This window comes from Numida meleagris, chromosome 4, assembly GCF_002078875.1.
Source record: "Numida meleagris isolate 19003 breed g44 Domestic line chromosome 4, NumMel1.0, whole genome shotgun sequence".
Lineage (NCBI taxonomy): Eukaryota > Metazoa > Chordata > Aves > Galliformes > Numididae > Numida > Numida meleagris.
In genome coordinates, this window is record NC_034412.1 from 34,431,530 (window position 1) to 34,487,165 (window position 55,636).

The window sequence follows — 55,636 nt, forward strand, 5'->3', positions numbered from 1 at the left end:
CCCACACCTGCCCCCCATTTCCAGACACAGCACTGTTCCCCATTTTCAGACCCACACCTGCCCCCATTTTCAGACCCAGCACTGCGCCCCATTTTGGGATCCCAGTTCTGCGCCCCATTTTCAGAACCACACCTGCCCTCATTTTCAGACCCAGCACTGCGCCCCATTTTGGGATCATTTTCAGACCCACACCTGCACTCGCTTCCAGACCCACACCTGCCCCCCATTTTCAAACCCATCACTGCGCCCCATTTCCAGACCCAGCCCTGCCCCCCATTTTCAGACCCACACCTGCACTCATTTCCAGACCCACACCTGCCCCCCATTTTCAAACCCATCACTGCACCCCATTTCCAGACCCATCCCTGCCCCCCATTTTGGGATCCCACCCCTGTCCCCCATTTTCAGACCCACACCTGCCCTCATTTTGGGATCCCACCCCTGCCCCCCATTTTCAGACCCACACCCGCCCTCATTTCCAGACCCATCCCTGCCCCCCATTTTCAAACCCATCACTGAGCCCCATTTTGGGATCCCATCATCTGCGCCCCATTTTCAGACCCACACCTGCCCCCCATTTTCAAACCCATCACTGCGCCCCATTTCCAGACCCATCACTGCGCCCCATTTTGGGATCCCAGCTCTGCACCCCATTTTCAGACACAGCACTGCACTCAATTTTGGGGCACAGCACTGAGCCCCATTTTCAGACCCATCCCTGCCCCCCATTTTGGAATCCCACCCCTGCCCCCCATTTTCAGACCCACACCTGCCCTCATTTTGGGATCCCACCCCTGCCTCCCATTTTCAGACCCACACCCGCCCTCATTTTCAGACCCACACCTGCCCCCCATTTTCAAGCCCATCACTGCGCCCCATTTCCAGACCCATCACTGCGCCCAATTTTGGGATCCAACCCTTGCCCCCCATTTTCATACCCACATCTGCCCTCATTTTCAGACCCATCGCTGCGCCCCATTTTCAGACCCATCCCTGCCCCCCATTTTGGGATCCCACCCCTGCCCCCCATTTTCAGACCCACACCTGCCCCCCATTTTCAAACCCATCACTGCGCCCCATTTTCAGACCCATCACTGCGCCCAATTTTGGGATCTCATCTCTGCGCCCCATTTCCAGACCCACCCCTGCCCCCCATTTCCATCCCTGCGCCCCCCGGCGCCTCTCGCAGCCACCCGGGCGCCTCGCTTGGCCCCGCGCCGGGCTCTGGCCGCGTCCCCGTCCCCGTCCCCGTCATTGTCCCCGTCCCGCGCGTGCCGCCGCTCCCGGGGCTGACCCGGTGACACCGGGATGGGACCTGGCGCCGCCGGCCGGGACGGGGCGGCCCTGGGCGGGGCCCGCGGGGCGGGCGAGAGGCGGCGGCGATGGCGGCCGAGCTGGAGTCCTCGCTGGAGCTGAGCTTCACGGGCAGCGGCGCGGTGCCGGGCGGCGGGCTGCCCCCCGCGCGCTCCCGCATCTTCAAGATCATCGTCATCGGCGACTCCAACGTGGGCAAGACGTGCCTCACCTACCGCTTCTGCGCCGGCCGCTTCCCGCAGCGCACCGAGGCCACCATCGGCGTGGACTTCCGCGAGCGCGCCGTCACCATCGACGGGGAGCGCATCAAGGTAGCGGGGCGGCGGGCGGGCCCCGCCGCGGCACGGGGCGTCCCGGTGGGAAGCGGAGCCTCGCTCGGGAGCGGGAGCGCTGCGCCTCGGCCGGGTTGCGGCTCCGTGCCGGGAGGTGCTCGGGAGCCGTGCGGACGCGGCGCTGAGGGACGCGGCTCAGCGGGCGGCGCTGGTGGCAGGCGGACGGTCGGACCGGCTGATCTGAGAGGTCCTTTCCAACCGTAATGACGATTCTGCGCTCTGCTTCCGGGGTCGCGCGTAGCGGGCGTTACAAAAACGCGCGCGCTCGGCACGGGAACGCTAACGGCGCCGTTCGCGGGTTGAACCGCCAGTTGCTTCCGAGCGCAGTGTGGTTGCTGGCAGTAATGTCGTTTTAAGCAAAACTCCCTCCCACTTCTGCTTGACGGTTTGTTTCCGCCAGCGGATTTTCACAGACGCGTGGTGAGAGGGACTGGCAGCGGTCACGGGGTGGTACCGTCACCGGGTGATCGCAGCTGACAGTCAGCTGAAAGCTGCCGTTCTCCTTTGCTTGCTTACTGGTTAAAGACGCGGGGGAACCGTCGCTCCCCCGGGCCTCTTCTTGTATGCTCGTTTCACCCCATGGCCTTTTGAATTGGAAAGGAAATATGACTGAAAGCCTTTGTTCCTCCTTTCCTTTGTAAAACGATGGAGTAACACTTCTTCGGCTCCTAGCTGAGATTCTGTACTCTGGTTTGTTGCTGTCCGGAGCAAAAGAGAGAACCTCGTGAGAGACATCTTCCTGTCAGCACTGCCTTGTTGCCTGGCACTGTCACCGCCTCTGGCTGATGCGGAGAAGCGAGCAAGAGCTAGACCAAGACGCTTTGCTCGGGATATCGTGCCGTTGGGTGATGTACACTGCGATGGCTGGCTTTGCTGCGTCCTCGGGAACGCTGCCTGTTGAATGTGCCGGTTCTGGGGGGGGAGGTGGAGAACCGGGGAGGACGCTTTCCCAACCCTCGGTTTTCCAGGAGGTTCTGTTTCAGCTGGAAGAGGAATGAACTTTATCATTGTGGCCTGGACTGAAGCTCTTAGGAGAACGCCGCGTGTCACCGAGTACAATCCAATTTCTGTTTTTTTCCTCCTCCCCTCTTCCCATCCCCACCTTTCTTGCTCACAGCATCTCTCCAGCAATGCCTGTTGAACCAGGAAAGAGAGAAGCTGAGATGAATCTAATTGCTGCTGTTCTTGTCGTGCCCTGCCGGGCCTGCTGAGTAGAGGAATTTCTGCTCTTGCTTTCAAGGAGAGCATAAGGGTCAGTGTCTTCTCATTCCCTCTTCTCCCTTCCCCCAGCCAGCTGGACGGTCATTTCGTGCTGCTACGGAACAGAGAGTGTTTCCCTCGCAGCTGGAAAAACGCTGTGTCATTGGCAGTAATGCAAGTGCAGTCCTTCTCGCTGGGGGTCTCCTACACGTTTTTTTAGAATTCCAAGACAGGGACGGGTGTTTTCTTCTGTAGCTGATACAGTGGGCTCACGGCTTCGTATGAAGCGCTAATGCCCAGATGTGAGGAAATGATTAAATTGTTCGACAAACATTGCGTCCTAGATTTTCCTCTTCCTAAACTGACCTCTGCACTGAAAATCGAAGAGAACAGCGACATCACTCTTTGCTGACCTACATCAAAAGAGCAAAGGATGCAAATGAAATTCACAGTCGAGAGTCCAAAACTCATGTTCTGCACCTCTGAACTGTTCCCAAGTGGTTGCGTTTTGTTTTTTTTTCTTGTTTTTTAATTTTCCAGCTCATCAAAGGAGATGCGCTTTATACTATTTTGTTTCTATCAGAGAGAGGTGCCGAGGGAATCCTTGTTCATAAAGCAAAAAGGAGTTGGGAGGCAGGGGGTGATAGCTGCGTTGACATATTTATGCGCTGTTTGTCTCTCCGAGGGAGCGTGACAGAGCGATTCTGTCTTTGGTTTTTATTAGATGGAATTATGCTGTTAAGCCAGATCTTCAAATGCCGTCTCGTAATGGGCTATTATAAAACGTGCGTTTCCTTGATGGTGGATGATATTGAAATCATAATGAAACAAGAATCTTCATGTTAATTCATCAGGGTGTGTCTCTAAAATAGATCGTTCTCCTCTTGAAAAAGCTCAACAAAAGCTCTACCCAAGCTGAAGTGACTCCGTTTCATCTAGTTGCCTGGACTGTCTTTGCAGGCCACAGAGATGAAGGAAATAGGGTACAGAACAGAATACAGTTGGCAAAAAGCAGGTATTTGCTGTTCAGTGAGGTGAATTGCAGTGACCATCGCCTTTGATCAGAGGGTAGGGTGCCTCACTTTGATTTTCTGTGTAACCTCAGCAACTCCATTAGAAGCATTGCGTGGATCTCTGGAAGCCTGGGGATCAGAAGCTGCAAATGACCGGACTAGAGTACGGAGGCCAAGCTGTTTCTTGGTCCGGTTTATTCTGCTGTTGTTCGTGCACGATTGGTTTTGTTCCTTTCAGGGACTCTCCCACAGCAGACAGTTTACTTAATGCTTAGGGCAGCGCTTTGGGGAAGATGGCATTATATGTGACAATGAAACATCGTGTCAGCTGAGAATTGGTTTTTCGAAGGAAAGCCTTGGTGCCAAGATGTCAGTATTTGTTTCGGTAGAAATCTTACAAAACGCCACTTTTGGTAAACCGTCAGAAATTTGTGTTTGTGAGGAAGCCGCCTCATGAGTTCCTTGTAGCTTCAGTTGTGAGCAGACGAGTGTGGAAGCAACGGTTTACAAGCAACAGGTGCATAGAAGTGGTAGTTGTCTTTGGCACAAACTTGGCAGCACAATTGATTCTGAGGAGGGATTGTCTACGATGGCGTGACTTTCCTAGCTGACGGTAACGCGTGTTATTTTCCACTGTGAGTAGTAAAACGTTTTTCTCTCCTTTTACCCTTCCCTTTTCAGATCCAGCTATGGGATACAGCAGGCCAGGAGCGCTTCAGAAAGAGCATGGTGCAGCACTATTACAGGAACGTACATGCTGTCGTGTTTGTGTACGATATGACAAACATTGCCAGTTTCCATAGCCTGCCGTCGTGGATAGAGGAATGCAAACAACACCTCCTCGCCAACGACATACCACGGATTCTTGTTGGAAATAAATGCGACCTGAGAAGCGCTATTCAGGTACCTACGGACTTGGCCCAGAAGTTTGCCGATACTCACAGTATGCCGTTATTCGAAACCTCTGCCAAAAACCCCAATGACAATGACCACGTGGAGGCCATATTTATGACACTGGCTCACAAGCTTAAAAGTCACAAGCCGTTAATGCTAAGTCAACCCCCCGATCGCGATCAAATACACGTAAAGCCCGATCCGAAACCCGCTGTGACCTGCTGGTGTTAAATTTCACTATTTATTGGCTGTCACCTCGTCCCGTCTGCAAGCGCTCCGAAATCACGATCTTGATGTAGATCAAGGGTTTGGTCGCAATTATAGCAAACCCCTTTGGCACTTTACCGTGTCGTTTTTTTTTCTCGTGTAGATGTGCCCGTCTCATTTTCTTGCGCTTCGTTATTGTATTTTCTGAATTACTGAAGTTTCACTATAAATGTCCAGGAAAGTAACCTTTCAAGTGAAGTTTTAACTAAGCAGTTTTTAGTGAGCTCTGGCTCTCTGAGATCGTTGTTGTCGCTCATGGTGAAGTTATAAATAGTAAGGCAGTTTACTAATGTGTTCGCTTGCTACCTCTGCTGGGATAATGTAGGAGGAAAAGTGTATTGGGACAGCCAGATGGCTCGACGTGCAGATCGGCAAGCAGGGAGATTTCTGATGTCTGAAGGAAAATGGGATGCCTGCTAGCAAACTGAGAAGCGAGGACCTGTTTATTTCGAAAGCAGACAGGACCGTCAGATTAAGTTTGGGCTGTGAGCATAAGTGCAAACTGCTGGCTTTAGTGGCCTGTCGTTCCGTGGTGAACTTGTCCCTACCTCTAGACGATTATTTGTTACGTAACACTTCATTAAGTTTTTGTAATTGCCTTGTAAGACTAATCTGTCCTTCTTACAGAAAGTCCCATGGCACAGGATGCGGGGGAAGAATCGGGACTAGAACTACCTACAGCCGTTTTGACTTTTCTAAGACTTAAATGTTCAGTGAGGATTGACTTCTAAATACGCTGTGTTTGAGTTGACCGAGCCAGGGTAAGGGAAAACAAAATAGAAATAAACAATGGAGTGAATTTGACCAAAGCGTACCGGGGTTTTTAGAGATGCAGCTTTTGGAGGACACTAGTGCTGAGAAATGCTTTTTAAATATCTCGGAAAAGACAACTCGTTACAAGGCAGCTTGCTCGCTTGCTTTAGGGATGAAAACGCCCGGGTTGGAACGTTATTTGGGGTGCCCCTTTTGATGTGCAGAGTTGTGCCTTATTCATCGGGAATGCCGAGGCCGCCGTTCTCCAGGGAGCTGTATTCGTCTGCGCTAGCGCGTAGGAAGGCTTCTGCGCAACGGAATGACCAGCTTCCCTATCGGAAGGTCGATTGGCTTGCATAATGATAAGACAGCATCAGCCGTTTAGAGAGTAGGCAATATCAGATTGCCTTTGAATAGTTACAAACCCAAAAATTAGCTCTTGAATTATGGAGAAAAATGTGCCGCATAGATAATCTGTTACAGATGCTGTTGGTTAAAACACACTTGTGCAACACCACAGCTGTAAGCTATGCCCCCATGGCATTGCTCACCTGAGTTAGACATTGCTCTTCTAGAACCACCTTCCGCTGTGTTCCCGTAGGTGCAACCGTTTAATTGTTATGTTCTTTGAAGGTCAAAGTTCCTAACAAAGATGGTGCTCGGTTGCATATAGTAACCAAAAGTGAAATGCAATCCTTACATTTCAGTCTATGCCTGCGTATGCCATGGTCCAGCAATATTTTCAAACTTGGTAGTTTTTAAAAGAACTTAAGGAGAAAGGGAGATTTTTGATGTGCATTAGGAAGCCTGTTGTGTTGGCTAGAAATGAACTATCTAGCCCAGTTTAGAAGCTGCCAGCCCAGTGATTGTTAGAAACAAATGACTGAAGCAAACTAGCTAGTATTATGTGAACTGGCAAAATTGATGTCATTTAATTGCAAGTTATACCGATAAAAGGAAAAAGGCATCGACTTTTGTCTAGACTTAGAAAAGCGTTTGAGTTGCCCTAATACGATGAGGATATTTAAAAAGAATATATACCACAAATAATATTTTATTCCAAATCAAGCCGCTACAGCTCTGACAGTAACGTCGTTTACGTGACATGTGTTAAAGGGAACTTTGGTATTCGCTCTGAACCGCACGTGGCTAGGTTTGCAGCCCTTTCGGAACCAATCGGCTTTCTGAAACTCGCACCCTTAACGTGTCATTTTGGGAAAGGCTTGATCTTAAAGTCATATTTATACTATTATAAATAAGCAGTTTATTTTTTACTTGTGTACTGAATCCTTTTTCTCATAAGGATTTGTCTTAACTAGTTGTATAATAGTAGGTGTGTCAGCAAACATTTTTGGTTTTTTTTTTTTCTTTTTCTTTCTTCTTTTTCATTAATTTGAGCCAAGCAAACAAACAGGATGAAGCGTTCCGAAGTCAGGTTAGGGGTTGAGGTAAGGAAACAATGTAGATATAACACTAATGTTAAATTCGATATTGGACATCTGCAAATCTGTTCAGCTCTGAGGTGTTTGCAGCCTGTAAATAAGGGCCCTCAAGTCATTAAAATGGTGCGGAAACAAACAACGCTTTTAGTTTCTAATCTTGTCTTGAGCACACAGCATGTTGTAATGGTTCTGCCGTGAAGATAACGTGACCGTTCATTCAGGATTCGGTATGCTTCCTGGCTTTCAGCGGTAATGTTCTACCCACAGAATCGATGTCAGAAGCACTGAACACTTTGTATACGTAGTTTCACCATACTGGATTGTCATGTTGGATTATTTTGTACGTGCTGGGAAAGGGTAAGACGCAATGCCAGAAATCTAAGAACTGGTTTTGCCACAAACTGTTAGCACTTGTTTTCAGTAATTGTTCTAAGAACGCCGATAACATTTCTCTTCATTAAGTCCACAATAAACTATGATAAGGGAGGAAAATGAGTCTGTAGTTTTTTCTGTGTGTGGCTGACCATTGGGTGGAAGGGTGTCGTGGTACTTGGACTGACATCGGCACTTTGCGTTGTCTCAAAGTCGTTTTGAGGCATCTGCATTAGCCAGCTGACACTTCATAGCCCGTTTGGGTTGTATTTGAGGCTCTAGGACAATGGGAGCCAACAGAAGATTTCAAACCAGCAGTTACTAGCTCTTGAATGTACGTCAGCGTCCTTAAGGCACCTTCATCACGGTCACAGTCCTACCTCAGGTGAAGGAAGAACAGGGGATTGAGAAAGCACTTTTTTTTTTTTTTTGGCTGTTCACTCCGCAAGTCCAAATGAAGGCATTCATACAGCTGAATGGAGTCGTCAGTGAAGCCTGTAAAGCGACATCGATAGGAAATGAATTGCTGCTTGTTATCTACTGCCTGCTCGGACAGTGATGACGGCTGACCAGAGATGGGGACCGTTGCAGCTCAGAGCTTGACGGTAAGCGTGTTGTCTCCAGCTGTTGACGAAAAAATACTGCACATCTGCTTTTTGTGTCTTAGTTCGGGAGAGTTGTTCCCAGTTCGGGCTGCCTCAGAGAGTGCATGGTCCCCCTAGTTGTGGGGGGAGTAACAGGTTCACCTGTCTGCAGTTCAGGATCCACCCAGCAGATGGGCACACCTAACGAGAGGAGAGGGGAATAAAAGTTTACCTTCCTTTTTTTCCCCTCCCTACAGTTAATACAATACTTCCCCAATGTAAGTCGCTAAATGTGTTTTCTCCTTGTTTATTCTTTGTAGAATTGCAATTTGAAGATACATTCCTAAAGCTGCTAATAGTTTGTAACATTTCTTTAAAGGCTTCAGTATTTGAATGGCCAACTTCGAGCTTGAGTAATTACATTCTGCCCACTTAAATTCCCCACACGGTTTTCATTAGGTAAGTTATTATTCTGCTCTTTCTGTCCCCAAACTGTTCTGCAGCATTGCTACTGCTATTAAACCACTGTTGAATTTTGCCCCCTAAGGTGACAATGCACGCCAAACACAACATACAAAACAAACCAAGTCTTTTGCTGAATTAAAATTGTTAAATAGAAGTTTCGTGATGGCTAAGAATTCTTTTTGAACACCCACGTTTACCCTCAGTTTAAAGGTAACGATAATGAAGCCTTCCCCACAGTGTCCTACTAAAACCACTCGAGAAAATAGAAGGGTTCATCTTCCATATGCACTCAAAGCATTTCCAGAGACTATTCTCAAGAATACTGTCCTTAAATCATAGGCGTATTGACATTGACCTGGACAGGCTGGAGAAGTGGGCCTATGTGAACCTAATGAGGTTCAATGAGCCCAAATGCAAGGTGCTGCACTTGGGCCAGGGCAGACCCAGGTATTTATACAAACTGTGGGAAGAACTCCTTGAGAGCAGCCCTGCGGAGAGGGACTTGGGGGTCTCGGTGGATGAGAAGCTGGACATGAGCCAGGAGTGTGTGCTGGCAGCCCAGAAGGCCAACTGTGTTCTGGGCTGCATTAAAAGAGGAGTGGTCAGCAGGGAGAGGGAGGTGATTGTCCCCCTTTACTCGGCTCTTGTAAGGCCCCATCTGGAGTACTGTGTCCAGGCCTGGGGCCCCCAGCACAAGAAAGACACAGAGCTCTTGGAACAAGTTCAGAGGAGGGCGACCAAGATTATCAGAGGGCTGGAGCACCTCTCCTATGAGGAAAGGTTGAGGTAACTGGGCTTGTTTAGTTTGGAGAAGAGAAGGCCCGGGGAGACCTCATTGTGGCCTTCCAATACTTGAAGGGAGCATATCAACAGGAGGGGGAATGATTGTTTATGAGGGTGGGTAGCAATAGGACAAGGGGGAATGGTTTTAAACTGAGACAGGGGAGATGTAGGTTAGATATTAGGAGGAAGTTTTTCCCCACACAGAGGGTGGTGACACACTGGAACAGGTTACCCAGAGAGGTTGTGGACACCCCATCCCTGGAAGCATTCAAGGCCAGGCTGGACGTGGCTCTGGGCAGCCTGGTCTAGTGGTTGGCAACCCTGCACTTAGCAGGGGGGTTGAAACTCTATCTTTGAGGTCCTTTTCAACCCAGGCCATTCTATGATTCTGTGATTCTGGAATCACTCCACTAAAGGAACCGCAGGCAGGATTTCAGAGATACTTCTCAGGTACTTAAAGACTCAGAAAGGGAATTAATAGCTATGGTAGGCATGCTGTGCAGGAGTCTTCTCCCTGTGCTTCTGGAAATGCTGCTAGGGCCTTTAAAAGGAAACACAGACCCGTCTTTCAAGGAGTTTCCTACTATACTATAAGCTCAGCCTGAAACTATATGGTTGTGCATCATTTTTCTTTACCAAGGAAATCCTTTTCTTCCTCCTGCAGTTAAACCGGAGAAACTCTGATCCTTGAAGAGACAGGAAAGGAAGGCTCTGAAGCAGCGAAGGACACCAGCTGCATCATTGAGAACAGCTACAGCGTGGGCCCAGGCTGGCTGCATGCCAGGCATAAATGAGGTACCTGTCCAGATCGTGATGGTTACAGTAACTTTGAGGTAATCCGACGCTGCCAGAGGTTGTGTGGGCAATCTCTGCATAACTGCACATCAGAAATTAAGCCAAGTTCCAGAAAAAGTTGCAGATGTAGGCCTTAATAGAGATAGAGCCTAAATATGGTACCTGTGAAGGTTGAAGGAAGAGTTAAGCATTTATAAAAGTCTGAGTACTGCTGAGGCTGACCGGGGCCTTTTTTTGTTTTGTTTTGTTTTCCTTCCACACTTCCTGGAGTAGATGACACGCTCAGTGAGGTATACATACCTCAGAGCAGGCATTTCTCTGATTCTTTTTTGTTACTCTTTCTCACATAACGCAACTGGCTCTTTAGGAGAAAGATAGATACATCTTTCCTCTGCAGTATTTCTTTTTCTCAAGGGTTACAAGGCTTTTTTCCTGATGAATGCATGAGGTTTAATGGCATTACCTATAACAGATTTTGTACTTTGAGTTGTCCACACTTTTCTTTTTTCACCTGTTCTGTATTTTTTTTGCCCCCTCTAATCTTCACTCTTCATCCACACACTTTTTGTATCTGTGAATCCTTCTTCCCTGCAGTCCAGACTTCTTTTAATATTCCATTTCAGATAGCAAATCTCCTTTCTTGCTAATCCATTTGTTGCGATCAGAAAGATCAACACGATGGAAAAGGTGTTATAAAAGAGGTGGAAGGGCTGGCAGGATAGAAAGGTGCTACAAAGGAAAGAAAAAGATCCCTCACCTGTATCAGAAGATTCTGGGTATGCAGGGAAAAACTCCACCAAAGAGGGATCTCCAGGAAAAGATCCTTCCTCAGTGGCAGTCAGCCCTTAAATGAGGCCTAAGAGGAGCAGAGCCAGGCTCCACCCCTTCCGGTCACACAGGTGAATTGCCTTCACCTGTGCTCCCAGGGCTGACAGGGTCTTTTCTCCACATGCTCAGTCGGTGGTTCAGGCCGTGACTGAACAGTTCCCATACATCCATCCTCATTCTGTCCATTGATATTCTTTTTCAGCCCCACGCCCAGGATTGGGGGAATAACACTGCCTACCCATCCCTCTCCTTGTATGGAGCAGCGCTTCAGGATACGGGCCTGAGCTCAAATACTGCTTGCTGCCTGCCGTTTGCACTGAGAGAAGCAGGGAAGCACCTGCTAAACCGTATTTTGCAGCGCCACCTGAAATACAGGTGCTGAGAACAGTATTACTGAAAGCATCTAGCCTATAGCGTCGTAGCACGACAGAAGAACCTGGAACAAATTGTAATGTAAGAACAGGACAGGTTACAAATGGGCGCAATATTCAGCTTGTGGTAGAAACCCAGAATTACACCGGTAGTATATTAGGACTGTGCTAAGTTTCAAAGGCCAACTTTTGCAATGAAACTGTAACGGGAACATACCAGGATTCCTCTAAAAATCATGGTTGCCAGAATATTTCTGTAGCCTCTTTTTCTCCATTAAAAAAACACTCGTGACTTCCTATCTATTGCACTCACTACAGGAAGAGCACCAACAGCGTTAAAGTTGCCCTGCTGCCGCTGCTGAGAAGACTCGACAATGTCAGTCCCGCATGCCTCGTGGCTCGTACTCCAGGAAAATCTCTGGAACAGACATGGGCTTTGTTTTTAAAGCAGCAGTTCTTTTCAACATTTGTGTCTTTGTTTTGTTTTAATTTCCAGTGAAGCATACTCAAATCTATCGAATTTCCCTGTCAGAAATTCATTTCCACAGCGCTGCTGCCCTTTTAACAAAAGGATGTATTTTCGTCTGTAGGAAGCGAATTGCAATTAGTTTGTTCTTACCGTAGTGTGACAGGGTCCTGGCACGTTGTAGCAAGAAATGGGAAATAAGGGTTTTTTCAAAAGCAAATTAGCTCATTCATAGTATTTTTATGATATTGCCTGGATGAAAGCTCATAAAGGGTTCAAACATGATAACTGTTCTAACAACAGAAAGCATTGCTATAAGCCCAGATTGTCCGACTGATTTGTTGTGGCATCCCTGAGGGTCAGCAGGCGTTTTAGTTCTCCGCTTTGCTCTTTGTTTGAATGACATCAACCTGAATCATAGAGTCATAGAAATGCTCATGTTGGAAAAGACCTTCAGGATCATCACGTCCAACTGCAACCTAACCGTACTACCCTAACTCTAAAAACCCACCGATAAATCGTGTCCCTGAGCACCACATCCAAACAGTTTTTAAACACATTCAGGGATGGTAACTCAACCACCTCCCTGGGGAGCCTGTTCCAGTGCTTCACAACCCTTTCCGTAAAGAAGTTTTTCCCAATATCCAACCTAAACCTCCCCTGGTGCAAGTCCAGGCCATTTCTCCCCAGCGAGAAGAGACCAACCCCGCTCTTGCTGCGATCACCTTTCAGGTACTTGATGAGAGCAATAAGGTCTCCCCTCGGCCTCCTCTTCCCCAGAATAAACAGCCCCAGTTCCTTCAGTCTCTCCTCATAGGGCATATTCTCCAAGCCCTTCACAAGCCTCACTGCCCTTCTTTGGACCTGCTCCAGTGCTTCAATGTCCTTTCTGTACTGAGGTGCCCAAAACTGAGCATGGTACTTGAGGCGGGGCCTCAGCAGCATCGAGTACAGGGGTAGGATTACTTCTCTAGCCCCGCTTGCCACACCATTCCTGATACAAGCCAGGATGCCATTGGCCTTCTCAGCCACTCGGGCACACCGCTGGCTCACATTCAGCTGACAGTCCATGGGTACACCGAGGCCCCTTTCCATCAGGCAGCTTTACAGCCACTCCTCCCTGAGCCTGTAGGGTTGCCTGGGGTTGTAGTGACCAAAACGTAGGACCCGATGCTCGGCCCTATTGAAACTCATATGGTTTACCTGTTGATCCAGTCTATCCAGGTCCCTCTGTAGTGCCTTTCGACCCTCCAGCAGATCAGCGCTCCCTCCCAGCATAGTGTCATCCCCAAACTTACTGAAGGTGCACTCAATCCCCTCACTGAGATCATCAATAAAGATGTTGAATAGGAGCGGCCTCAGTTCTGAGCCCCAGAGGACACCACTCGTGACTGGCTGCCGACTGGATTTAACTCCATTGACCGCAATTGAAATCCAGACTGCAGGGCTCAAAACACAAACCTCACAGAAGGATGTTGAGCTGTGTGCATACAAATAAGAAATGGATTTGCCAATGTGATTTATTGTGTCTGGTATCATTACGCAATTATCAGCAGAACCTTGGCAAACAAGTGTGTCTTTCTGTTTCATGTGTGTGTGTGTGTGTGTGCGCATGCGTGTCTATGATAAATTGCCTCCATTTCATCAGGGCTATTCTACTAGTGTTCTTCTAAATAAGAAAGGGGGGATGCAAGATGGCTCTTCATGAAGCTGAAGAGGCGTTTCTCCCTCCGTTTAACATCGGTTTCCCTCGAGAAGACATTGGTGTAGCCGAAGACACCAAAGAAGTAGTCAACTCATGTACAGAAGTGGTTGACAAGTGAAACTGAATCTCAAGGTGTATTATGCAGATTGTTTGTGAACGGCAGTTACAGATTTACTGAAAAATAAAGTAACTTTTAAAATGAGGGCAGCCAGGTCACTCCAGTGCGATCTGATCTCATCCCAGAACATCCTCTGACACTGCTATTGAAAACCTAAACCTGCACAGGAAAACCGGTCTGAAGGTCTACCCTGGGAAAACTGTCGCACAGATCTCTATTGACGCTATGTCTGAAGACAAACTGTAGTTCTTCAATAATTATTTAAAGTGAGGAATGTCTAGAGTCAGAAGTATTTCATATAAGAGTCTGCATTGAGACCGGCGCTTTTCTGCACAGACAGAGTTTTGGTCTGGGTGTGTATTCTTTATAAGCCACAAAGAATGAGGCTGCGCAGCCATCAGAGAGACAGCAGTAATTAAAGGAGCCCGTCATATTTGATTATCTGAGAAGTATAGTCCAGATGCATCTGCAGAAGAGGTAGTTTTAGGCTGTCCTAGTGGTAAAAATGAACCTGAAACCGGTTGAAGTGGCCCAGCGGGAATATCAGCCGTGTAATTGAAGACCTGAGTCTTAAACACAGATTTTAAGGATCTCAAAGAAAAGAGTGTCAGAGTGTCTTGTGGGGGGAGGAGCAGCCGGAGCACACGGTATTCTGGCATTCTTCTATGGATCCACGCAATGCTTGAGCCTTTAAGATTGGGAATCGTACAGAATATCAAATCACACATTTTCCATTTTGGATCAAAGTCTCACGCAGATTCCAGAACCTGAGCTGCTAATAAATAACCAAGTTTCCTTACTGTCAGGACTAGAAGTGTAACTCTGTAGTACCAGCACGTCTGTCCTCCCTCCACGACTCCTATGTTTGGCCAACTCTTTTCTCTCCTTTTGATGATAAAAGCAGACCCATTTTTTTGGTAAGGTGATGACTGCGTTGAAAACTAGCTTTCAGGAGCTGAGTTTGTGCTCTATCGAATGGTGTTCTTGTGCTCTCTGTATCTGTTGTAGTTTCCAGGAAAATGCACAGGAGGCATTTCTTTTGGAGCAACCTCCATCTATGCCTCCAACCTATATACATTTATGGGTGCATTGTTCTGAAATAATCCGAGTCATGCACCGGAAACACACTGCACCGAGCGCAGCGGAGCCATGCAGGGCTCTGCCGTGGGACCGCTCTAGGATTACTGGTTCTCAATATTTTGGGCCACGATTCAGAAGTCAGCACAAAACCAGCACTGCCGAAATTTACAGCCAACGCAACAACTGGTTGAGCGGTCAATAATTATAGTCAGGCCTCACATTCATCTGGAACGATCTGGATTACACCAGCTGCATTTATGTGACTTCTGTTGGTTTTGGCTCAGCTCCAAGGCCAGCAGACGCCAACCAGGGCTGATTCTAAAGGCACATGGACGCAGTTGGCCTCACACTCAGCAGTGTGTAGTGGCTTACTGAGCGGAGCGTCCCCCTGCTCGCGCACACACAGCTTCCATCCTGCTGCTGTGCAGTACCAGTAGAAAGCGTTCGCAGCCTCCCTAGAAATCCCATCATCATTGATGGTCTGGGTTTATTTCAGCAAAGTAAGTTTTAAGCAAAGAAACTGAAATGTTTTTCCCCTAATGAAATGGAATACGAGTGCTTCCTATAGTGTAGAGCCTGATTTATAGTTTCCAAAGACAAAAGTGTATTGTGGAGGTTTTATTGGAAAAACAAACTCGGGCACAAAAAAGTGAAATTAAAATAAAGTTTCCACACAGAGGCTGACAAGATGAGATGACTTTTCTGTAATGGAGATAAGAAATAGCAAAAGGAGAGGAAAGTTTAAGAGATGTAAGAATGGGTTATCGGAAACAGTAAGAATATCGTGAGTCGGAAGGGACCCCACGAGGATCAGCGAGTCTACCCCCCGGCTCTGCGCAGAAGCGCCCTATATCCTTCGCCCTCCCTGGGTCCACAGCTCCAGCTTTCATCCTTAACTCTGCACCCTTCATCCCAACTGCGGTGCCCTCACAGCGAAGTGACAGGCACAGCCATCTGGGTCGGCAGATGCACAGGGACATCCTCGCTCGGGTGAGTGAGGCCCTACGGCTCCGCGATCGCTCTCGGCACCCCGGGCCGGCCGCAACGAGGCCCACCTGCGCTAACGAAGCGACGGCTCCCAGCTGCCGCAGGGCCGACCGCCAGGGCGGGCCCGCCCCAAAGCCTCTTAAACCCCTCCGGAGGCTGCAGGGAGCTATGACCCAGCTTCTGTGGTTATCTGTTTCTGGTAGGTGAGTGCTGGGTTCCCTGTCTGCTTTTTATGGGGGCCTGTTGTGGGACTTGTGCCGGGCTCTTTTTCCTTTTTGGGCACGGTACTGTACTGCTGTCTCTCCTGGTTCTCATCTCTTGTTGTTATTTTTGGTGTCAGTACGGGACTGCTGCTGGATTTTCTGAGGCCGAGCACTACCCCGAGGCCCGCGGATACTGCGGTCCCTCCCTCCCCCTCACGCCGGTGGGCGGGCGGGATGAGGCAGTGCAGTGCCCTTTAGCCTGGCCCCGGTGCCGCTGTCGGTGAGACATACAGCGGGACGCTGTCGTTGTGGGTTCTTGTTGTTTGTTTTTTAAGCTTGAGGTTTTTCACTGAGTGCCTGGATGTTGTTTTCTGTTGCAGGGAGAGAGCTGCAGCGGGGCCTCTAGCTGAAAGGATATGCCCAAACCGGCCGGCGGTTCTAGCAGCGGTGAGACGATGGAGACCGCGAGCGCCGGGGGCGCGCTCTCTCTATCGGCGTGGGGGCTGCCGCCGGGGGGGGCGCCGCGCAACGGGGCTCCCCGCCCGCGGCGGGACGCTGCTAGGCTCCTGGCCCGCTTTCCCGAGGCCCGCGAGGAGGCGGTGCCGCTGGTCCCCGTCCTTGCGGTTTTTTTTTTGGCGTCGGCGAGGGGCTGCTGTCGCAGCGTTCGCCTGTTATGGGTTTTTGTTTGTTTTTTTTTTCAGCTAGAGCAGGTGGCTGCTTCTGTGCTCACATCCTGCCTGCTTCGGAACTAATGCGGGGCTCCCTCTGCTTTTTGTGAAGACTGCGTGGTACTTCTGCAGCCCAGCTGCCACCTGCTTCCTTTGGAGGAAGGCTGACTGGGTGTGTGGGTGCTTTTGGCCCCTTCTAATTCCCAGTGATGGAGGTGACTGGGATGGGGTGGTGTCCCTCACTCCAGCCCTTCTCTCTGCTGAGAGTAAGAAGCAACACAAGGGCTGCTAGAAGACTACTTTTTTTTTTCCTGTTATCTATCTGCTTTTGCAGGGTGAGGGCTCTGGCAGGGCCTCCTGCTGCAAGGATCAGTGCAGACCTGTGAGCAGTTCAGGCAGCGGTGGAACTGTCGAGGCTGTGAGTACCGAGGGCGTGTGCTCCTTCCCCAGCGTAGGGGCTGCTGCTGGGGGATGGCACGCGCCGGGGCTACCAGGGGCTCCCTGCCTGCGGTAGGAGGCTGCTGGGCTCCCACCCTGCCTTTTTGGGGCTGGTGTGGCACTCCCTTTTTTCTTCTGCCTGGTGGTGCTGTTCAAGTCCCACTGTTTTTTTTTTTTGGTGCATCGGTATAGGGCTGCTGCCCAGCTTCCTGCAGCCAGACATGGCTGTGGAATACTTAGTATGGGAGTGATGTAGACCTGTTGGAGTACTTCTGGAGATGGGCCATGGGAGTGATCTGAGGGATGGGGCACTTTTCCTGTGAGGGCACACTGAGGGAGCTGGGGCAATTTGTCCTGGGGGATGCTTTGGGGGGGATCTGGTAGTGGCCTTTTAGGAAGTAAAGGCAGGGCTTTAAGAAAGAAGGGCAGACTGTTTAGCAGGGTCTGTTGTGATAGAACAAAGGCGATCCTGAACAGCTGGGAAGGCTGATAGTATCCTGGGCTCCATCGTAACAGGGGTGGCCAGCAGGGTCAGGGAGGGGGTTGTCCCCTTTCACTCTACCCTCGTGACTCCCTAGCTGGAGTACTGAGTCCAGGTCTGGGGCTCTCAATACATGAAAGGTGTGGAGCTGTTGGAGAAGGTCTGGAGGAGGGGGCCATGAAGATGATCAGAGGGCTGGAGCACCTCCCCTCCCGAGATGGGGGGGCTCACTCAGCCTGGAGAAGAGAAGGCTTTGAGGAAACCCCATTGCAGCCTTCCAGTATGTAAAATCCCCTGATAAACAGGAGGGGAATCAACTTTTCCTTTCCTACCTGTGTAAGGACAAGAGGGGATGGTTTTGAGCTCTAGGAGGGAAGGTTTAGATTGTATGTTGAGGGAGGTTCTTGACAGAGCGGTGGGGTGCTGGAGCAGATAGCTTGGAGAGCTGGTGCATGCTCCTTCCCTGGAGGTATTTGAGGTCATTCCAGCTGGGGTTCTGAGCAACCTGACGTAGGTGTCAGCGTCCCTGTTCTCGGCTGGGGCATTGCTCTGGATGATCCTTAAGGGTCTGCTCTAACTCAACCAATTCTGTTCATGTTCTTACTGGTTTTCTGGGAACTGCGAGTCATGGCCTGAACTACTGATTGCGCGCCTGAAGGAAAGACCTGGTCAGCCCTGGGAGCACAGGTGAAGGCAGTTCACCTGTGTGACTGGAAGGGGTGAAGTCAGGATCCACCTCTCTTAGACCTTATTTAAGGTCTGATTGCTGCTGTGGAAGGATCTCTTTTTGGAGATGCTCTTCTCTGTGGAGTTTGCTGTGTGAATCTAGATCCTTGGAGGTGGGTGAGCAATTTTTTTTTCTTTTGTCTTTTGATTGCACTGGTCTTTCTGCCACTACACTTTTCCAGGGCTGAAGTGAGGATTCCAGTGGCGTGAAGCTGTAGGAGGCCTTATGGATGGAGGTGAGCTGTGCACTTATGTCCCCAGCCTGCATGTGCTGCCCTTGGGCTGAAGCTGGTGCTGGAGAGGGAAAGCACTTCTGGTGCAGGGTGTCTCAGCAGCATCATTCTGAGACGAAGCGTGGCCCTGGTGTGCTTTTTATCCCCCAGGTTTTGTTTTGTTTTTATTTGGGTGCTGAAGCCTCTTTTTTTTTTTTTTTTTGTGCTGCAATGGAGGTGAGAGAGAACAGGGTGAAGCATCCACCTCCATTCCCCCTCTGCTCCCCACTATCTTGGCGGTGCTGGGGTTAAGAGGCAAAACAGAGGACAGCTGAAGTGAGAGCAGTGCCTGAGGTAGGCATGTGACTTGATCTTTTGTTTCTGGGTGAGGGCTGCAGCTGGGCGGTTTCCTTGGTGATGGGATGGTGTGCCCTGTCCTCCCTTGGGATACTCTTTGCGATGGTGGTGTTCTCACAGGCTGGGGGCTGTTGGGTGGATCCTGGTAGTGTTAAGCTGTGTGTGGTCTTGGAGAGTGAGGTGATATGTGAGGGCATTCCCACACTGCACATAGTGCCCTTGGGATTGAGTTGATGGCAGGGTGCTGGAGGATGGAATTAGCTTGGGGATGTATGCTGAGGTGAGGCTGGGTTGTGTGGCATTGTTTCCCTTTTAGTGCTGATGGTGCGTTGGAGGCAGTCTCTCAGAGGAATGTGGTTTTTGGAGTGAGTAGTGTGGGGAGTGCTGCTGTGCAGTGCTCTGTGGCAGTTTGGGGTCCTGGTGCCATCTGTTGCACTGGGGCACCTCTCTTCCTTTCTATGTTGTGGCGCGGTTGATGCCCTTGAGGAAGGATGCAGCTCTGCTGAAGGTGTAGATTGCCTATACAGGGAAATAGCACAGAAGTGGCTGTGGTTGTTTGGATGTGATGGAATCTGGACCCCTGCCATGTCCTTGTTGAGCGCTGTCAACCCTCTCGTTTGTTTCCTTACGGTTGCTGGCAGCGGAGAGGGTTCCTGCAGTTGGTGTAGGTCAGTTGCCTTTTACTGCCAGTGCTATGGAGTGACTGGTGAGTAGATGTATGTGAGAAACAGAATATACTTGTAGACTTCTTGAGGTATGTTTCGTGTGTCTGAAATACTTCTGTAGTGAGGCTGTTTCTGTGACTGACTCAAGGGCTGATATTGTCAAGTACCCCTTGCAGTGGGTAAGTCCTTGGCTACTGAAGTAATCTGGTCTTACTGGAAGGGAGGTTTGGCTGTTAAGCATCATCTGGATGAAGATGTTCTGTTGATCTTGGGGTGGTGTGCCTGCAGGGCTGGGGGCTCTAGGGTTTTTGTCTTTACTGTTCGTGTATTTTAGGCTGAGATGCGCTCCCCAGTGGAGCATTGTGGGATGTCCTTGAAACAGACTGTTAAGTGTGGTGTTGGCTTTCTGTCTGTTTTTCATCAGATTTCTTTTTGTCTTGTCAAGTGAGGTAGTTTGAAGGCTTGGTTTTTTAAGTGTTGTATTTATTGAAGGAGTGGAGTGATTTGTGTTTCTTAAGGCTGTATAATTTGGTGGCATGGTTTAAGATGGGTTCTAAGTGTTGGTGTTCTGAAAATGTGGTTGTAATTGTTTTCTGTAGCTTTTTGTTAAAAGGTATGGGTGAGTGGTTAGGTAATATATTTAGCTGTAGTTTCTAGTTTAGACTTCTGAGAGGGTTACTGGGGATGTATACTTCAGTTGCAGGGTTCAGGCTGGGTTGCAAGCTTTGCCTTGGTGATTGTATTATGAAGGTTGCTGTTTCTATTTGTTTTGGCTTATCTGTATTGAGGGTTGTTGGGATTTCTCTGTAGTTGCTGAATTTATTTTGTTTAGGTGGTTTGGTGCTTTTTTTCCTCTAGTTTAAGATGGGTTTTGGGTTAGTTTGTGATTGTTATGGGGCTGTTTCCTGGGTTCTGTACTATCTCTAAAGACTTTTTTTTTTGGTGGGAGGGTGGGTTTGGTCAACTTGGTCTTGAGGGGGATGGGGCTTGGGGAATGCCCTGGGGGGCTGAGGGGGAACCCCAGCTGGTGGGGGGCCACTGGGGAGACCTCCAGCTTGGGAGGAATCCTCTGTGGCAGGGAGGGAGTGGATACCTGGGTGCTGGGAGAGGGTCCTGGGTAATGGAGGCTGCTGCCCGGAGCTGGCCTCTCTGGCTGGAAGGAGCTGGGTTTGGCACTCTGAGAGGATGGTTGGGGTGCTTTCTGAGCACCAGTAAGGCCTTCTGGAAAGAGAGCTTAGGCTACAGCTTGAGATGGGGGTGTGGGAACTAACTCAGAGCAGCCCAAGGACATTGTTTCCAGGCAATCAGTGGAGGTGCAGGTGGATGTGAGATGCTCTGATAGTGTGCATCTGAGTATTTGGCCTGGGGTCACGAAGGATATTTTGCAACAACAGCTTCAACCAAGATGGACTTGGAGCATTAAAAAAGAGGACCAGAAAATAAGTAAGTCAGCCAGTGTAGCCAAGCTGTTGATGTGGAATAAGTTTTATGTTGTGGGGTTTTGACTGCAGTCATCTGCTCTGCCTGCTAGAACTAGGCAATGTGCAAAGCTGGAGGAGGTAAGAGAGGTCAACTGTCCTCAAGGAAAAATACTGTGGAGCTGGGCTCACCAGCTCCCACGTAGTTGTATTTCTAGGCGGGAGCCATGCTGTGAGCAAAATTGCTATGTTGTGCTGAGTCTGGTGCTGGAACTTGTGGGTTGGGAAATATCATGCTGTCTTTATTTGCTTGTGTAACAGAAGATGCCAAAATGTTATCTGAAACGCTCTTAAGTTCTCACAGGGGCTCCCTGGGCGAGGATGAGAGTTTAAGTCTCTGCTATGGCTGCTGAAAATAGCCTAGGTAAGCTAGACTTGAGTAGGAAAAATAGGCATGAGATAATGTCTGCATGAATCCTAGCTCAAGGGGAAAGCACTAGGCTGCAGGGATACTACCTTTTTTTTTTAAAAAAAAAAAAAAGGATCTGGGGAGGTGTGGAGTTCTCCTTCAGCATCTCCAAAAGCCAGCAGTGGTTTAGCTGTGGCTTACCCTCTTCAGATTCCTGGAAAAGCCCATATGTTATGGACAGCAGAACCTGAAGTAGTGCTTGAAGTGGAGGAAGTTGGCTGCTCTACTGCTCTCTGCTTTTTTTTTTTAAACCAAATACTCAAAGCCCTGCTAAATCTGGGAAACAGAAAAATACAAAGTAGAAATAGTTGTACCACACCCTACCTGCTTGTAAGGGCTCTATGCCAAACTAAAAAAAAAAAAAACCACAATCAGCTGTAGGTGCCTTTGTAACAGTCAAGAGGAAGAGCTTTGAAACAGGAGAAAAATCAAGGTTTCCCGCTGGAACTGTTGTATGTCACATAGCTTTTTCGAGGGATTACCAGTAAGCTTTCCACAACTTATGGTTTTAAGTAATGAGACATTGAGTGGTTGCCATAAAATTCACAGGTAAGAAAAAGTGCTCTTGCTAAGAAAGACAACTTGGATAAATGTAACTGTGTGACTATATATCAAAATGGCTTGCTAGGAAGCAATTAGACTTTTTCTGCGGCTGAAGACCTGTCAAAATGCTTGGTGTATATATAGGGAAAAAGGCTGTTCCTCCTCTCAGCTAACTTTTTTGAAGTTGCTGCATTTCAGGCCTCCTTTAAATTCTGAGAAGTAAAAGCAAGGCAGTAGTCATAGCTGAAGATGTTTGCTACTACACAAGTTTGTAGCAATAGTGACACAAGCAAGGAAAAAATTCACCAACCTCAAAGAGAATGAATATTGAGAAAGGGAGTGTGTATGTACAGTTTGCAAGTGATTCAATACCAGTGTTCTGTCCCAGGCTGCTATTTTGTGCATCTTGAGTTCTTTCTACCTTGCTGTCCATTTTTGCACTAGGCTCTTCTGCATTGGAATTTGAAAAGCGATTCTCAGCCTAAGAGGCTTAGCTGGAGACACCACTTACTTGTTATACTATGTACTGTGACCAGAAATGGCATTCCAAAAACAATCTTTTCCTTGTCTATGTGGAGAGCATGCTACTGTCACTCAAGTTTAGTCACCCTGGACACTTCATGATCCCATTTTCTTATTTCTCAAATGCCTCTCAGAGTTTTAAAACATTCTGTAGAAGAGCAAGTAACTTAAATCAAGAGAAGTGACAAAGAGCAAGAGGGTAAAGCTGACATTTAATAGAAACTAGGCGATGATGGGGGACAAACCTCATCAGACAAACCTCAATCCAGTACAAGGTGCTGGATTATCCTTCAGATGCAGTACTCTCACCTACCTGCACTGTCTGGGTGCTGGTGAAGGAAGAAAGTTAGGGTCAGGGGAGACTGGAATTTCAACCAGATGAGACCCTGAGCGAGACCCTGAGCAACCCCCTTCGCTACTCAAGCAGTGTCTGATTAGGAGGCTGACTGCTTTGAGCAAGGTCACAGGGGTGTTAACTTCAGCATCCTCTTCTGGGAGGGGGGAAAAATTCTGTGAATACCCTCTCAGCAGTTTCTTTCAGTGTTTTAAGTGAATGAGCGCCACTGGTGCTCAACAATTAGGTGACTGTGCAACCAAGGTATACGTTCTCCCCCTGCCCTCTCCTTAAAAATCAAAAAGGTAACTTTACCCTTTTAAATGAAGCTGTTGTCTACCCATTCTTTTTTAGTTTCTGATATCCTAAAACTGCACCTGCAAAGAGCGTTCTCCTATGATGAGCTCTCAAAGGCTGAGATGCTACAGGGCAGGTTGCTTGTTCTCAACTGTAAGTTACATCACTACTCCTTCCAAAGTTTGCTACTGAAAATGGATGGCTTGTGACATACTTCAACCTGCCTGGCTCCAGACAGGTCTTCCTACACAAAGCCAAGTAATCCCAGAGCAGTCTGCTCATGGCCGCTGCTGCAAACTCTCGCTCCACAACCTTCCCTTCTGCAGAAGAATCCCCAGAGAACTGCAAAAGAGGGAGGGCGTTAGCCAGAAACTAAGTCTGCCTCTCAGCTGAGGAAGCGAATGCAACAACTGCTTAACTTCTGTCACAACTTCAAATTTGCAATGACTGTTCTTTTGTTTCTATACAAATGAGAAGACCATTGCTAACATTACATCTGTATCTTTCTTGCAGGAGAGCAGAGACAGAAAACAGGCTCGAAAGGGTGCTGAGTGACACGAGACAGCTGTAGGTGTCCCTGATCATCATAGCAGAGTGGGACTGGATGGCCTTTAAGGGTCCCACCCACCTCAGCTGCTTCTAGACTTCAGTGATGAGTCAGACATTTATAAAGGCATGAAATCTCGCTGTTGAGGTATTTAGTAGCTATCAACCACAACATAAATTGAGTGAATTGATTTCTCGATGCACTAAGAATAGTTATAGCAATAGTGCTAGTAATGATAAATACTACACATACTGTTATATTCAACTGTGGTGCATTAAGTCCTCTCTTGTTATTTTGGATGCCTTTGCTGCATAAAGTTGAGGTTAGGTGAGGAACTACCGCCTTTCTGACAAGCGCATTTCTTGGACAGTAATAAGCTTCTCAGAAAATGAAAAAGGATAGCACTTAGTTACACTTCCAGAATCACTTTTCTGACATATTCAACTTTTTACCATTACCACTGTGTGAAGACATAGATGTCACAGCCTTGTTTTCCTATATCTGTTCGTTCTTTTTGCGTAAGGAACAGAAGATTAAACTACTTACTCCTCACATTTGCTTTTGGCCAAGTGGTCAAATGAGGCCTGCTGGGTATTAATAAAAGAGGACACATTTTTCAATTTATGTTCCAACAGTTACGAAGTCATGGAACCAAGGGAGTCAAGGTACTTCCACTCTTTGTTTCTGTACATGGTTTTCTCTGTCAAAGCATTCCAACTACGGTGAGCCTGAAGGTTTTTAGATGCTGCCTCCTTTTCTCAAGCTTCTGAGGTTAAGTTCCTCCGTTGTCATGTGCCCCAGTAAAGTATGTAATGTGCCTTCAAAATACCTGCCAAAATATGACTTGGGAAAGTACTCCTTCCGACTATGTATTTACATTACTTGTGTTTAATTGGACATTATTCTTACACAAAGGATTGGCTCCTCCTAACAAAGCAAAAGACTCAGCTCTTGCAAGCACATTAGCTTAGACCAAAATGCCAGCAAGAAGGCAGCTTTAGATTCTGGTGATGCTAGATGGGTACAGTCCAGACATGTCCATACCATACTTATGATCATTTCAGTTGCAAACAGCAGGTGCACATTTCCCAGACATACCTGTCAACTGTGGGGAGACAGTTTTCTGTGCTATGAAAAGAGATACTATGAAAGTTCTGCACTGTTGCGCTGAAAATGCCTTTCCTGCACCAGTGTAATCCACTCGTAGATCTACTGACTGCCACACTAAGCATTCCCTGTTTTTAACACTTGCTCCAAGTTCACAGAAATACATACATACTCTTACGCAAACAGCGGGAGGCATACCAGTTGCAGTTTAACCCTGCCGGTGGCTAAGCATGGCACAATCATTCATTCTTACCCCTGTCTTCCCCTTGGGATGGGGGAGAATGCTGCCAGAAAACTAGCAAGAATTCAAGGGTTGAGAAGAAACTATTTACAGAGTTTTTAAAAAAGGTTAACAGTTACAACAACAGATATGCATCTGTACAGCTGGATAGAGCAAGTAAATGATGTGCAAGTAATTACTCACCACCACTGCCCAAATGATGCTCAGGTAGCTCCCCTGCAAGCAGAAGAGAGGGAGACGAAGCCTTGCCCCCTTCAACACTCCTTCCGCATGACATCACATGGCACAGAATACACTTTCACCAGTTCAAGTCAGCTGCCCCCACTCCCTCTCAGCTCCCTGGGCCCTTGGCTGAGAACAGCCTTGGCTCATCTTGGCTCTGAATGACACCACCCAGCAGCAACTATAAACATCAATGCGTTAACAACATATTCTCCTAGAACCGAAAGAAAGCCTCATACCTGACACACTGAAAAAAATAATCCTGTCCCAGCTGAAACAAAGGCAATACCTTTGGATCATTTGGAAATAAAAATCGTTCGTTGCTATACGCAAGAAACTATAGCTCTCTAGTGCTCTTAATTAACAAAAGTTGATCCAAAAGTATTATTTAAAAACAAAAAAAAAAGTCACGCTGAAATAAATATATGAAAAAAACCCAACAAACAGAAAGCAAATTGGTCTTCACATTTACATATTCAGCAGTTTACAGAAATAGAAAACCTAGCTGGGATAAAGAAAGAACCATTTCTACTGAACAAAGACCAAAGCTTTCATTTTCTACATCACAAAAATCCTAAAACCATAGAATAGTTTTGATCAGAAGGGACCTCGAGGATCGTCAAAGTTCCAACCCCCTTGCCAAGACTGCGCCCAGGAGCACACCCAGAGATAGCATTCCAAATTGGAGGCTAGAATTTCATTACCTGTAACATTAAGAGATCAATTACAGGATTCAGAACTACAATCCAGTCCTACGGCGCAGCAAATCATGAACCTAAACTCTCCATTTGTAGCTTCCCGCTTACCATTTCTGTTTGTCACAAATTAGTGCTTCAGAGACAACCAAGAAATAAAAGTACAACAACAAGGAAAACAACCAGGCTGACATAGCAATGTTTCTCACCAAGATGCAACCAAATATGGAAAAATACATCACATTCACAGTTGAATCTATACTCAGGACTTACATACGCATAAGGACTACAGAAGCACAAAGAGAACAAATAAAACCAAATTGTGCGTATTTAACCAAAGCAATGGCTGTGCAAGTCATTGTGACATGATTTTTGAGTCTCTCTTTTGCTTTTTTTAGCGCTTGCACTTGCTTTCAGGGAAAAGCAAGATACTTACATTCTTTCCGGGAGAGAAACAAAATTAGTACCACCCAATCATGACCTTTCACTAGCTTCCCTTTCCATTAAGTGCAGATATGATTATCTGAAGAACATGTTAACTATCCAATCAAGTGCAATACAGTAAGCTCCGTATCCATCATCTTCACGCAAACAAAAAGATTATCAATACAGAAAACTTGCTTGCAGTGCTCTGGACGTCTGTGGTGGAAATATAACAACTAACTGCATACATTGAACACTGGTTTTATTTTTACTTAAGTTGCAGCTGCTTCGCAAAGCAAAGCATCATTAAAGAACGTGGAAAACCAAATAAAAGAGCTCCCTCATCAGCAGCAAACGGCCAATGGGAAAGAATAAGAAAACAACATAAGTAAGTGTAATGCACTGGAAAGCGCAGCAACGACAGCAGAGCTGGAAGACCCCAGGCAGCAGCAAGCGAGGATTCATTCAAATGCAGCAGCCGTGTACACAGAAAGCCAGGAAAGAAGCCGCTCACCTTTGGAAGGTCTCCGGCAGGCAGGGATCTCCAGAGAGAAACCCTTACCTCCGCTGCTGACCCTTAAATGAGGTCTGGGAAGGGGTGGATCCCAGCTCCATCCCTTCTGGTCATTCAGCTGCATTGCATGCACCTGACCTCCCCAGGGTCGGCCCCGCCTTCCCACCAGGTGCTCAATCACTGGTTCAAGGCCCTTGCTCAGGGACATGATTTAGTGGTGGGTTGTTAGAGTAGTACGGTTAGGTTGCGGTTGGACTTGATGATCTTGAAGGTCTTTTCCAACCTCAGCAATTCTGTGATTCTATGATTCAGCACTTCTGCCGCAAGAAGTTTCAGATGTGAGCATTCAAACGCATCGCTTCCAAGGTTCACTCTCGTTATTTGATCTGCACAACTATTCCAAACGTTTCAATTACAACGACAAGAGTAATTAAATAAGAAAATGATCTGAATCAGTTTTCACAAGAAGAATTGCCTACAGTTAATTACAAAATATTTTGAAGCATCTAGCCTAAACAGATGGCAATGGAAATACGATTACAGCTAAAAGTTACGTCATTTCACCTAAAAATAGAAATCAAGACCACTATTTGAAAGAGACAACTCTCAGTTACAAGACGCTAGTTTTCAACACGGTCGCTGCCATTAGCTACGTGCTTTCGCCAGCAACAAACGCGAGCCCACGTGTTGCGCTCATATAAGTGCATATATGTGCACGAGCAGAGATGACCCGCCGTAATGGCACAAGTGTCAGCGTGAGGGGAAGATGTTACAAAAAAGAAGAGAAATGCTCACCCATCTCTGAGGATTGAGGCTTGCAGACAAAACTCCACAGAGAAGGATCTCCAGAAAGAGATCCTTCTGCAGCAGCAATCAGCCCTTAAATGAGGTCTGAGGGAGGTGGAGCCAGGCTCCTCCCCTTCCAGTCACGCAGGTGAATCGCCTTCACCTGCGCTCCCAGGACCCACCGAGTCTTTTCTAAACGTGTTCAGTCAGTGGTTCTGGCCGCAACTCAGCAGTTCCCACATGCCTGCTGTGCTCGCCTCTGCTGCTCAGTCTCAGTGTTCGGCAAGTATCAATGAATATCGGCCCTACCATGTCTGACACCATTTAGTCAAGAGTGCCCCTGTGCTGCCAGCTGTCACACGGTACTTCAGATTCTTGAGGAAGATGCTTACAAAAGGAAGCTGTCCCACCTGCCTCAAAGTGGCATGCGGAAAGAGAGGCAGCGAGCTCAGGCATAGCACCAGCGAACGATGCAATGTGACATCCGGCTCTGACACCGGCCGCTTTTTTTTAACCTCAGTTATGACAGAAATTTGGCATCGCTTAGTTCTCAGATTTAACTTATCTACACATAATGAGAAACTAATTAGTTCCAACCACATCTTACCCTATGTTCATTTTGCTTACTGTCATGAGAAACACATGTAACTCGTAAGCAAGGTAAAGCTTCGTTAGAAAAACAAGAAACTGGACCTCGCACAGTCCTGACTCAGCTGAAGCTTGGGTAATTTCTCTGTTTAAGCACTCGCTGTACGGTTAAAGGTCTGCGCTCGTGATAGTTCGTGCAGAGTTCCTATAAGACCACCCGCTCTTGTCTCGTTCTGCAGATGCCTTTTCTGATGTTCTGAAATGACTCCTTGTTGTCTCAAGCGAGATGCTTACATTATTCACCATAGTTCTTAACATTTACAAATCCCGGGAATTTCTTTGGCCCTTACGCTTTGAATGCCACACCTATTTCATCTGGTAACTTAATTAAAGAAGAGAGACATTTGGCAATCAAAAATACCACGGTACCTTTTGACCTCTTGTACGATACTCAAGTACCGGCACCATTCAGAGGTTATTTCTGTCTACCTATCTCTCAGTTTGGCCTCGTAAGGGCAGCTGTTTCTTTTGAAGTTATACGTGATCCTTGGACTACAGCCAAACTGCAGTAGTCACAACGGATTGCTTACGGGACTTACTGTATTTCACTTATGTCTTCGGTCTCAAACGGTTGCCGCCGCATTTGAATGACTCGGTATTTTCTTTTTTATTTTTCTGTTGAAGCAGAAGAGCATCGAGCCTGTTCCTGAAGAAAGGAGAGAAAATCCGGGATGCCTCCAGGAACTAATATGGAACAAACTTGTAATATTTAATAAAGCTCGTATTGCTAAATATCACGATGAACTGGAAACAGCTTGTTTGAGTTTGCACAAGCTTACGAAAAATCTATGGGAAATTACATGCGTTCGAGAGAGCGCTCAAAACTGATTTTCAGATAACGTTTCACACCTCATTATTTCCGACTATTTACAACAGTTTAGTACAACCGTCCCTAAGGGTCACAGTAAGTACAGAGCGCAGTGCTGCTTTAGCAATTATCCCATTCCAACGGAACGCGTTGTCCAAGAAAACTTGTAATGACCTGGTAACTGAATAAGGTAAATATAAGCATCATATATTCAACACAATCTCTGTTACGGCAAAAGAGAACATGGGCGTGGACTTGAAAGAAAGACGGACGGAGATTTTTAAGGGCAATCGCCACCGGAACAAGCTAAACGCATCCACGTAATTGTCACCGATGGCAAATACGGCTGTGCTCGACCGTACCTACATCAGAGATTCTCCAAACCAAGCTAAATTAAAACCAGAGCAACACTGTTTCTCCCTGAACCAGCGCCGCTTCAGCTGGTCCAGAAAATAAACAAATCTTGACCCTTCCTAGTTAAGCGCAGTTTCTTCAGCCAAAGGCAAAGAGTACTCAAAGTCGAAGAGCGGCAGTAAACTCATACATTTCCGGGGCTTGCACGCCTTCCACAGCATCTCAAAAAAAACCTTTTCCACACAGAATCTGCTAACTGGTGGTAGGAGTAATCCGATAAAAAAAAAAAAAGGAAAAAAAGATAATGTACCTTAAAAAGCACGTTTGCACATTTGTACCTTAGTCTTGTTTCCTCTTCAACTTGTCCCAGATTAAAAAGGGCAGAGCAGCCTGACAAAGTGAGAAAAAAACAAATCAAAGGCGAAATAAATGGATGTGACAGAGTGGTACAGTTCCTTTGTAAAGTGTGTAACAGCAGAGGTGGTAAATCTAACAATTACACATTACTGACTTACCAAAATGCAAGACTTTTTGGGCCCGAAGGGGTGCTAAGCTATTTACTTGTGACTTTAATAACACTTTCTCCGTTCAGAAGACATCCGGTACCTTCAGGAGCAGTTCCGCGAAGGTATTTAAAGATGACGATCGAGCAAATCAAAGGGTTGTCGTCCCTCCCAAAAAGAAACATGGTTTCAGTATGTGAGTACATGTATTTGATAAGTAGAGAGATACCGGTGTTGCATGCAGATCGAGCAACTGACATACGGTTGACAAACTAGCGTGATTTTGACAGATACTTCACGTGAGTGTAGGAACATGGGTACCTTATCACCTATCTGCTTCATTTCTGTCTCCTCTTCCCCATTGTTCACAGCCGAATTTCCCTAAAGACTTGTGCAAAATCTGTCCCACCTCCTCTTCATCCTCATCGCTTTTCTTTGTACCTCACTGAGTTTTGCTACACTACCTCTGCGCCGTTACATTTTACTGTACTGCTTTAAGGTGGTGAGGATCCATACGCAGCATTCAAACCAAGGTCAAGCAGCAGATGCATATATCATGGCTGACAGTGCTCCTCGCTTCCTTGTTATTTTTCTTTTTTCTTTTCTTTCTCTTTTAATCAGATATTTGGGGTTGGAGTACAGTGGAAAAAAAACCCTAACTATTGTACGACTTAACATTACAACACCGCTCAGTATCAAGGTTCTCAGCATCAGAGTTAATTCTGTATATACTATTATATGTGCTAAGTTACGATCATTTCTCTTCCCGTGTTCATCACACCGCATATATCGACGCGGAACTTCACCTGCTACTTTACCGCTAGTCCCTGAAAGAGCCTTGTGTATCTTTTTGGACATCATCCTCCTCTCCGTTACAGGGAATAATGTGGCAAACTGCATCGCTTCACCATTCCTTCTCTTTCTCACATCGCAGAAGAATACGTCCCCCTGGAACTGACCACTGACTCCTTTCCATGCTATAAGCTGTTTCCGTGCGTGGCAAATGCGTGGAGCAGGAGGCTTCTGTAAATACTTCCAACTTTGAAAAATTATTTTGCGTCAATAATAATTCTCTCTAATGCATAAATGATATTTTTAGGATACAAATATATTCCTAGGAAGACACCCAGTAATTATTCACGTGAAAACTAACATCTCTTTCTCTTATTAGAAGTAACTTGTTTGCCCTCTGTTTTTTTTCTCCCTCCTGTAACTGCCATAGGATTTTCGGTATGCGTCGGATAACAAAAGTCCATTCCTGTACCCAGGAAAATAGATACTAACGCTTCATACCCATTACGCTCTAGCAGACAGAAAAAGAGTTATAAGTCATTAGGACCTTCTTTGGTTTGGTCGGCGGTTCGTTTGAAATCCAAAACTCTCGGTCAGGAAAACACAGACCCCTGCGCGACACTGTGGCAAAACTGGCTGCTTTGAGTTCCCCTGTGCTCATTGTGCCTCGGGAGCTGCAATACCCACGGCATGTCCCAGGAGTCCGCCAAAGATAGCGTAAGTGAACCCCGCGTTTGCCTGTGTACCGAATGAGAACGTTGCAGAGTTCAAAAACGGGAGAGCTGGGCAACTTTAAGCCATCACATTGTTATTCTCAGTTTTTTATCTATCCAGGCATCATTAAGTATCCCGACATCTCATTCAATGAGTGGCGCTTCAGTGCATACCGAAGGACCGATCTGAGATTCTGAGGACAATAACAGCAATTCAGCCTCCGTGTTCCTTCTCCTCGGGTTTCCGTATCGGGCTTCTGCACTATGGACTGCTCCCGAGAGGTGAGATTTAAAACAGTTTTAACTGGGTTCATTGTCAAAATGAAGCTAAGGATCTGACATTTCAAATGCGTTGTCATAAATTCTTAGTAGGCATAATAACATAGATGCAGATGAAGTAAAAATAGGGAGAAAGGTTCTATAGTTTCCCTAGAAATCTCCCTGTTTTGAAAGGCTTACAAAAGCTACATCACACGTAGCACTAATCATGTAACACTGTACCTACAGCATTTTATTTAATCAAAGGAAGGAGAATTGGCCCGATTCCCTGTAACTGAAAGGGGAGGAAATTTCAGAATTGACCCAGTAGCACGTTAGGAGAGTGAATAGTCATGTAAAAGCACAACAGACTTGGCGAAAGGAAAAGATTGGCTCCCCAAAAAGATATTATTCAAATACGAACTGCTTCCAGTGTGTTCCAGAACTAAGAGACAACCATTGCACTAAACATCTTTGGATTATTGCAGCTTGTCTGAAAGGCGCAAGCTTTAGGATTCCAAACAGTATTGTTAACAAGCACCAGAGGTCACTGAAGCTTTGTAGAAACTTGTGACTGCATTGCCTTGTCGCCGTGAGCGAAAGATGCGCTGCTGTTAGTGAACCATAGGTGCACCACAGGTAACTGCAGGTGTCTCAAAACTGGCCAGTTTTTAGAGTTATCCATGGGTCTTTCAAATCTATTTAAATGAACTCACCCAATACCATTCTCTAAAAATGAAGAATACCCAGCTAAAAGACTCTTCTTTAACCTAAGATTCCTTTATCGTGACTCCTATTCTAGACTTCAGCAAAAACACAAACCAAGGTGCACTTCTTAAAACATTCAAAACAATATTATGCGCATGCTTTGCTGAAGTCCCAAACAGAACATTTGTTTACTGTAGTAAGAAGGGAAAAAGGAAAAAGGGGAGAGGGGAAATAGGGGAGAGGAAAAAATAGGAGAGGGGAAAAGAACACCATCTACTGCCCCTGCCCCCTCCGCCGACTGCCAGAATCTTCAGGTACTTACTTGATTCCAGAGAATGGAGGAAAACCGCATCTGACAACACCGAAAAGCTCAGGGGTCCTCTCTCCTTCCATCTGCTCATCATAATAGGTCCTGTTGTAAGACAAGTAACAGTTCATAGCTCTGTGAAGCGCACGCTTACGGTGCAATGTGAAAGAAGCCGCCTGCTTCTATGTTTGAGTGTGAAAGCGGTACATCAGCTGTCAGTTCTTCATTTTGAAAGGTACCGGCTATCTCTGTTTTTCAGTAGGAGGTATATATACACTGTCACATTTTAACGAGGAGAAACGTTAACTCTCTAACAGCTTAGGAGCTCTTTTTTTGAAAACTTTTCTCTGTTTCGGATGCCATTGACCCCCCTGAAAAACAACGGAGACGCGTCGCGCGGACGTAAGCGTGCAGAACTCAATAGCAAATCACAGGAACGTGGAGAGCCTCGGAGGTTACAGCCTGTATTTCTTAATACATGTAAGTAAGCACAGACATGGAGCTATTAAGTGAAAGGAAAGCACTGTGCACGGGAGCACAAAAAATTAGGCGCTCAGCCGCACCAACCCCTCTCTTGGTGTCCGTAGGAAGGGCATGCCATAAGGAAGAAGGTGAAACACGCCCTAAGCATTGTGCAAAAACTTTTCAGTTCCCTCCAAGATATTTTTAACTCACTTATAAATGGGAAGCAAGAAAGGGCTCCCAGCTTCAATGGCTGAAGATTCAGCTGCCAGTAAAAAAATAAAAAACATTTGCTCATTGGAGGGTGATTTGAGTTCATCCTCATCACCACCCTGAAGCACTAACTTCGGTGCTGAGCTACAGCTGAGTCACCGAGACGCTGCTGTAAAAAAGCACGGCACTGGCGGCTCCTGCAATTGGCGTGGAAGTCTCACAGTGAGAGGAACCGACAAATCCGAGTGGCGTGCTCCAGTTACGTCGGTGGGGTTTGAAGTTGGCTATGGGGAAAAATAGAACACCTTTCTCCTTCTGATTGCAGGCCGGCGCCGCTCTCTGTTCCCAGGACGTCTCTTTATTTCGCTAACTACTACTCCCGTGCTTTCCCGTCTCCTTCGAGGCTCTCTTTGGCAGCTACCATTACGTTGGTGTGTCTTGCAGGCATCAGAAAATAGGAAGCGATCGGCCAAGGAACTGCTGTAGCAGAGCCACTGAGACTAAGGTGAAGGCGAGAACCTGCATCAAGCCAGATAACATTTCCGCTATAAACTAGGCTGATAGATTTATTCAAAGCGGTTTATTCCCAGAGTCTCTTCCCTCATGGAACGCCTCATGCAGCCGGCCTACCTGAGTGAAGTTCCGTGTTAACGCATCATGCTGGAACTGGCAGCTCTGTGGCCCCCGTGGTGCTGTGGTTTTGTCCTCTGGCTTCTCCCACGTTTTCCCAGCCATGCGCCCATCGCTGTGGCCCCAACAGGGTCAAGGAATACAGGCAATTGTCATTACTGTCAAGCAGTGCCAATATGAGATCGGAAAGGAAGTGACAAAAACCCCAGGAGGCGGTTGTCAGATACATACCCGAACCCGCCCTCGCCCTCAGATTTGTGAGGAACTCTTCTTTGCAGCTCCTTCTCCATATTTCTGTGTAGGAAAAGACTGCAGCAGATACTTTACTCTCAGCTCAATGTTAACTCACAGAAACCGCCTCCTTGATTAATGTTCCAGTTACTACTTCTGATCAGCTACTGGCGTGCCGAGTAGCAAAAGTCTGAGAGGAGCAAACGCCCAGTTCATCACTCTCGGAGGTGCTGCAGACAGTGCCTGCATGCCGAATAGAGCCCCCTGGCTGCCACCGGGGAGCTCTGGGGCCGAGGGAGGCGCTGCCAGGCAAGATAAATAAGCTCTGAGGGGAATGTGGCATGCATGTGGAGCACCCGCTAAATCTAGTGGTGGAAGCTGTGAGCGTGAATGAATTTTCTGTGCTGCTACCCAATGAAAGGAACTCATTGTTATGCTGAGGTATAGTTTGCACCAATTTCCACAGCGCAGTTGTTTCTTTTCTAGAAACTCCCCTTCTGCAAAAGGAATTGTTGCCACTGCACAGCCATTACGGATCCTAGGTGTCTCTATCCTGGTATCACAACAGCGATGCTGCGATCGCACCACTGAAAGGACAGCAAAACCGACCAGCAAGAGCAATACAGGCTCCAGGGGTTGTGCAGCAGCTGCTGACTCACCAACATACATTTCCAGTTAGAAGTGGCACAGAACGTGCTCCTCTTCTACTCTCCTACTTCAGTATAGGCTGACAGGGCGATTCCTTTCAGCGGGCCTCGGGGGGTCTCCTCGTTCCTGAGCGCCACGGCCGCTGCTTCCACACTGACTGCAGCAAGTGGCCGCGCTCTGGTCCCAGGCATCATACAGGCATATACTATCCCCCAGTAAAAGGCAGTGCCACAGAGCAGGATCTCTGGCGGGACTGCAGCTTCCTCCCAGATGCGGGGTGGTGGCAGAGCGGTGCCTTTCGGCAACCAGGTGCTTCCAGCGAGCTGCGCCTTTGAAGGCAAAATCTGCAATGGAACACAGAGAATCAAATCCAAACTAGTTTTAAATATCAGCGATCGCACGAACCTGTCGGGGAGCCTTGCTTTCTTTTCGTCCACAAGAACAGCGATTTCTGTTAATCCACGGGGAAAAACAATTCATCGCAGGCTGTCGGGAGTGATGCCAGAAGCATCCAAGGGCGGGAATGCGCTCACGCTCGCTGCTTCAAAGCTTGCTGCGCTACAATGGAGAAGGCACGGCATCGATTTCTGCCTCACGTTATGGATTACTATATTAAAGACAAATAATGTAAAACGACACAGTAACGTATAGCCAAGTTGAAGTTCAAAGCGGACTCTTAACTGGATAATAACGAACACACCCGGGGCCCCGTTTCAATGGAGACGTTGGACTGGCACTGCAAGGCTTCGTGTCCACGACGTGACCTGCCCCATCCCTGCGAGAGGGCAAGTACTCAGTTGACAGCCGAATGCAGTGGATCCTTCATGACAGATCATTCAATGAGCAGGGGGAAAAGATAAGGGGGAATGCACCACAATGCGTTTCTTTTAAAAATAATGTGTGTTTAATATTTGAATGTGTATGGCAAGCGCTGCTAGACAAATTGCACGATGGATTCTAGCAGAAGAAAACATGAATGAAGTACAAAAGCTGGAGAAAAAGGCTCACACTTCCCGGAGGCAACGAGCTATTTCAGCTACACAGAGTCCGAACGTCCCCAAATATCTGCAGGTCTTCCCATTTGCGCCAGGATCTTTGCTGACCATGGGGCCTTTGACAGTTCTCTCCTTTGGTGCGTGTTTCTTCACAGGCCCAGGAAAAACGCACAATGACTTTAAATAGGAATAACTCCTTTCATCCATGTTGCTGTACATCTCGACTAGCAGCTCTAGAATGGTCCATCGCTTTGTCAAGCCATTCTGATGTATGGCGGAGGCTTGGATGCCTCTTCCTCTGCGTCACAGTCCCGCACCGGAAACCGATCCGGGAAGTCAAGGATTCCATCTCCAGGACCTGCGTGGGGAAGGGAGAAGGAATCATTAAGCATGGCAGAGCCCTCCGCACGAATTCCTGAATCCCAGCTCCGAGTATTTTGCTTATCGGGATTTGCGACTCATTCGGGACATCCCTTCCCTATTCCTGGTGAACATCCAAATATGCGGATGGGAAGAGTTACTCACTATGTACAGCGCAAACCATTTCCACGGCCTGAGTCTGGTCATCGCAAGGCCGCAACCATTCCTATGAAGGAAAGAACACCGTCACAAACCTCATCCTGTGAGCTGGCAAATAATAACCGGGAAGAAGCAAAAGGAAGAACAGAGAACTAAAGTCCTTCTGACATCCCCTCCCCTTCGTAGCATCAGAGCAGGACGGTCAGGACAAAGCTGAGGTAACATTAGCGGAAGGAAAGCACATCCTCTCGGTGCAATAATGCGGCGCAATCGGCCCCCTGCTCACCATCCCGGTGACGCTGTCGTAGCATGAGCAGTGAGGAAGACTTTGGCACCCCAGGTAGGCAATGACCAGCACAGCAACAGCGCTGCAGATGGATGCAATTAACATTGCGATGTTAGCACCCTTGACAACTTGATTGAGAACAAGCTTCTGCGAGCAAAAAGAGAGATGTTAGAGCCACATGAAGACAGCAGAGATTTCCACCAAAACACTCCAGATACCGTAAGAGAGCCGTGATTACACATCGGTATTGATTTACGATCGGCACTCTTTAAAACCTTTCTTCTGCGCTCTGAAGAACGAGGCAAGCCAAGCGCCCCAGTGGAACAGTGCATTGCGAGGTGAGGAATGGCCGTTCCTTCTTGCACTGGGAGGTACGCCTTGCTATGCTGCGTCTGCCCGGCTTGACACTTGGCTCTGCCCGACAAAGAGCTTCATCTGCCCCAGATGTAACAGACACGATGCGCAGAAGGGCTAACTAACTTGCTCCTAGAACAAACCCGACCCTTCTGCTGCAGCATTGGCACTTCACCCGACTGTGCTGCGAGCAGGGGGAAGCTGTACATCGAGGAGGGCAACGAGCGCAGGGGACACTCACTGCCTGTGCGACGTGCGCCGGGTGAGAGCTCAGCTCCTCCTCTTCTCCACGGGACAGCGTTAGGGAGCTGTAAACGACGACAACGAGGACGGTCACACAAGAGAGTATAGATGCCGCTACCAGCACGTTAACCTACGCAGGGAAATTAAAGGAGAATAAGAAAGGGGAAAGGAAATTCAACCACCCTGTCTTAAATTATCTCAATTAACACAGACCAAATGCGTCTGCACACGGCAGGTACCGGACTTTGACCTGCTGTAACATTACTAAGTATCCGGTAGCAACGGTCGGGTGGAAACCAAACACGGCGCAATAAAGGTTTCCGCAGGACTGAGTTGCTGAGATACAATCGAGACCCGCATCTCGCCCCCGGGTGCCAGCGGGGCTGAAACGCGTCCTTCTTAAAAAGGTCTCTTTCTCAGGAACTACCCCCACCTTTGGGCTTCTGCGTCCAGAGCCACCCATCTAGGAAACGCAGGAGAATTAACTCACTTCCTGTTCTGGTGAACACTATCGGGCAGCAATAAAATATAAATAAATTAACAAATAAATAACACAGGCACTCTCAAGCATTTTTACAGATTTTGGTTCTCAGAGCCAGCCAGAGCTCATGTTACGCATTGGAAAGCACAGGGACATCGCATCCTCCTTCTGCACAGGGATGTGGCCTTTCCCACGAAGGCCGCTCTAGGAAACGGACTCTGCGGCTCGCGGAACAGGCACCTGGCTCTCCCGCCGCAGCACCGAACCCCCGCCCCGTCCGCACTCCAAGCCCCATAGCTTACAAGCACCGGGTTCTTCCTCTGAGAGGAAAACAGCGCCAGGACGCCCGGGACTCCCATGACCTGCGGAGCAGAAAAGGAGTCGGTAACCGGACGACGGGCATCAGGTTCCGAAGAAAAAACACTACACGGTAGCTGAAAGGCCCTTGTCTTCAGGATCCGGCTCCGAGGGACCGAGAAGGGGAGCGGGAGAAGAGCTGCCGCTCTGCGGCGCGTTGTGCCGAGGCGCCTCTCGGCGGCACCCTGCGGAGGGAGGGCCGGCGGCTGCGGCTGCGAGCGGCCCCGCTTGCAGCATCGCCCGGTAAAAGCTGTCTCGCTCCGTCGGAGGGAAGCCGCGCCCGCAGCACGGGGGGAAACCCGCGCCGCCCGCCTTCTAAGCGGGAAGCCAGGGAAGGGCTGGCCCCTACCCACCCTCGGAAACCGCGGAGCACAGAAAGCAGGGTGCCACGTTACCATCCCGGCCCATACGGGCGCTCTGGTTCGGCCCAGCGGGGACTCGCCCCCGAACGCGCCGTCGAGAAACCCGCTGACGACGCACACCGTGCTGAAAGCCACCTGCAGCAGCCCCAGCACCACCATGGCGCGCTGGTTGAAGACGAAGTACCGGTAGCGATCCATGCCGCTCCGGGGCGGAGCCCGGCGTCCAGGGGCGGGCGGCGGGGCGGCACCCGGCCCGGCCTTCAGCCCCTCCCCGCTGCTCCGGGCTGCCCGCGCCGCCGAGCCGAGTCGAGCCGCACACCAAACGCGGACAGACAGGGGTTCTGTTGAATATTTTAATATCTGCGTTGCCTTCGTAGCGCAATTAAAGCGATCTTTAAAATTCACTTATTACAAATGTTTGTCGAGTTTGTTTTGTTTTGTTGTTTTTTTTTTTTAACCCCAGAAACGTTGTTTCTTGCTTCCTTGCACATACACCCAAACACACTATAAAAACCTCATTCGTAACATCAAAGGAAGGGCAATCGTCAGTCATGTAAACATCTTTCTTAGAGTTATCCATTTTTAAAAGTCATGAATAAACCTACAGATGTTCAGTAAGGCTCATAGTTCGAGTACAAATGTCAGAAAACACCTATCAAGTACTGTACACAAGTTAAATATGCCGGGGTTAACTGTGAACACACATGTAAGCTCACCCCAAGGATTATTCGTTAGCACTTAGTTCTTCCGAACAGAGAGACCCAGTCAGTACGGGCTACAGAGTATTAAAACAGCAGAAGGCCCAGCAGAAACTGTGGAGTAACACGCAATTTTAGTCTGGATCTTAGCTCGAGAGTTCAACTCAGAACAGTTACAGTAGGAAAAGTTGAACAGGAGGAAACCGCGGTGAGGAGGGAGAGTCCGCTTGCCCAGGAGCACCGCGGGATGGGCTGAGAGGTACGTCCTGAAGGAGGGACTGGCCGCGCTGCTGCCATCAGTTCGGGCAGCCACACGGGACACGGCGTAAGTACTTCCCCAACTAACAGAAAGGACCACTTGCAATGGTAATTTGCAATTATTGGTTGCATCTCCCCTAAAGAAAAAAAAAGTCTGCTTATCGGTAACCGATTACACTTGCATCTTACAAAAACACATCCTTTTAAACTCGGTTTAATCCTACTGGAATTTTTTTTAAGTAAGCATTCTTCCGTGAAAATATTTCATACAAACATCATTTTACATATAAATACGTTAAAACTTGAGAAGAGGGTCTTCCCGCACTCGTGATTTTATGGCTTGAGCATTTAATTGCTTTCCATTTTTTATACATAGTTCTCCCAGAATCGGAAAAAAAAAAAAACACACCAAACCCAGCAGCAGTTACAGTCAAACCGATAGAGAAAGGGCAGCAGCTTCGATTGCCTGAAGACAGCAGAGTGCCGAGAGGACGGCCTGTTCAGCTGACAGTGACCTTAGCATTCAAAACCTTTGATCTGGGGCAAGTAAACATGCGCTCAATCTTGCACTTTAAAAAAAAAAAGAAAAAAATCAGTATGAGACTGTTCCAAAAATATAGTTCTCATGCTTCCAGTACATGAACCAAAAGGAACAAGTTCTCCCCACGCACACGTGAGCACTGAGCCCACTCACGCCTGCAGGCAAAGCTGCTCCCACGCCCGCGCTGCTCACCCAAACACTCTGAGCACAAAGCGGCGCGTGCCGAGCGAGGAGGCGGCAGCCATCCCGGCACCTAAGGAGATGCTTCAGCAACATCACTTTCAACGCAATCTTTTTTAAAAAATTTCTTCTTTAAGTGCTTGAAAGTGAATTCCTCAGGCACCTGCACCTTCAGCAACTCTGCTGTGCGAGAAGACGCCGAAGCAGCAGGTAACGGCTCCGTACAACTCGTCCCCTCGCCACAACGGCAGCATTTTCCCCAAATACTGCCCATCGGAATGAAAGGCCAAAAGAAATCATCGAGGCACGATTCTGGGCCAGGAACCGTGCCATACAGCCCCGACACACCCCAAGCGGAGAGCCCTGGCTTTGGCCCAAGGACAACTGCCTGCCAGGTGCAAACAGTGACAGGGACAACCCACCAACAGAGGTGGCTTAGAGCCAAGCAGGGAGGAAACGGAGGATTTCTACCGCTTCTCAGTTCCCGGTACTGAACACCAGCTACTCCGCTCCTCCAGCGCCCGGCAGAGGGCGAGAGTGCCTCTGCGGGCATGCCCGCTTCTACGCCAGCCAAGAAACATGGCAGCCCTGAGCAAGAAACTACAGCTGCTGCTGATCGTGCGCGACGCAAGTAAAAGCTCTGCACCTAGAAAGGCTCAGCTTGAGTCAGCCACCTAGGCAGTCCCGAAACACACAGCCTCACAAGGCCCAGTGCCTTGTCCCAAGTGCCCTGAAACCGGCACGAGTCACCTGTTGCCGTGCTTCAGCTGCGTTCGAGGAAAAAGCGAGGCCTGTCCCAGATGGCGTCCTCACAGCCGCAGAACAAGTTAACGAGCGACCAGAACCGTTGCTCAGATGGCTAAAGAACCGTATCCACGTCCTACTAGGACTTGATTTTCAAAGGCTAACGTGTTTTACTGATTGATTAGTACCAAAGAATAGGGAAAAAGCTTCTTCAGATTCACAAAGGAACCTTACTTGTTTCGGCAGATCCCAGAGAGTCACATAATAGCAGCAGACTCACCGTGAGATCCCTTCTCATAGGCCTAAGCCCTCTCCCCTCTTACCCACAGGCGTGGCCCGGCAGCAGGTAGCTCTCAGCTCTCACTTGGCACATTCTCGTTTCCAAGGTTAACCGCTTCTCCAGAACACCAAGCTTCTCCTCTCTAAGCGACAAAACACAGCGCTGCCACAGAAAGACGATCCATTTGTTTTTCTAACCTCTCCAGAGAGAGGGTCAATGGCCTCTAACACGGGTTGCTCTGGGCTCCTTCTCACAAAGGAACTTGGGTAACAACCTGAGAATGATACAGAAGCCACCTGCAGGGGTGCAGACTGAGGGTGGAAGCTGGGAAGTGACCCGGACCGGAAAAAAGCAGCTTTATCAAATTCTCTAATGCCATCCTCTAGTCTCAAAGAGTACCAGTCACAAAGAGTACACCATGATCCACCCGGTCACCCCGCTTCAGCTGATAGCTACTTGCTCATCTTCCAACTTCTGTTCCAACTGAATGGGACCCAGGCCAGACTCTGAGAAGCAGAGTTTCTTCGCTTCTTGTGTTTTCACAGTCACTGGTATTCAAAAACTCAAACAAATCACTTCACAAAATAACTATTTCTTCTGCTTCAAGTTGAAATTGAGTTCTGCCATGGTCCTCACAGTTTTGCAAAGCTGGTCTCACTACTCAAGTGGCCCCAGAAGCTGAGCTGCAAAACGCATGGGCCGAGTGAAGGCCTGACTCAGAGTTACATAGTTAACCCGTGTTTCAACCTCTGGTCACCACGGCACACCTCTCAAAAACCCAAAAAGGACCCGCTCAGCCGTGAGCCCTTTCGCCATCCCGCGGTAAAAACCATCCTAACCACCTCTGCTGTAACAGACCACAAAGGAAAAGAAAACACAGAAGAATCCAAGGGCTCAGTCTCGAATCGAGCCAAAGCAGCTTTATCGTCACAACTTTTGTCAAATGTCGGTCACTGATGAAGCGATCTACAGGAGGACCGAGAGATTTTAACAGAGCAGAGAGGAAAACTACAGCAGAGCTAATGCAGACAAAAGCTGCGGCACGCTAGCCGGCCGCAAGCATATGCAAGAGCAAGAGCGTTTCCTTGATGGTCACCCCAGCAGTGGCTTTTGAGAACATACGGAGACACCAGAGCGCCTTTTCTTCTAGGACTTCCCTATTTCACAACACAACCACTGATGTTACCGCCAAACCTGACGCGCCAAGAGCACCTCTCTCTTCTGCTCCTCTCTAAAGCCACGCAGTATGAAGACAGACCGATCTATCAAAACAAGTGGGTCTGCATGAAGAGGAGACAGCAGAAGAATCAGACCACGCAGCAAAGAAGCCAAAGGAGCTCGAGAGATCGCAGTATTTGAAGCACAGTTCCCTAGCTGGCATTAAGAGGTGAACAATCTGATGGAGGTTGAGAAGAAACACAGGTTACCGTGGAAGAAGTTACCATCAGCTCACGGCTGCATTCAGCCACGCGCACACTCCCTCTCCTTCCTTGCACTTCAACACAACGCTAAGCTTGTCAAGTTTAACAGTCATGGAAGAACAGCTCACAAATGCACGCAGTGGCTTCCTACCAGAGAGACACACCTTTCTGCAAACAGCTGAAACAGCTGCGGTCCAAAACAACAACTTGCAGCAGGCAGGGAAAAAATAAGCTCAAAAAAACCCAAACAAACAGATTTCTCATTGAGGTTGATTTGCTAAAGCTGTGCCGCCAGTTGCCCTTCGACAACTCTCCCTCACCTGTCTCTCTGCACACTCAGACGAACCCCAGAGGCATCACCTCTACTGCCTCGGACCGAGTCTCCAGCAAGAGGAAAAGGGCTGTGTCAGAGTTCATGCTCGGCTCGCTGCTGGAAGAGCCCCCGGAGCTCTCACAGCCCTCCCCGGCACACAGTCAGAGTAGCTTCTGTGTAAGCTTAAACAGTGAAGTGCTGAAAAAGCTTTGCCGTCAGTTGTGGGAAATATGTGGAGCCCCAGGTTAGAGAGGTCCGTGCTCCCAGTTCCTCCTGCAAGCCGAGATTCTCCAAACGCATGCATGGCAACCTCCTCTCGCCTCTGCTGCTGGCCCAGCACCTGGTTCCTGAGGCGGCCAGACACTCGCGATCATTCGAGCAACCAAACGCTGCGATAGAAGGGTAGGTCTAATTTCCAAGTCAGCTATGTTACATATATACAAACATTTTTAACTACAAACATTTAGAGAAAGTGTTGCCAATGCATTTCAGTTGTCACTGAGCCGCTAAACCCAGAAGAAGAGAATGTCACAGTCCCAAACGGGCTCCAGCATCCAGACCGAAATGATCCGTTACTTCTCTCTTCCACAGCATGAGGCAAGATCAGAATGGTACCCAAACAAAATGAGCAAGTCCCCTACCCCAAAAACCCGGAACACAACCCTGCAGACCAATATTCACAAGCCCCCACCGTCGGCTGTAATGAAGCTATGGATCGACTGCTGCTTCTAAATATGAGCAATGAGAGATGTTGTTATGCTCCCTTGTTTGTCTTCCAAGAAACAATTTCCTCTGCTTTCACCAAAATCTCAGTTTGATCTCTCTCGCCGTATTCACTCACCACCCGAGCGCTACTAAACGACGGCTATATTCTTAGCCAACTGAACACGTACAAAAGGTACAGCTCTCCTCGACCAAGTTCCACGGCCTGCCCTCAGATTTGCAGGTTTCCCTTGAAAGAACTCATTTCCGCCTTGAGAATCAGCCGTTCTAACTCGTGAACTACACAAGCCGACTCACGGTCGCTAACACCGTCAGTGTACCTGCCTTCCAGAACGCGTACTTCTCAGAGTCCTTCAGAAAGCTGGTCTGTTTTCTCCTTTCAGGTAATCTTCATGCAAAGAACAGCTTTGTTTGCGTGTCATAATCATAAAATAAATAAAATAAGCCAGCCGTGAAGGCCAGATAAATATTAGGCTTGGACACATCGCTATGCTACTTAGAGAGCCACAGAGACTGACGCACAGCACTCTCACATACACGCCTTTCCACTAGTCAGAAAGGATTTTCTCCCGCAAAAGAGGATTCGTAGAAAGAACAGCGTTTGGACGAGAGGAAAGGGGAGTTAAAACCCAGCCTCCTAGATGCTAACAAACTGCTCTATTGCAAGATTCAGATCAAAGGTTTAAAAAGGCAAAGTTATGCTACTAGTAGAGAATATCAAAAGATTACTGTTATCATCACAAGTGGCATATATGCAAAATGCAGTTGCACAATAACGCCTAGGCGGATAGAGCGACGCTAAGTCTGCCGACTAAAAGTAAACGATATACCCATTTTAGTCTTCTGTCTAGTCTTTTGGCATCTTTGCATATGGTGCAAAAGCAGAAGCTACCAAAGAATATCACGTCTCGTATAGAATATTAAATAATTTCTCCAGATAAGACTGGTGCGACGCTAGCTAAGTTTAAATCTGCTATGAGTAACACAGTCAAACCTAGTTAGTATGCAAGAAACTTATTTCTTAACACAGAATGCAAAGTTATGATGCAACGGCACAAACAATCCCTGGTTGTCCAGTTTTCAGTACAAAGGTAGTGCATAGATCCAAGTTTCCATTTGAGTTCGCTGAACCGAGGAGTCTCCGCTTCACTTCTGCTGGGAGGCCTGGAAAGCTTTCAGTTCCAGCTGGTACCACTCGGGTGCTTCCGGCCCGTTCTGCCCCACAGGGTTGTGATCGTATCCGTAGGCCACTGTCAATTCTTCGTCCTTCTCCACGGCCCGGATGGTGCGGATACACTTGATTGGCCCGAAACGAGGGTGAACAAACCTAGGTGCAAGAGAACAAACACTTTTGATAGGCTTAGCCGGCAGTTCACAGACTCTGTTAGCCCCTCTGATAAATACTTCAAGCAGTTGCTCTGTCTGTAATCTGCATCACATGAGCAGATTTCTTTGAGTCAACCTCATAAAGGCTTAGGTAACGGGGACACACGTATTGATATATTAGAACCCATTTGCATAGCTCTGCTGCCAGAGGTCTTTCAGTAGTCCAGCAGCATTGCACACTTCTAGCACAATCAAAGGTTAATCGCTGCCGCGTGCCTCGGGCCCACAGCGGTAAATATCTGGATAATGGGATACGAGCCCAGATCGTACGAGACAGGCAAGCACAGAAAATCGCCCATCTTCATTTCCCCAGTGCGGGTTACCCACCAATCAAAACACACTTCCGTGCATCCTCTCCCAGGGCCCAACAGTAAAGGAAACCGGCTAATTTAACGAGGGAAAACGACTTTCCACATACATGCCCACAGGACTGTCCTTGGTATTCATGGCTATGAAAGACATCTGTACCCTCGAGCATACGTATACATCAGAATGTTCCTCATGCTCCGCACCAACCGCAAAGCGGCAGGATGCTTATTTTCTGCATTTCCCAAGTGGCAGCGCACTTGACAGTGCCAGTCAAGCTTTTGCAGCTCAGCCAATGTAGCGCAGTCCTACTTGACGTAGGATTTAGAGCGTGGACTTCACACATGTTATAACCAACGGACAGCTCCCAAAACCAATGGCAAAAGTTGCACGGTAGCCAACTTGAAGATATCCCCCCCACAGATTAGTCCCAAGAGACATCAGTCAAGGGCAAGGCCAGCCGGCTTCCAGCACGAACTCCTTCAGCGCCTGGACCCGTTACTCCCAGCCCCATTGCTGCCCACAAGCCTGGGCTGCGGCACCCCTTGCAGCTTTGGCATTGAAATACACGTTTCTACTTACGGGTCATAGATGCAGTTAGGAGTGAAAGAATGATTGGCCTTATGCCCCAGCGAGGCACAGTACTTGGCAGCGTGGTTGTAGGGCTCGGGCACGTCTATGACTGTTTCATCGTCCAGGGATATTGTATTTCCATTGAGGGCCCAGTCTCTGCCGTCTACCTGGTTTGCGAGGCAAAAACCCAGTGTGCGCATGGAGGGTCAACCTCGTCAGCACTTAGAAAGTGAACATTCAAATACATGCAACTAAAGCTTTTCCCGGCTACTTAATTTTTCCTAACATAAACAGCTGAACGTGGACTTCCTTTCAATTCAGCTCCACCATATTAAAACTTAACAGTAGGAAGAGGATGCTCTAAGATTTCAGAAGGAGCAATGAAAATTCAGATTGACTTTTTTCTCTCCTTTACCTCCTGGTGTGTAATTCTCACTCCATTGTAAAAGGACATAACGGTACGAGCTTCTGCAGCTATTTTCGAAAACAGTCCTTCTCCAGCACTGGAAATGAGAGAGACATCAACGTACACCCTACAAAGGAAAGAAAGGACATAGCCATTACTTAGTTATGCCAGAGTACAAGAAAAGAACTACAATCAAGTCTCCTACACAGCAAAGCTTCTTAAGTCTAGGTAAAATGTACGTTATGTGATACACCGTGTACTAGTCACAGAAGCAGTTCATGAGCGCCACTGACTGACCGGCACGGGACAACCTGCTGAGGAGCACGGCCTACGAGGAACACTCCCTGCAACAATACAGGATTCCAAGAAGTAGAATCCTGCTTTCCTCCAGCTTCTGGATTTATTTTCGGCACTTTGCTGCGACCCTAGGGAAGTGCCGTTGGGCGAGATGCACGGAACACAGCACATGGCAACCTGAAGCTGGTTCTACATCTAGACAAGTGGGAAACGGTGCGCTCAGTTGTTCAGAATGTTGCGGATGGGGGCGACTCAACACGTATTTCAAGCGCTACAAAGATCCGCATTTAATCTCCTAAAACGTACAGCTGCGTTCTATCCACCGGAGTACGATTTCATTGTGTAAAACAGAAGTTCAGCTAAGTCAAATGTTTACTGAAATGTAGTAGTGGCTCCATAAGACAAACCCTCACACAATATTTATTTTACACAAGTAAAAGCTGGCAAAATCAGGTCCTAAATACGTAACAGCAAAGAACTACAGACAGTATCAGAAGAAGAGGGGAAAAAAACCAGCCTACCTCTCTGACTCATAAGGATCGGGAAGAAGGGCATTTGTAGAAATGCAGGATGAAGTGGATTTGTCAAAACTGTACACTGGGCCTAAAAGGAGAAACCAACAAAGGAAATAAACAAACGAGTGGTACATAAAGCAAGCAGCCCTTAACGCAATCAAGACATTAAAAAATTAAATTAGCGTCTGCAAAAAACGTACCACTGTGGGGGGAAAGGGAGGAGAAGGAAAAAAGGGTATTAAGTGGAGGCGCACCTCTGTGAGAGGCCCACTTCAGCGGGAGTTTCTTGATTACCTTTCCCCCTCAAGGTGACAGCGGCAGCGTACTAATTACAAAATGACATATCATCCTTAGGCTACTGAGTGTTAAGGGACCGGGTAGCCTTCCAAAACCAACCCTCCCCAAGTCTTTAATTAAAACATCAAGCGAAGTTTTAAAAGGATACATTTAATAACACGTTAGGTTAAAAAAAAAAAAACACACAACAAAATCTTGGACTATTTTGTATATGAAATGTTTTCTAATTCAGAACTGGAATAGACATCATCCAGAAGATAACGTCCAGTAATCACAAAATACATTTGCTACAGTCATTTATTTCCTGCCATTAATAAGCAACTCAGTGGTACAGTTCTAATTACTTCCTTACATACCCCTCCAATCCACTGCCAGAAACTATCTGGGCGATAGGTTAAGATGAAGGTGGACATAAGAAGAAAAAGAATCCCAAATATTACTAAGTTTGGTAAAAGGCCATCACCTACAGTGTCCAAGCTCTAAACACAGATCTGTTTCGGTCGAGGGCAGCTCCATTCAGAGTGTAATTGAAACCTATTTATATAGCACAACTGTACCATCTCAGATTTGTTTTAAGTTAACTCCAAGAGATTTAAAATAAAATCCAAAGGTTAGAGGCATGCTCTTGCTTCCCATCCTCTTCTCACCAGTTTTCACTTCGTACTGGGTGACACAATCCTCAGTGGCAAAAGACTCAATCTTGCGGCAGCACGGTTCCTGATTACGCTCATGGCTCTGCCCACCGCTTAACCCTCTGGCCCTCAAACGCAGCACGCGCCCCAGAGCACCAGAGCCACCCCAGAACGACCCTCCCGACACACTGCTGCCCAGGAGGAAGTACACAGCACAGGTAGCAGGCAACGGTCCGACCCCAACCTTTTTATAGCCTCTTTGTGTCAGCAGACCGAAGGGTGCCGGTGAGTCAGATCGTTACACAACAACGGAATCTAGTTCGCTAATTCCAATCCCTGCGTCCTTCCAGCCCTACAGACGCCACGACATCCACAGCAACAATATTCACTTGCACAGACCAACTGACAGAGCTACGGCCAAACCACAGGCCCCCTCCACACCCCCGGCTGTGTTACCAACAAGACAGAGCTTGCAGCTGTGCCAGCGCTACCGCTGTTAAGCAGGCTTTCACGCTGACCCAGCTGGCAAGGGTGAGCACGACAAGCAGGACCGCGTCCCCGAGCACGCCAAAGAAGGGTTACAAAATGCAGTTCAGCAGCACCACCACGTGGGTCACTTCCCATTTATCTGCAGAGCAAAGGACTTGTACTCTTCTGTCCGACTTTACCATTTAGAACAAGGGCTTCTCACTAATACACTTATCCTCTCATCACAGCTGGCCTTCAGAGCCTCTAACGGGAAACATTATACTGACAGAGCTGTTAGCAGCACAGAGCCGGTAGCACGAATACAAATTTGTGCATTTAGCTGAACTTACTGCCTGGTACTACTTCAAATTGAGGCTTCCCATCCTCTAAGGATGTCAGAGTTGCCAGTTTGGCCTCTATCATTTCGCCATCTATGAACCTTCCAGAATACGCAGTCCTTCCATCAGGGTACACGTAGGCTATCTTCTCTCCAGTCATCTCTCCTTCTTCATTCACTTCTCCTACAAGGCTGCCTCCGTCCTGAAAGCACGGACAAGAAAGAGAAGAGCACTTCGTTATTTTTCCTGACTTTTGAAAAGAAGCAACCTAAACTAACTGCTGTAAGCTCAGATGCAAGGAGGAGTAAGAATGAGCAGAAGCAGCTAAGTCCGACTCCGGTCAGGATAAAAACAGTGCAAGAAACGAACGGAGTCTTCCACGTTGTTTGACACAGCCCAAACCCGAGCTCTTTCCTGCCATGTGACGCAACAACTGAGCTTCAATGCACCAAAGTTTTACGTGAACAGTCTGTCCAACATGGCTTGAAGTAACACGCTTACAAAAACACACCTAAAAAAAGCAGTATCACCACCGTCGCCGTAATTTAGTGCAGTAATAAGAGCACACTGCAATTGCAAAGGGTTTTCCAGAGCAATATCCGAGCTTATATCACAAGTCACAAAAATTCTGGCTCACTTAATGACTGAAGTACTAGCACACCCTCCATTCAGGGGCACAGTTCACAAACCGGCTCCATCTTGTTCACTGGGCCAAGGCAGCACCCCCTGCTTAGGACTCCTCTCCCAGCCAAACAGGAGCAGCAGGTTACAATAACTCACGTGGCTCACACGCTTTTCATCAGCAGTCAGCGCTACAAAGGGACAGAACCACCGGCCCAGCCTTCCTGAGGACACGTGTGGAAATGCCCTTATGCAGGACTGGGCTCTCCAGAAGATAAAAATAAGAAGGGCACCTCACGGCCTCACTGTACACACAGAAACACTGAAGAGGTTTCACTGTATCTTGGATTATCCAAAACCAGAAGGAACAGAACTTCCACCCAGGTTTTCACATTTCCTTTTGGATAGCTGGCTTTTAGTAGGTATTTGCTTCAGCCACAGAGAAAAGAGACACACGAGCATACTATTTGGCAAAAAAGAGAGCGGGAGGTCAGTCTTACCGGGTAATAAATCCAACAAACTCCATGTCGGATGTTGTCCTTGTACTGCCCTTTGAATATCAGTCGCCCATCACTGTCATACTCCTGGGCTGGGCCGTTCAGCTCTCCATCCACATACGTGCCATGAAGCACCACTCCGTCCTCGTAAGTGTAGATTCCCTGGCCCTGCAGGGCATCGTCAACGTAGTACCCTTCCAGGGTGCTGGCAAAAAGAGAAAGGAAAGAGCAGTAGAAGACTAGTCACCTCTGTAAGAAGTGAATCCACAGCCTCGATGCAGGTACAACGCAACTGCGTGCTTCACGCTGTCCTTCGACCAGGGCGTACCGTGTGTACAAATGATTCCTCACCTACATTACACAGCCCTGCTTATCTTATAGGTTGTGGGAGCAAATTGAAACAGCAAATGGACTGCTCTTGGTCCAAGAACAAATTACTGCCCAAGAAAGCTACGCTCGCGTTAGGCTCTTCTACCTCCCGTGTGTGGCTCTGCGGCGACATCGCTCTGGTAAGAAGACACTGAACTGTCCCACAGATGGACCATAATAGAGCACAAACCGCAACCCGCCACCAAGTCACAGCCAGTTCCCTAGCAATACACTTTGCAGCAACCTGTCCTCGACTTGCTAAAGGCACTGTCATTTTTCCACCTATTTCTATTAAAACGGAGTGGAGCCTGTCAAACACAACTCACGCTGCGCTGTAATTTGAACAAAGACACGCTCATCTCACTTGGACTTGGACTCGCAAACCCTTCAGAAGGGACGTGACAACACTCTCACGTTCTGCTTTGTTTCCTTGCTTAAAAAGGCCACTGATGGAAACTACACAGAATGAAAGCATCACCGAGCAGATCCTCCTTTACAGTTATTTCTTTCTCGAGTCAGAACCAGCCCAAGGAAATACCAACTGTTGAGCTTCTACCAGCACATTTAGCTAATGACCAGCTGCAGCACACACACTTTTGTTGCGTAATTCTGCTTCCAATGCAGACCGAATAAGCAGTTTGTCTGGGAGCACAAGAGCCAAACTCCCTGCAGCTGATAACACACATAGAGCCCATGTTTAAACGTACTCTTTAAAAGAAGTCACGCTTAATGTGGCACGCTTCCTGCTTCTAAGTCATGCCAATGGACCCTGACAACCCCTCACCCACCCTTCCTTACGCATGGCGGTACTGAAAGCTTTTTCTTAACAATAACACACGTCCCTGCTGCGATCTGGGAGCCGCCAGCTTATGGGAGCGCCTGGTTAACGGGAGCAGCAGCCACAGCTCAGCACCAGGCACAGCTCTCACGCTCACAGTTATTGTGCAAAGCGCTTGTGAAGCGCTCTCCAGCGAGCGTCAGCACCACCGAGAGCTTGAGTACGTCATACAAGTGAAGAACCCGCCAGAACTGAAACTGCTCTCCAAAAGAATACGTGGGGTGTGTTGCAGTTTTGAAGGGGGAGGAAAAAAACAATGAAAAACTGATAGTTAATTGCAGGTATCCTTAAGGTTAGCTGAGACCTGCCCACTTCCTGCCCTGAAGCGCAGAGCACAGCGCCACAGGGAGAGATGCTCAGAGAAACGTTTGCAGTTCATTTCTCTTCATAAGCTCCCTTCCGAAGCGCTGAGCCTGGCTGAAGGCACAGTTAATGGGAACAGTGGGCCCTGCGTTACGCCAAGTCATCCTCCCTCGGTGTGCCGTCACCTGAATTGTGACGCCGTCAGTAACCGGAGTCCCCACTGGCTTACAGCTGCCGCGGCTCAATTAAAATAAGCTCAGGCCAGTTTATAGAAACACCCCATTTTCTAAAACAGTATCATGGACTGTGTTTGAACATTTTCATTTTGCTAGTTCCTGCAGTCACACCTGCAGCCAACCCTTCCGTTTCGTTATGGGTTACGTAAATTGAAGAAAAATAAAGAGCTGCCGACGGCAAAGAGGTACAGAAAAGGCCGAGTACAGGCGGCAGCAGCCCGAGTCCCCCCACAGAGTGCAGCCTGTGCTCCAGGTGAGGTGGAGCAGCTCCACCGCCCAACCCAGCTGGCCGCTTTCTCCAACTGTATGCTCAGAGCCTGCTCTGCTGAGGTCATCAATAGGCGCAGAAGCGTTAAGTACGCGTGTCCATAGAGACGCTGTCTGCCAACTCAGAAAAAAAAAAAAACGTGTTTTGGAGAGGTCAGCTGCTGGGCAGTAGTGATTTCCAGCGACTCGCACAAGATATAATAAGCCCATTACCAACAACAGTGGGGATTTTTCTTCATCCAGGCTCAGAGGCCTGATCAGTTTCTGCGTAACTGAATAAAAATATTATCCTTCTCATGACAAAAGCCCCACAATCTCCTGTATGAAGCAACTGCAAAGATGGGCGCAGACAAGGAGCTGACTCACTGAGCGGCACAATACCTCCACTCCTGCTCGGAGGTTTGCAGAACAGGGGGGAGAGCGGAGCCGGCACGACCGTCAGCCTCGCAGCTGCTATTCATAGTGCCACCGGCAGCTGCGGAGCCATGAAGAATTGTGTCCTTTCAGACATCTGCTGCTCCTCCCGAGGAAGTTCTGAGCAACTGCGGGGAGAAGTGCTGCCGGTGGGGGAAGGCGCTCGGGGTACTCCTAATGAGGGCTTCGGAAGGAAAAGCGCACACAGGCACAGAGCAGCCCCTGCCGCAGCTCCCGGAGAACAAAGTGCAAGTTACAGGGGCTTCTCTGAAAATAAAGCAGGTCGCAGGCAACGTGCAGAAGATGGGGAAGAGCTGAGAACGAAGCCGCACGTAACGTGCTCCTTTTAGCCGCTAGCAGTTCCCATGACCAAGCAGGCACGGAGGTGCCCCGAGAGGGTCCCACACCCGTGCATAACCCGGCACTCGGAGCTGCAGGCCCTTGATTTGCCTCACAGGCCTCCAGAGAAGTCCACTGCAGTTATGAGCAGGGACTTTGGGGCCCGAGTAGCTGTTACTGTGACTTTTCAATAGCTCCAAGCACATCCCAATTCCTAAGGTCTACAACCACGGCTTTTCATACAGAAGCTTATTTGGAAACTCTCAATACAAGAACCGAGGATTAGATTCATAGCACTGAAAGCAGGAGGAGAAATACAAAACATAGGAGAGCCAGTGTTTACCTTCCATCAAAGAAGAAGAACTTGCCACGGCCGTTCTTTTCTCCATGCACAAAGTTTCCCTCAAACCTGTCCGTGGATGAATAGGTGACTGTACAGAATCCATGCGGCAACCCGTCGTCATCTAGATGTCCTGAAAGAAAATCCAGACAAAGAACAAAAAAACACATTAAACTCCATATCAATTTGCAAACCTGCTCTGATTACGCAGATGCCCAAATTGTGACAGCTGCCCAGTATTAAACATCAATCCTCACCAAAACATTTCTGTTAAGAAAAGTGATCAGAGATTCAGTGTAACTAAGGCTACTGTTGTGCAACACGCTACACCTAAAAGAAAGAGGAAAAAGGGCCAGCATACAAGGAGAGGGATGGAAGACACGAGAGAGAGGAGAAACAAAAAATTAAAAACGTATCTGAAATAAACAAGTTCCGTATCACTCTAGCTTCCCTTAACGCACCACTTCAAAAATGCAGTAACTGTTCACATCCAAAAAGTGCAGTTGCCGGTGAGAACAGAACACACATCCACTTCACTCCATTGAGTAAGACAGGGGTTTTAGGATAAATATAAGCCTCACAACAAGGTGGGTGTGCCACCTCATAGCTATATGAACATAAGCATACAAAAATAAAAGCGAGTCATATCTGCAACACTGCGCACTTGTGGGACATCTGTCAGTCACCCGCTTTGTACCTCAAGCGCTGCTAGGCCGGGCCTTTGCAATGTGCAAAGCCCCCCCAGCCATATCAGCTTTCCCCATCGCAGCTGGCAGCAGATGGGTGACACGCAGATCCCCAGTGCACGGCTCCGTATCTGACCAAATGCAACTGTTGGCTTTGATTAACTTGGAGCACAACAGAGCCCATGTTGCGGCCCTCACCACTTCCTCAGAGCGAAAGTGAAATGCGAGGCAGCGCCGCACCGACAGCTGTTCCTGGCGTACCCAGAGCACCAAGCACCGTGCTAGCAGAGTGCCGCCCTGATGCAGCACAAAGGTGCTCGAGTGCAGCCGCGTGAGGATATCAGGAACCCTCTCACGGGCAGCGTGCCCACAACCTGCCCCAGCCCTAACGCCAGGCCGACCTGCAGCCACAGCACAGAGCGCTGCTGGGACACAGCTCCCAACTTCTGCCTCAGTAACAAGTCATTAAAATACACAGACATGAGGGAGAAAGAGAGCAAAAGTAGCTAAGAGAACGTTCCTCAAACTGAGTTATGCTCTGTAGGTTTATTAACCGTCTCCTGCACGCGGTACAGTTAAGTACAGAAATGTACCCAGGAAGAAGGTGTACAGGAGAAAATAACGAGATATCCCATCTCGCTTACAGAGTGTAAAAGGTATCAAAGCCATTGGACATTGCTTAGCGTGTGAGCTCGGAGACGTAACGGAGCAAAGGATCGGAAGTACAAGAACCAGGCTGCGTCCCCGAGGGCTTCTCCTAACGCGGCCGAGGGGCCTGTGCTGCTCCTGCGGGCAGGGGGAGGCTCTGACCCTTCCGGCTCTGCGGAGCAGGACAGGCTCAGCAATTATGCCCATGTTGTTAGAAGAGTGGTGACGTTTCTCATGTGGACACTTCGTTCAGACAAAAAACCACCACACAAACATGTAAGGTTTTAATTAAGGGCCTGAATTCCTAACGTATCGGTATGAGAAGGCACCCTGGTGAAAGCTCACAAGCCCAACACAGTACGCCGCGAGTTCTCCCCTTGCCACAGGAGCGAACCTTTCATAAAGCACTTGGATTAAAACAGCACACCAAAACAACCGGCATGCGACGCTTCTGAAGAGCAAACCCAACCACTTTCCAGCCTCACTCGTGGCGCTCCTCAGCCCCATTAAGCCCCTCTGGGTTGCGGAGCCCAGCGCAGGGGCTGCCACGCTCACAGAGCGCGCACGGCAGGGCTCGGGCCGGCCTGGGGATGCGCACGGGCAGCGTCCTCTGAGGGCCTCTCCACAGAGGATCTGAACCTCAGCCCCGGCACAAACAACCCAGTTCTTCTGACAGGCCTGATACGCCACGGATCTTCCCGCACGGAACAATAAATAAATAAATAAATAAATGGAAACCATCTCCAATAACAGACATTCAGCATCTCTCAGTCAACGGGAAAAAATGAGAATAAAACAAGCGCTCCCAAGCTTAACTGCACAGAGGCAGCTTTGCTATAGAGCCGAGGCCTTCGGCTGAGCTCCGCTGCAATGAAAGGGAAGCTCCCCAAGCACTCCGGCAGGAGCAGAACGCCCCGTTCCCTTTCCTCGCCGCTCTCTCCTCTTGCGACAACAAACCCCAGATGTCCGAACACGCGTCTAAGTTACGGAACTCCCGCCCCGATGACTCCTCGCAGGCTCCCCGGCCCGTGCGGGTTTAAGCAGAGGAACGGCTGCCCCGTTCTCCCCATCCCCCAGACCCGAAGGGCGAGGAGCCCCACTCGGCACGGCGGCCCGGCGAAGCCCTGCCAACGCCCGGAGGAGCGCGGCCCGGCGGCGGCGGCGCCCCGTAACGCCCAGGCCCGCCCGCCCGC

At 48.3% G+C, this 55,636-nt stretch overlaps 3 protein-coding genes across 3 annotated transcripts; 1 reads left to right on the forward strand and 2 right to left on the reverse strand.

The window, feature by feature from the left end:
• On the forward strand, window positions 1,341-7,707 carry RAB33B (RAB33B, member RAS oncogene family). The gene is made up of 2 exons (XM_021395860.1): window positions 1,341-1,625; window positions 4,541-7,707. The coding sequence occupies exons 1-2, from the start codon at window positions 1,383-1,385 to the stop codon at window positions 4,982-4,984; spliced, it is 687 nt and encodes a 228-aa protein (XP_021251535.1). The 5' UTR covers window positions 1,341-1,382; the 3' UTR covers window positions 4,985-7,707.
• On the reverse strand, window positions 35,794-38,742 carry LOC110397504. The gene is made up of 6 exons (XM_021393842.1): window positions 38,543-38,742; window positions 38,093-38,152; window positions 37,308-37,439; window positions 36,713-36,859; window positions 36,433-36,493; window positions 35,794-36,265 (listed from the first exon to the last, which is right to left on the reverse strand). The coding sequence occupies exons 1-6, from the start codon at window positions 38,705-38,707 to the stop codon at window positions 36,162-36,164; spliced, it is 669 nt and encodes a 222-aa protein (XP_021249517.1). The 5' UTR covers window positions 38,708-38,742; the 3' UTR covers window positions 35,794-36,161.
• On the reverse strand, window positions 38,849-53,242 carry SETD7 (SET domain containing lysine methyltransferase 7; the record flags this gene model as incomplete). Its single annotated transcript, XM_021393841.1, is given in 7 exon segments — window positions 38,849-44,994; window positions 45,942-46,099; window positions 46,348-46,465; window positions 47,157-47,238; window positions 48,898-49,087; window positions 50,007-50,208; window positions 53,113-53,242. Coding segments are annotated over 7 exon segments (1,061 nt in total), but the record flags the coding sequence as incomplete, so codon positions are not given.

What these genes read in the sequence shown, in the direction of transcription:
- LOC110397504 (XM_021393842.1), bottom strand. Translation starts at nt 38,707, where the DNA reads ATGGATCGCTACCGGTACTTCGTCTTCAACCAGCGCGCCATGGTGGTG. An exon ending in CGCCCGTATGGGCCGGGATG is followed by an intron (nt 38,153 to 38,542) that starts GTAACGTGGCAC and finishes TCTGCTCCGCAG; the next exon opens with GTCATGGGAGTCCCGGGCGT. An exon ending in ACGACAGCGTCACCGGGATG is followed by an intron (nt 36,494 to 36,712) that starts GTGAGCAGGGGG and finishes TTTCCTTCATAG; the next exon opens with GAATGGTTGCGGCCTTGCGA.
- RAB33B (XM_021395860.1), top strand. Translation starts at nt 1,383, where the DNA reads ATGGCGGCCGAGCTGGAGTCCTCGCTGGAGCTGAGCTTCACGGGCAGC. An exon ending in TCGACGGGGAGCGCATCAAG is followed by an intron (nt 1,626 to 4,540) that starts GTAGCGGGGCGG and finishes TTCCCTTTTCAG; the next exon opens with ATCCAGCTATGGGATACAGC.